The sequence below is a fragment of the Nicotiana attenuata genome, unplaced genomic scaffold, assembly GCF_001879085.1.
Source record: "Nicotiana attenuata strain UT unplaced genomic scaffold, NIATTr2, whole genome shotgun sequence".
Lineage (NCBI taxonomy): Eukaryota > Viridiplantae > Streptophyta > Magnoliopsida > Solanales > Solanaceae > Nicotiana > Nicotiana attenuata.
The window spans coordinates 620,431-692,519 of record NW_017670238.1 but is presented as its reverse complement, the minus strand read 5'-3'; the positions used below and the strand labels follow the sequence as shown (position 1 = coordinate 692,519).

Below are 72,089 nucleotides of genomic sequence, written 5' to 3'. Positions count from 1 at the left end.
ATCAATTGAAAGAGCTGCTAGATGCTGGTCACATTCGCCCATCAAAGGCACCTTTCGGCGCACCAGTATTGTTCCAGAAGAAGAAGAAGGATGGATCGTTGCGTTTGTGCATAGACTACCGAGCACTTAATAAGGTCACAGTGAAGAATAAGTACCCGATCCCGCTCATTGCTAACTTGTTCGATAGACTTGGGCAAGCCAAGTACTTTACCAAGGTGGATCTTCGAAAGGGCTACTACCAGGTTCGCATTGCGGAAGGGGATGAGCCAAAGACAGCATGTGTGACGAGATATGGAGCCTTATGCACCGGCCACATTTTGCACCCTTATGAACAAGATTTTCCATCCCTACCTTGATCAGTTCGTGGTAGTCTACCTAGACGACATAGTCATCTCAGCAACACCTTGGAGGAGCACATGGAGCACTTAAGGAAGGTTTTCCAAGTCTTGCGTGAGAACGAGCTATACATCAAGAGGGAGAAATGTGAGTTTGCACAATCAAAGGTGCACTTCCTGGGCCATGTCATTAGCAATGGCGAGCTACGCATGGACGAGGCTAAGGTACGTGCTATCCAAGAGTGGGAGGCACCTACAAAGGTAACTGAGTTGAGATTCTTCCTTGGCCTTGTTAACTACTATCGTCGGTTCATTAGTGGCTACTCATCCAAGGTCGCACCATTGACTGAGTTGCTAAAGAAGAACAAGCCATGGGTTTGGACGGAGCATTGTCAAAAGGCATTTGAAGGCCTTAAGGCAGCTGTAATAGAGGAGCCAATCTTGGCGTTACCTGACTTTGCCAAGACATTTGAGGTGCACACAAATGCCTCAGACTTCGCCATTGGGGGTGTCCTGATGCAGGATAAGCATCCCATAGCGTTTGAGAGCCGCAAGTTAAATGAGACGGAGCGGCGTTACACAGTACAAGAGAAGGAAATGACTGTCATTGTGCATTGCCTTCGTACATGGCGACATTATCTGCTCGGGTCGAGTTTCGTGGTCAAGACCGACAACATGGCTACTAGCTACTTTCAGACGCAGAAGAAGCTCACGCCAAAATAGGCTAGGTGGCAGGATTTCTTAGCCAAGTTTGATTATGTGATGGAGTACAAGCCAGGCAAAGGTAACATTGTAGCCGATGCCTTGAGCCGGAAAGCCGAGCATGCTGCAATCACTTCAACAAGATGGGACATTCGTGAGGCTATAAAAAAAGGCATGCAACATGATCCAGCAGCCAAACAACTTATCGAGTTAGCCAACCAGGGCAAGACGAGACGTTTTTGGGTAGAAAATGGCCTATTGCTTACCACGGGTCGGCGGGTCTACGTGCCTAAGTTTGGAGACATTAGACGGCGGATCATAAGGGAGATTCATGACACAATGTGGGCTGGTCATCCAGGCCAACGTCGCACCAGGGCCTTGGTTGAGTCAGTCTACTATTGGCCACGCATGCGAGATGATATAAAATGTTATGTGCAGACTTGTCTTGTATGTCAGCAGGACTAGGTTGAGCAACAACAGCTCGGAGGACTTTTGGACCAACTACCAGTTGCAGAGCGTCCATGGGAGAGCGTGACTATGGACTTTATCACTTGCCTACCAAAGTCCGACGGTTATGGTACTATTATGGTGGTCGTGGATAGATTTTCCAAATATGCCACCTTCATGCCCGCCTCACCAGGTTGCACTGCCAAGCTATTCTTTAAGAACGTGGTGAAGTATTGGGGCTTACCAAGGCATATTATCAGTGATCGAGACCCCCGTTTTATTGGAAACTTTTGGAGAGAGTTATTCGACATAATTGGCACGGAACTGCACTTTTCCACTAGTTTTCACCCACAGACAGATGGACAAACGAAACGACTCAATGCCTTACTAGAATGCTACTTGAGGCATTATGTAAGCGCGCATCAGAAAGATTGGGCAAGGCTCTTAGACATCGCCCAATTCTCTTATAATTTGCAGCGGAGTGAGCCTACGGGGCGGACACCATTTGAGCTAGTGTGATGACCTAAAAGGTCATCACTCGTTTTGAAAGTAAATTCTATGTTCCGAGGCCTTAAAACCTCTTTTTATCTCATCTCGATTTGCGTGCGCAGTCCGGCGCGTTTCCGAAAAGTTTTTATGTGAAAACTAAGTAAAATATAGAAATTTGCTTTTAAAATTGAACAAAGTTGACTTTGGTTAACATTCTTGGTAAACGGACCCGGACCCGTGATCCGACGGTCTCGTAGGGTCCGTAGTAAAATATGGGACTTGGGCGTATGCCCAGAATCGAATTCCGAGGTCCCAAGTCCGAGAAATGAATTTTTAAAGAAAATTATTTTCTGGAAAATATAGAGGTTTTTAGAAGTGAATTGATGCATTTTCTTGATGGTATCGGGCCCGTATCTTGGTTCCGGAGCCCGGTACAAGTTTGAAATAATAATTAAGTTGAGTCTGTAAAATTTGGTAAAGATCGGGATTGGTTTGGTATAAAATGGACCTTTAGTTGAGAAAATAGTAATTTTGATGTTCTTGAGTGATTTCATGAATTTGAGGTTTAATTCATAGATGTTGATGTTATTTTGATGGTTTGATCGCACGAGCAAGTCCGTATGATGTTTTTGGACTTGCGTGCATGTTTGGTTTGGAGCCCCGAGGGCTCGGGTGAGTTTTGGATAGGCCACTGAGTGAATTTGGACTTAGGGAAATGGCTGTTGCAGGTTCAGCTGTGTTGCAGGCTTTGATCTCGCAATTGCGAGGTCAGGCTTCGCAATTACGAGCCCAACAGGCTTGGCAATTGCGAGGGCTTGATTATTTGCGAAGAAAGCTTTGCCTGCCAGTGTTCGCAATTGCGAACCTCCCTTCGCAAATGCGAAGTCATTAGAAAATGCCAGTATCGCAATTGCGACTATTTGTTCGCAATTGCGAGGTTAGCAGAAGATGCCCAGGTTCGCAAATGTGAGGCCTTGTTCGTATTTGTGAGCTTCGCAATTGTGAAGCTCCTGTCGCAATTGCGACATCTGCGACCAGTTAATTGGGACTTAGGCGGATTTTTCTTCATTTTTCAAATCTTCTCAAAACCAAAACACTCTTGGGCGATTTTCTAAAGAAAAGTTCTTCTCCAAACCAATTGTAAGTCATTTCTAACTCATTTTCTTTAATCTATAACATCTTTTCACATGATTTCAATCCAAAATCAAGGGTTTTCATGGGGAAATTGGGTGTTTTGGGTAGAACTTAGGATTTTCAAATTTTGGGGATTTGGACCTCGATTGAGGTCCGATTTCAAAACAAATTATATATTTGGGTTCGTGGGTGAATGGGTAATCGGGTTTTGGTTCGAACCTCGAGTTTTGACCATGTGGGGCCGGGGTCGATTTTTGACTTTTTGGGAAAATCTTTAGAAAATCTATTTTCATGCATTAAAATTGATTCATTTAGCATTTATTGATATCGTTAAGTAAATTGTGGCTAGATACAAGCGAATTGGAAGTGGAATCGAGAGGTAAAGCGGTAGTTGAGGCTTGAATTGTGTTCGTGGCATTGAGGTAAGTGTTTGGTCTAACCTTAGCTTGAGGGATTAGGAGTTGTGTCTTATTTGCTATGTGTTAATTGTTGAGTACGAATTATAGGCATGGTGACGAGTATCTATACGTCAGTGTCAAGCATGCCCGTGAGTCTTATACTATGCTAAATGTGACTCCGTATCGTATTGTTCATGTTTTATATGATGATTTCTATTGTTGAACAAGGCTTGTGGAAGTATTATTGGTAATTGAATATGGTAGAGTGTTGGCTCAAGTTGTGAATTGAGTTGTGGAAGTATTATTGGTAATTGAACATTGTAGAGCGTTGGCTCAAGTTGTGAATTGAGTTGTGGAAGTATTATTGGTAATTGAACATTGTAGAGCGTTGGCTCAAGTTGTGAATTGAGTTGTGAAGTAATTGTGGAAAAGAGAAGAGGTTTATGATATTGTCTCCCTTGCCGGAATGTTATTGCTTTTGATATTATCTCCCTTGCCGGGATGTTATTACTCATGATATTGTTTCCCTTGCCGGGATATTGTTGTTATGCTATTGTTCCCTTGCCGAGATTCTATTGTGATTTTATTGATTCCCTTGCACGTATTGCTTTGTGATTGTTGTTTGGGTAAGGAAGAGTGTAAAAGCACGAAGGTTGATGTCGTGCATGATATTTGTGAGAGAGTGTTAATGCACGAAGGGTGATGCTGTGCCGATATTGTGAGGTTAAAGCACGAAGGGTGATGTCGTGCCGCACGATGTACAATGCCGTGCCATGATATGAGTGATAATGCACGAATAATTCCGTGCCATGATTATGTGAGGTAAAAGCACGAAGGGTGATGTCGTGCCGATTATATTGATTCGTATGGTGAGGACGAGAGTAAAAGCACGAAGGGTGATGCTGTGCACTTGTGTTTGATTTCCTGATTCTTGTTGATAATTGAGTTATGGTGTTCTTTACGTTTATTTATTGGTTTTCTGTTGTTACTTGATTTTCCCACAGCATGTTTTCCCCCTCCTATCTTTACCTGTAAATTTCTGCCTTTACTTTTCCGCTGTATATGATTTAACTGCACATGTTTATTTGGTAGTCTGGTCCTAGCCTCGTCACTACTTTGCCGAGGTTAGGCTAGGCACTTACCAGCACATGGGGTCAGTTGTGCTGATACTACACTCTGCACTGTGTGCAGATCCCGGTGCTGCAGCTTTTGGACCACAATGAGGTTGCTGCTTCCAGTCCATCAGGCGACCCGAGGTAGTCCTGCAAGCGTCCGCAGGCCTTGGCGTCTCCTTCTATGATTTTCTTTCTGTTTTTACTTATTCAGAGACAGATTCGTGTATTTCTATTTAGATTTTATTTGTAGTATTCGTAGATGGTCCGTGACATTGTGACACCAGATTCTGGGTAGAGTTGTACTTAGACTTCCGCAGTTTGTATTAACCTAAACTATCAAACTTCGTCTTCCGCATTATTTGTGTTATTATTATTTCCGCTGCTTTTGTTATGTTGTTTTGAAATTGTTAAGGGATTAAAAATAAAAATGGTTAAATAATTGGAGTAATTGGCTTGCCTAGCTTTCACTAGTAGGCGCTATCACGACTCCCGAGGGTGGGAAATCCGGGTCGTGACAGCTAGCCACAGACCAACAACCACAAACTCCACATTCCTTACCAGTCGCGTTCGAGGGAAAGAGTTTGGGGGCTTATCATATGGCCAAAGGATGGGAGGAGTAGCTTGACACTGCTAAGTCCTACTTGGATAAGGCAGCTAAGAAGATGAAGAGGTTTGCAGACCGTAAACGGCGTCCCACGAACTATAGAGTTGGGGACATGGTCATAGTGAAGTTTAACCCAAGACAGTTCAAGGCACTACGGGGCATGCATCAGAATTTGATTCGCAAGTATGAGGGGCTATTTAAGATCGTCGCCAAGGTAGGCAAGATCTCATACAAGCTTGACATGCCATCGTATCTTAAGATCTACCCTGCCTTCCATGCCAGCATGCTTAAGCCATATCATGAAGATAAGGATGATCCGAGTAGGGGCCAATCAAGTCGAGTGCCAATGACTATCACTGTCTCGCATGATCGGGAGATTGAGGCTATTATGGATTACCAGGCCAGGCGAAAACAAGGGCAAAAAGCCACCGCTATGTTCCTCGTCCATTGGAAAGGGCAATCACCGGAGGAGGCCACGTGGGAACGATATGAAGACTTGTAGCAATTCAAAGATAAGATCCGAGAGTTTATGCAGCAGCATTGCGCCGCGGTCGTCGCAATATTAGGTGGGGGAGAGTGTGATGACCCGCCACATCATCATGCCACATAGGCACCATTGGCATATAATAATGCCATGTGGAAGCTTACATATGAAGAAGGCTAGCATTTGTGAGAAGATTCTAGAGAAGTATGGACATTTCCTTAGGAAGAACCTAGATCCTTATGGATTTGCTAGGAAAGTCCTTGGAATCTCTAGGCTTGTAGAGAATTCTAGAGAAAGCCCTTATCTTGTAAATATTAAGGACTTGTGTAAAAATTATTATTTACACACTAGCCCCTAGGAGACTAGTATATAAAGGGGGCAATTCATTTGTAATTCATCAAGCAAACAATTCAAGTTCTCTCTTATACAAAGCTTACTTTAGCAATTCTCTTGTGTTCTTTCTACCATTCTCTTAGCGATCTTGAGTGTAGTAAGGCTGACTTGGCATAGCAAGAACGTGAGCAAGTTGTGCAAGATCATGAGCAAGTTGTCAAGTACCGCACGTGTACTTAGCTAACGACTAAGGACGTGACATTCCAAGTAATCCAACTGTGCAGACTGGACTAGGCAAGTCTATCGGCCAAGTGATCGGATCTCCTTTAGGAAAATTAACAGCAGGTGATAACATATAGGAGTAATATAAATTGATAATTTTTTGGCTTTAGATTATATTTGTTAAAGGCAGTCCAAAAAATTAACAATGTATTGCTAAATTCCAAAAATAAATCTATTCTCTCTTTCTGTAACCCCTTTCTACCTCTTTTTGTCATCTTCCTCTCCCTTTCTCTCCCCATATCTCTTCATCTCTCTCTCCTATCTCTCATGGTTAGAATTTTTCATCTATAATTAATTTGCAAGCACTCCTCGACAACAGGGTAAATGAGCTTGAATTTTTGGTTCTTGCAAGCAGTTCCCATAAATTATGTGTTATACATTGAAATATACAAAGAAAGTAAATAAAATGTGGTACAAATTTTTTTTTTCATATATATTTTTATATATGCAAAGAAGGAAAATGAAGTTATAATATATATTGTGTTATACACTGTGGTATGAAAACACCACAATTATTTTTATATTATACACTTGGATATAGAGACAACAATAAATTCTAAACAGTATTATTTATAATTTCATATTTTATATATACAAAGAAGGAAAATAAAGTTTTGATATATACAAAGAAGGAAAATAAAGTTGTGATATATAATTTGATATACATATAATTATTGTGATATATATTTATTAGCTACCAGATGTTAACAAATGAAAAATAGGTTAATTCTAACCAATTAATAGCTCTGAGTTGATACAGAGCACCAAATTCCCATTCCTTTATTTGTATCAACTTTTCTTTTGAGGCACCATAATACTAGTGAGCACGTGATTTTTTCCCTACGTGAAATACTCCTACAAATTAAAGAAATAGATTTTTTCCACTTGTTTGTAATTTTATAGGATTTTTGTAGGATTTTTTGTTAATTGTTTGCATTTCTGTGCATATTTACTTTTATTAAAATCATGAAAAAATACCAAAAAATATCATGCATTGCATTGAGATTTTGTTTTCATATTTTAGGATTAATCAGTGAATTAGTTGTTTTATTAAGATAAAAATCACAAAAAATTGGTCACTTTTACATTTTTAGCTATTAATTTTAGATTAGTAATTTTTCTTTTAATCTAGGGTCAACTAATTTTTATAAATATTATAGTTAGATAATTAGCTAAATTTTACAATTTAAATTAATTTAGGAATTTAATTTATGTTTTTAATTAATTAGAGAAAGAAAAAGAAAACAAAAAGAGAAAAGAATTTGAAGAGGGTTTTAATTTGGCCTTAAAATTGGGCCAGAGTTCAAATAGACCCAATTCCCACCAACCGGCCCAATCTACCAATCCTTACCCGGCCCGACCCAGCTCAATCCCTTCAAACCCAGTCCAGCCCACCCTAAACCAAACGACCCCGTTTCTGCTCCCTGTCATCACAACCGTTGGATCATTGAGATCCAACGGCTGGGAACTAACCTACCCACCCCTATAAAACTGTCCTAACGACACCCCCATACCCTTTCAAACCTCCCCCCATTTCCCCGTCTCCTTCTCTCTAACCCAAACCCTAGAGACCAGTCGCCCTAAATTTCTCCGCCGCCTCCGCCGTTGACCACCCACCGGAAATCGCCTCACGGCGATTCCGGTGCTCCAAACCACCCCAAAATTTAACCATGCGATCCTCATCTCCCCTCCTTTTCAAATCCTTCAACGGTTTCCCTTAAATTCCCACCGAACTCCTCTAATTTTAGATCTGAGAATCAAAAAGAAAATTTGTTCTTGCATGTTCCGATTTTCTGCAATCCTTTATGTTCGTGTAGTTCGAAACTCACCCCAAATGATTGTTAGAACAATCATTTGGGGTCAATTCCGAATTATTTCGAAGTCGAGCCAAATCTGCATCGGTTTTCCTTTTGTTTCCTCAATAGGTACATTTCTTATCTTCATTTTAGGTTTAATCTCCTTCTTCCTAGTGTTGTCCGCTATTTGTTGTTATTCCATCTTATTTGTTCATTTCTCTTTCATTTTTCTTACATTTTGACCTTGCTCTGTGGTTAATCTTTAGTTCAATGGTTAGTCATTAATTATTAGTTAATTTAGGTATTTAAAAGAATTGAATCAATTCCTTTAATAAGGCAGTAATTCAGCTAGGTTTCTTTTAGGGTAATTGTTGGTTTGCCGTGTCTTGGTTTGTTCAATTTGTTCAAACTTTTGTTTATTTAGAATCTCTCTTTGATTAATCAACCAATGGGTATCAGAGTTAACGTTAGTTAGTTTTAATCAGTTTTTCTAGGGTTCATTGACTTGGTTTGATTCATTCCTGATTAGTAAACTCTTAAGTACTTCAGTTTAATTAGTGTATGCCTAATTGCTTAATTAGCTTAGGTCAGTTTTTATTTTATTCAATGGTTTTGTTTCAACTGTTCCAGCCTTAATTGAAATTTGTGAGGGGTAAAAGAATGAAAGCAGTAACTTAAGAGGTCATTTGAGGGTTTGGATAAATAGGAAATTCAGATAAGGTAATTAGAGGCTTCTAGACCATGGGAAGCTGGCTCTATTTGGCAGTACAAACTGCTGAAGCCAATTAGAAATGGTCAGCTGTCCCATTTCTGTTAAAAAAGATGTTGTTAGGAGCTGTGTGAGGGAATAATTCTCATTTCTGTTTCTACAGCACATGGCACTCTTAGGGGCTATATATAGACCTTTCCTTCACTCTAAAAATCAGATCGAAAACCCTAAAAAGAACCAAAAAGTTCCTGCATTGCTTCAAGGAAAATTAGCTCGAATTGTTTTTGATCTCCTCCTTAGCAAGAATTTTGAAAGCTTTCATTGGGTTGATTTTCTGGGTTTGAATCTGGACTAAAGGAGCTGTGTGTGCTGTTTATTTTGTTGCCTTGCTCGCACCATTGCTTTGCTGATTCCTCACTCCATTTTGCTTTGGTTTGATATCCAGGTACCTTTCGAATCTTTGAATAGCCAAAGAAGTTGGAAGCATGTATTTAGTGGCTGTTTGTAATACGTTTTGGTTTATTTGAATGTCAGAATAAAGCATGTTCTGTTGTGATGAGAAGTTGATCACCTCATATGTTAGATCTTTAATTTCCTCGCATAGATTGTTTTTCCTTTGGTTCAATAGCTTGTTTAGGTATTAAGCATCTAGTGTTCTGTATTATTAATCATTTGTTGCTACATGTTTTGCTTCTGACATTATTGAAAAGGTTTAAATGTCTTGTTAGTACACTTGATCCTCATTAGGATGGGTTGAGGCAAATCTCAGATTTTTTTATGGTTAAGGCAGTTAGGAATTTAAATTTGGGTAGTTCATGAATGGGTTTGAATTATAGTTTTTCATGGCTAGTATCAGTTTGTTAATAATCAGATTCATGATTAATAAGTTCAGCTTCCTGATTTTTATTGATTTGTTTTTTTAAAAAAAACAATTGTTGGGTTACACTTGACTCAAAAGAACTGAAGCCTCGATTGGGCTTGACAACGGCCCAGATGAGGCAGCCTGGCCTAAATTCGACCTGGGGGTTTAATTATTATCCCTTTTTCATTATGGGCTCAAGTTCGAGCCTTGTGATGTTCAGTTTATTTTAATTCATTAAACCTCCTGCTTAGTGTAACAAACGTGAGTCTCTATATTGAAGGCACAATAGTGCAGAGTTGGGCCTGGCATTTGTTGGCCCCTTTGGGACTAAGTGACCGTCTACCCGAGCTTCATTTCTGGGCTCGATTTTGAGCCCAGTTTTCATTAAAATAATTATGGGCCTAAGGTCAGCCTTGATTTTGTTTAGATAATAAAGGGCCCAGCATCTCACTCTAGTTACAATGGCGTGGGGCTTGTCTGCTGGCCCATATCCTTTCAAGTAATCAAATGCCTAATATATTATCTCATGCATGCTTGTAATTAGTAGTATTAGATTGAATTTTAATTTAGATTAAACCCGAACATCCTTAGACCGCTTTAATTAAGTGTAATTCTTTAAAAATAGATTGAGGTGTGCCATCCATCATTATATCACCTATGGCCCTCACATATATATAACTTAGATATTAAAAAAATGAATGTTCGTAGCTTGCTTTAGGCACGTTTAATATATCGTCGTGATTGTGGACACGTTCGCGTGACATAATTACGATTTTAAAAACAAAATCGGAGTATGCGTTCGCGTAACTTCGACTAAACCTTCTTAATAATAACAAGCATTATTAATTGTGGACACGTTCGCGTGACATGATTTTGATGCGCCAAACAAATGGGTACACGTGCGCGTGACCCGTTTCAAGATAATTTCTTAATTAAAAAAGGACAAATACACATAGGTTCTAAAGTGAGTAATTAGACAATTTCATTAAGCCAAGTATGATCAAAGCGAACGTGCTAAAACCACGGAATTCGGGAATGCCTAACACCTTCTCCCGGGTTAATAGAATTCCTTACCCGGATTTCTGTGTTCGCAGACCATAAATAAGAGTCAACTTCCTCGATTCGGGATTTTAAACCGGTGACTTGGGACACCATAAATTATCCCAAGTGGCGACTATGAATTTGAATAAAGAATCCCGTTTCGATTGTCTCTTAAATTGGAAAAAACTCCCTTATACCCCTTTCGGGGTAGAAAAAGGAAGTGTGACAGCTCTGGCGACTCTGCTGGGGACAAGAACCCAGAATCTCTGGTTCAGGGTTCAAGAATTCGAGCTTGCTAATATGGTTTTTACTTGGCTTTGTTTATTGTTAATATTACTGTATTTTGTGAACCTAATGTGCTAATTGTTGTTTATTTGTCATTTCAATATTGCTTGAATTTTATTAAAATGCCTTCTTGCGCCACCCTTCTGAGTCTTCTAAAATATGGTGCACACGTACGCGTGGCCCACTTTTTGTTAGAAGTCATACCAATTAGAACAGGGCTTGGGTCAGCAACAAGGCCGGGTAGACTTTCGTGCTCCCGGTACGTTGCCCCCACCTCGGCTCGAGCTGTCCGCTTGGGTAAGCCCAGTCTAGAACACAACCCCAGGTTTAAACCTAGAATAACATAACCTCATACCGGATCCCTAGTAGGAACGTTTGTTTGCATCACGTGCATTTGACTTAGGGGACTCAACATAGGGGTTGGGTCCGTCTAGGACAGGTGTACCCAAAATAACAGACCATCTTGATGCATCGTACGTGCTATGTGAACATTTATTTGTTTTAGCCTGCATGCTGACCGGCTAGGAAAAGACAATTAGGGGAAAACCCAAGAGTGACGTAGAAAGGAAATAAACCCGATTCTGAAAATCCCGGTATTTGAAAATATCCCGAAACTCTGCCGATTTTTTTTTTTCAAAAAAGGAGGGGTTTGAAAAAAACAAAAAGAGAAGAGAAAAAATAGTCATTCCAAAACGAGTCATTCATGTTTTTTTAAATTATGTCAAAACTGCCCGAACTACGCAGGTCTGATTCTCACCGGATGTGGGATACGTAGCCAACCTACATAGGGTTCGGCCTCTTTTTGCAAAATTAACTAAATAAAATAAAGTGTAGATAGGTCTCTAATCAAAGAATAAGCCGACCCAGCTTCGGTTATGTCTTAAGCCGTTCTCGCCGAGATAGCCTTAGAATACTTTTCAGTTGTCGAAGGGCTATTTTCGTAGAGAACGAACGAGTCTGTCAGTGAGGGGTCATTTTTCTAAGTGTCTTCCCCCCGGCCTCAAAATTTACCTGGAATTGTGAAGGGGCCACATTTACGAAAACAACCACTTTCGTGTAGAAGGGGAAATGGTCATTTTTCTTTTTATTCATTCCTTTGGGAGTCAAGAACTGTTTCTGGAAAAGTCCACCAGAGTCAACCCTAACCTTAACCATTCACAGGTACCAAGATGAACACTGTCCAGAACCCGAAACTACTGGTCATAGAGTAGGCTCAGTTGTAGTTGCGTATGTGGTGGTATGATTTGGATGAAGATGGTCAGGATTGGGTGAAAGAGCAGTTGGGTGCCCTTACAGACATTTTGGAAATCAAACCACGGGAAGATTTAGTCAAGGCTTTGGTAACCTTTTGGGATCCTGTGCACAATGTCTTTCGTTTCTCGGATTTCGAGCTCACCCCTGCTCTGGAGGAAATAGCTGGATACATTCACTTTAGCCGGGATTTGAGAAAACAACAGCTGATATTCCCAAGGGCCCCATCTGTGCACAAATTCTTTGATCTTCTTAATATCAGCAAGCAAATGAAGAAGGCTCATGTGGACAAAGGATGCTGTTCCTTTCAATTTTTGTATTCCAGATTTGGGCATTCGGTCGGGTTCGAAACACACGAAAAGGGATTGAACAACAAGCAGGACAAGAGCATTTGGCAAATTCATCGTCGGTTCGCTTTCATAGTGGCGTTCTTGGGAATCATAGTCTTTTCGAATGCAGAAGGAACGATAGATACCCGCATGGCCAGAGTTGCACAAATCCTCACTACAAAGAAAGATCACACACTTGCTCCTTTAGTGCTGGCAGATATTTACCGGGCATTAACATTGTATAGATCCGGGGCTCAATTCTTTGAAGGCTGTAATGTTCTTCTACAAATGTGGTTGATCGAGCACCTCCGCCATCACCCCAAATTCATGAGCTATGGTTCAAGCAAAGATAACTTCATCAAGAGCTACGAGGAAAGGGTGAAAGACTACAACGCTCCAGAAGGGTTTGAAGCCTGGATCTCCCATCTGAAAACTCTAAAAGCAAGTCAGGCCGAGTGGACTATAGGATGGCTCCCGGTGACAGAAATCATACATATGACGGCTACAAAAGGCTACTTAATATTGATGGGTTTGAGGAGTGTCCAGCCATACGCACCACAGAGGGTCTTAAGGCAGTTAGGGAGATATCAGGTGGTGCTTGAAGATGAAGATCTAACCACCCAGGTCATTGAGCTCCATCCAGAGGCCACATTGCCCGAAGCTTTAGTCCAGCAGGATTGAACGGTTGCCAGTATCTGAAAAATGGCACCCAGCTACCAGATGTTGCAAAAGGGGAAGTGGATCTGGATTATGCAGTGTGGTTTGAAAGAAAGTCTTGTGCAAGTAACGAGCCAGAGCCCGAACCAGAGCCTGAGAGACCAGCAAAGAGACCGCATGTGCAGGCTTTTGATGACAAAGTCAGGGAAAGGTTGGCCTGGGGGGACAAGGAGAAAAAGTATCAAGCCACCATTCACACTCTGGAAAAGAAATTGAGAAACGTTGAGTTCAATAATGACCTACAAATGCAAGAAGCCGAAGGAGAAAGAAGGAGGTTGGTCCAGGAAAATGAAGCCCTATGAGCTCAAATTCAGAGAATGAAGATCGCCGCTGAAAATCCGGCCAGAAGCAGACAAGATGAGAAGCTCATAAACAGTCTTAGGCGAAACGTGTGTGATTACGGGGCTGACTTGGAAAAGGCCGAAGAGGAATTGGCTAAGACCCGAGCAAGGTTGGCACAGAATGCAGAAGGGCGGGCTAAGTTTGTTCAACGGCTGAAGGAAAGATATGACAAAGAGGTCACGGTGCTAAAGAAGAAGCTGACTACCCTAGAAAATGAGATGGCCCAGCAAGCGAAGAACTTCAAGGCGGAAAGGGAACACTACTATGCCTTGATGTCGCAGTTAGAAAAGGACCTGCAACAGTTGAAAGAGCAAAATCATACGGCCACACAGGTTCTGGAGGCAAGATCTCAGCAGATTGGACGTTTGCTACAAGAGAAGGGTGTCATCAGGGAGAGAGTTAGAAGGATTGTTGACTATATTGTGATGAAGTGCAACGAATGCGAGGACATGACTAGGTCCATATTCTTCGCTGCAGTTATGATTTTTGTCCATCAGATAATGGATGACTTATATCGCCTTCAAGAAGATATGGCGCATAGGCCCGCGGCGAGACCGACTGATGTCCCGCAGGCCCCCGGAGCAGTAGTTGAGGCACTTATGTATTTCTGATTTTATTTTTCGAGTTTGTATTTTCAGTTTCTTTTGGAGTTTGTTAGTCCACTTTCGAGTCTGTATTGCAGTTTCTTTTGGAGTCTGTTAGTTTTTATGTTTAAATCTGTGGGACGGAGTCGTTGTAGTAGAGGAAAAATCAGAATGTTTTTATTTTATGAAAAATTTGAAAACCCAAAATGTGTCTTTCTTTTATTTTTGCACTTATCTCCTGAACTACGTAATGATCTGATTCATGCAGCGTCATGATACGTAGGCAATCCCCATAGGATTCGATCATAACCCTAAAATAAGAAAAATGAAAAAATAGAGAAGAAAGAAAAAGAAAAGAGAGAGAGAAAATAAAAGAGAAGGAAATTTGAGTGAAACGAAATAATAGCAAAACGAGAGAGCAAAAACAAGTGCAAAATAAAAGGGAAGCGACAAGAACCCAGTGGGGAAAATCAATAGTGACTAAAGAAAAGCATGAGTGAAAAGGAAAAGAAAAGAGAGAAGAGAAAGTGCAAAGTGAAAGAGTTAGTTAAGGCCGGGATGAAGCATGCAACTGTTCAAATACATAATAGAAGCAGTTAACTGTTCAGGTACATTGCATCCCAAACGTATGGTCGCCTATCTGTTAAATCTTAAACACTAACAAGTTTGCTGTTGTCATTGAGAACAGGAAGGTGGTTAGTTTGTTTGGCATTCTGGCAACCCACCCATACAACACCCGGTCTAAACATAAGGCAACCATGACTAGTAAGGAATTGGACATAGGTGTTGTTGATCTGTCAGGGGGGATTGTGGAATCGGAATTTGAGTTGAAAGAAGAGGCCCGAAGGTTGAAACACCAGATAATAGAGATGTACCAGGCTTGGATTAGTGGGCATCATCTACCCTCATTCCCCACTAACTACATTGAAAATCTTGCTTCCGTCCCACTACCATCACAATCCCAGATTCCCATTGCTGCTGATCTCTCCCCACAACACGCCCCAGGCTTTACTCACAACTACCCTGGCACCTTGCCCCAGCCTTTTCATGCTCCACCAGCCAATACAACTTCATATCGTGCATCATTAACTACTCCCGTTTTGCAGCTCCTCCATATGCCACCATCCCTCTATCTTCTAGTGGAACCTTGTTCAAAGTTCCTGATGCCCAATACTATGCTACAGAACCAACTTTCAAGATCTCGGATCCATACTGTTGCACTCCTCATTTTGGGCCTCCCGTTAAAATTGAAAAACCCACAAAGATTGTGGAGCAAGATGAGGTATTTAGAAAACGTGTACTATTTGCAAAAGGGTCTTCGAACGGTGTCGGGGCAAGTCGGAAAAAGCCAAAGTTGGTGGTACCAGGGATCCCAAGCAAGCCTATTATAGTTGTGAAAGGGTTTCCCATTACCCCTGTTGTTATTAAACCAGTGACTCAGTTGCCAGCGGTTGAGACAAAGGATGTCCCGTGGAACTACAAACGAGCAATAATGACACACAAGGGAAAAGAAGTGGAGGAAGAATTTGTTGAGATCGGAGGACCGACTCATTTCGGGGGATGTTTTACCTCCGAAGAATTGAGGAAGGCCAAGCTCTCCAAGTATAGCCAAATGCCAGTGAAGAAACCGGTTACCGAGGAAGAGGTCGAAGAGTTCTTGAAAAGGATGAAAGTGCAAGACTATTCCATTGTTGAACAATTAAGGAAAACTCCAGCTAATATTTCTCTGTTATCTTTGTTGATACATTCGGATGAACACCGCAGGGCCATAATGAAGATTCTAAACGAGGCACATGTTCCTGATAAGATCACAGTGAATCAATAGGACCACTTTTGCAGACGATGAGCTTCCTATAGAGGGTACGAAACACAATCGAGCTCTTTATATCACGGTGAAATGCGAAAATTATTTTATCACAAGGGTGTTGGTTGATAATGGCTCCAGTGCAAATATTTGTCCTCTGTCCACTTTGCAAAAGTTGAAGATCGGCACTGAAAGAATCCACATGGACAGTGCATGTGTTCGAGGCTTTGATGGGGAAGGAAAAGATTCTGCTGGAGATATAATGCTTGAATTGGTGATAGGGCCAGTTGGTTTCAGTGTGAAATTTCAAGTTCTAGACGTGGTTGCCTCCTATAATTTGTTACTGGGTAGGCCTTGGATACATGCGGCTAAGGCAGTGCCATCTTCTCTACATCAAATGGTAAAATTTGAGTGGGACAAACAAGAAATAACTGTGCATGGTGAGGAGGATTTATCTCTTTATGAAGATTCATCTGTTCCATTTGTTGAGGCTGGAGATGATAAAGGACCTTTAGTTTATCAAACTTTCGAAACAATGTCCGTCGAAAAGATTCCTGAAGGAAAATACATTCCAAGGCCGAGGCTATCACCTTCAATTTTCATGGTAACTAACGAGATGTTGAAGTATGGTTTTGTGCCGGGTAAGGCTCTGGGCACATCTTTGCAAGGTATCGTGCAGCCAGTATCTCTACGTGAAAATCTGGGTACATTTGTTCTGGGGTTCAAGCCTACAGGGGATGATGTGAAGAAGGCTAAAAAGTTGAAAAAGAAAGCATGGTCGCTCCCTAAGCCTATCCCATGCCTCTCCAGGTCTTTCGTCAAGTCAGGGGTAGTAAAGCGTCCGGTGTCAGCAGTTCCAAAGCCTGTGGTTGACTTTAATGAAGATGTCGATCAAAATGTCCCAAAATCTATTTGATGGGGTCGATATGGTTGAAATTGGAGAAGGTTCTAGTGATGAAGAAGTGCATTTTGTTGGGCCGAATGTGCAGCTTAGCAATTGGGAAGCCGCTCCTCTCCCCACCCGGGAGGATTTTTGGTAGTTTGCTTTGTTTTTCTTTCTGTTATCTGGACTATTCAAAGGGTTGTAACCCAGATTTCACTTCTTCTTGTTTTGATGGTCAAACCCTTTCTATTCTTCTATTTTCGGTGGAATCCAATTTTTCTTCTTTTATTGTTATTCCTAATATATGTTTCAATTTGTTTTCCTTTATACAGTTCTTGTTATGCTGGTTCTAATGACATGACATGCATGCGGAGTTTTTAGCCAGATCTTGAAAGCCAATCTAATCATGGGATAATGAAACATAGTTTTGAATATGATAAAAGATGCGTTTGAGGAAACAAATAAAGATTCACGCATTTTGAGATAACCTGAAGCTTGAATTGAGTGAAACTGAGGCAGTTATTATGCGAAATCAAGAGGTTGATAAGAGCGTACATCAGAGAAATGTCTCCCAAACAGTTTGAGGTAGATCAGTTAGTGTTAAAATGCATTCTTCCACGTCAAGCTGAGGCTAAAGGCAAGTTTTCCCCAAACTGGCAGGGGCTGTTCATTGTAACGGGAGTGTTGCCCAATGGTGATTTGTATTTAACAGATATAGAAGGCAAATGTGTAGAAATGGCTGTGAATTCTGATGCACTCAAGAGATATTGTTATGATTTCTTTGGTTCGTCTTCAAATTGTGTTGTTTGTATTTGGCATGTTTTGAAGATTGGAATGACGAAGGCATTTTATTCTGCTATCTAAACACTTTATCCTTTGTTACCCCTTTTGAGCCTTATTTATTTTCTTTCATACCCCTCTTTTGAAATCAGAAGCAGAGTTCAGAAATACAGATACAGAAAATATAAATAAAGAAGAGAAAAGAGGAAAAAGAGAAAAGAAAAAGAGAAAGAAAAATGAAAAAAAAGTAAAGCAAAGAAAGAAAAGAAAAGAAAAAGAAAAGAAAAGAAAAGAAAAGAAAAAAGAAAAGAAAAAGAGGAAGTAACAAAAACAAAGCAATTCCTATGTCATGAACTACGTTCGACCTGATTCCTTTTAAGGATACGTAGGCAGCCTCACGGTTCGGTCCCATCAAAATAAAATTCAAAATTCCCCAGGCAAAGAAACTGGGGCAGAAGTTGTGGTTCGTAAAAGATCTGATTCCAAAAGTTGTAATTTTGAACCCTTTCATTTTAAGCTGTTTTGAGCCTTTATGATATCCTTTCTTTCTAACCCTATCCAAAAGCCTACATTACGGTCCAAAGAAAGACCTTCCGATCAATCTTTGAGGAATGCCAAGTCAGGCGAGATAGAGGTATGATTCGCATCATGGGCAACACTCCGTTCTACACAAGGGAAGTAAATAAATGAGAGAGTCCTATTGGTGAAAACCCTCACGGGCACCGTAGAGCGATGGAAAGCTGAGAGAAATCAAAATGAGAGAGTCTTATTGGTGAAAACCCTCACGGGCACCTTAAGGCGATGATGAGTTGAGAGATGAACAAATGAGAGAGGTTTGTTGGTGAAAACCCTTCAGGGCGCCACAAGCCGAATAAGGTTAGTGACTTCGCAGAGAGATTGGATTATGGGTACCCCGGGCATAATGTATGAAGACTGAAAGGTGATTGGTTGAATGGACTATGTTGATTAATCTGAAATGCATGTCATGATCATTGGTGCCAGCTGCCTCACTCAGATAAGTCTCTTTTCCTTTTCTTCCTCAAACAGTCATCTTGTTTCCTAATTCTCGAAAGCACTGCATTTCATTCTCTTTTGGGTCTACTTCTCTAAGTCTTTTCCAATGTTGGCCTTGTTAAGCAAGCAAGAAAGTATTTCAAAGCTTATTACCAACTTTCAAATTGCACAAAGCAAAGTGCGGCCAAAGCATACCAGAAATAGCATGATTTAAAATGAGAAATAAGGTGTCAGTGGGAGTTCAAGTGGTTAAGTGTTTTCGTGAACTTTGAGGAGGTATAGAGGTTCAAATTGGAAGGACAGAAATGCAAAACAGTAGAATGAGTGTGAGGCACTCGGGTCATTCAGGATTCTTTGGTTAAGGATCGATCAGAAGGTCGAACAATTCTTTGCTAGCCCCAGGCAGCTAATTGGAACAAAGCATGGCGGTGGAAATGCCACCTTCAGCAAGAATGCCGCAAACTAACCACCACATTTTCAAACTGATAAGATTTTTCTTTGATTGAAACAGGGGCAGGAAATTTCGATTGTTCTGGAAGAACCCTCCGGGAGGAAAGCATGTGCCAAACAGGTTCGGTCGTAAACTTTCACGACCCTCCTGGATAATGGAATGCAGTTTTAAGTTTTCAAGGCCCTCCAGGATAATGGGATTTAGCTTTCAAATTCTTATAGCTCTTTTGGATAACAGGATTCGATTAACACTAACAGATGTTCCCAGTACCAAACTGGGGCAGAAAAGTTTCTTTTGTTTTGTCTGTTTTGTTGTAGTGGCAGACGCCCACCTGGAAAGCAAGAGAATACAGTTCAAGTTTTGGCAATCAGGCGCCCACCTGGAAAACAAGGGAATACAGTTCAAGTTTTGGCAAGCAGGCGCCCACCTGGAAAACAAGGGAATACATTTCAAGTTTCAGCATCAGGCGCCCACCTGGAAAACAAGGGAATACAGTTCAAGTAGCATCAGGCGCCCACCTGGATAACAAGGGAATACATTTCAAGTTTCAGCATCAGGCGCCCACCTGGATAACAAGGGAATACATTTCAAGTTTCAGCATCAGGCGCCCACCTGGATAATAAGGGAATACATTTCAAGTTTCAGCATCAGGCGCCCACCTGGATAACAAGGGAATTCATTTCAAGTTTCAGCATCAGGCGCCCACCTGAAAAATAAGGGAATCCATTTTGAAGTATTCAGCATCAGGAGCCACCTGGAAAATAAGGGAATTCACTTCAGAATTCAATTCGGGTTAGCAACAACAGAAGCTTGCCTCGAGAGTGCGAGTCAACAGTTCAAGATGCACGATAGAACTGCAGAAGTTTCAAGATCAAGTTTGAAGATATATAGATAGGATTCTTGTAACTCATAGATTAATCTAGCTTCTTTTCATTTTGTCCCGGTGTAATAAGGAGTTCAGCAAGCAGTAGCAGCAGCAGCAACAGTGAAATCACAGCTTCCCGGTAGTCCCAGCTACCAAAATTTCCAGAACTACACCGACCTGATTCCTTTATAGCCAAGGATATGTAGGCAACCTCGGAAGCAAGGTTCGGTCAGATCTTTCAAAAATGCTTCCCACGGAGTATCCGAACGGGCAAAAATCACTCGTATTCGCTCACTTTATCTTTGCCCGAAAACTCTTCGTGTTTCCGAGCAAAGAGGGGCAGCTGTGAGCACGTAATTTTTGCCCTATGTGAAATACTCCTACAAATTAAAGAAATAGATTTTTTCCACTTGTTTGCAATTTTATAGGATTTTTGTAGGATTTTTTGTTAATTGTTTGCATTTCTGTGCATGTTTACTTTTATTAAAATCATGAAAAAATACCATGCATTGCATTGAGATTTTGTTTACATATTTTAGGATTAATCAGTGAATTAGTTGTTTTATTAAGATAAAAATCACAAAAAATTGGTCACTTTTATATTTTTAGATTAGTAATTTTTCTCATTTAATCTAGGGTCAACTAATTTTTATAAATATTATAGTTAGATAATTAGCTTAATTTTATAATTTAAATTAATTTAGGAATTTAATTTATGTTTTTAATTAATTAGAGAAAGAAAAAGAAAACAAAAAGAGAAAAGAATTTGAAGAGGGTTTTAATTTGGCCTTAAAATTGGGCCAGAGTTCAAATTGACCCAATTCCCACCAACCAGCTCAATCTACCAATCCCTTACCCGGTCCGACCCAGCCCAATCCCTTCAAACCCAATCCAGCCCCACCCTAAACCAAACGACCCCGTTTCTGCTCCCTGTCATCACAACCGTTGGATCATTGAGATCCAACGGCTCGGAACTAACCTACCCACCCCTATAAAACTGTCCTAACGACACCCCCATACCCTTTTAGACACCCCCCCCCCATTTCCCCGTCTCCTTCTCTCTAACCCAAACCCTAGAGACCAGCCGCCCTAAATTTCTCCGCCGCCTCCGCCGTTGACCACCTACCGAAAATCGCCTCACGGCAGTTCCGTTGCTCCAAACCACCCCAAAATTTAACCATGCGATCCTCATCTCCCCTCCTTTCCAAATCCTTCAACGGTTTCCCTTAAATCCCCACCGAACTCCTCCAATTTCAGATCTGAGAATCAAAAAGAAAATTTGTTCTTGCATGTTCCGGCTTTCTGCAATCCTTTATGTTCGTGTAGTTCGAAACTCACCCCAAATGGATTGTTCTTGACAAGAACAATTATTTGGCGTCAATTCCGAATTATTTCGAAGTCGAGCCAAATCTGCATCAGTTTCCATTTTATTTCCTCAATAGGTACATTTCTTGTCTTCATTTTAGGTTTAATCTCCTTCTTCCTAGTGTTGTCCGCTATTTGTTGTTATTCCATCTTATTTGTTCATTTATCTTTCATTTTTCTTAAATTTTGACCTTGCTCTGTGGTTAATCTTTAGTTCAATGGTTAGTCATTAATTATTGTTAATTTAGGTATTTAAAAGAATTGAATCGATTCCTTTAATAAGGCACTAACTCAGCTAGGTTTCTTTTAGGGTAATTGTTGGTTTGCCGTGTCTTGGTTTGTTCAATTTGTTCAAATTTTTGTTTATTTAGAATCTCTCTTTGATTAATCAACCAATGGGTATCAGTCATAACATTAGTTAATTTAATCAGTTTTTCTAGGGTTCATTGACTTGGTTTGATTCATGCCTGATTAGTAAACTCTTAAATAGTTCAGTTTAATTAGTGTATGCCTAATTGCTTAATTAGCTTAGGTCAGTTTTTATTTTATTCGATGGTTTTGTTTCAACTGTTTCAGCCTTAATTGAAATTTGTGAGGGATAAAAGAATGAAAGCAGTAACTTAAGGGGTCATTTGAGGGTTGGATAAATAGGAAATTCAGATAAGGTAATTATAGGCTTTTAGAACATGGGCAGCTGGCTCTATATGGCAGTACAAACTGCTGAAGCCAATTAAAAATGGCCAGCTGTCCCATTTCTGTTAAAAAAGATGCTGTTAGGAGCTGTGTGAGGGAATAATTTCCATTTCTATTTCTACAGCACATGGCACTCTTAGGGGCTATATATAGACCTTTCCTTCACTCTAAAGATCAGATCGAAAACCCTAAAAAGAACCAAAAAGTTCCTGCATTGCTTCATGGAAAATTAGCTCGAATTGTTTTTGATCTCCTCCTTAGCAAGAATTTTGAAAGCTTTCATTGGGTTGATTTTCTGGGTTTGAATCTGGACTAAAGGAGCTATGTTTGCTGTTTATTTTGCTGCCTTGCTCGCACCATTGCTTTGCTGAAATCCTCACTCCATTTTGCTTTGTTTTGATATCCAGGTACCTTTCGAATCTTTAAATAGCCAAAGAAGTTGGAAGCATGTATTTAGTGGCTGTTTGTAATATGTTTTGGTTTATTTGAATGTCAGAATAAAGCATGTTCTGTTGTGATGAGAAGTTGATCACCTCATATGTTAGATCTTTGATTTCCTCGCATAGATAGTTTTTCCTTTGGTTCAATAGCTTGTTTAGGTATTAAGCATCTAGTGTTCTATATTATTAATCATTTGTTGCTACATGTGTTGCTTCTGACATTATTGAAAAGGTTTAAATGTCTTGTTAGTACACTTGATCCTCATTAGAATGGGTTGCGGCAAATCTCAGATTTTTTCGTGGTTAAGGCAGTTAGGAATTTAAATTTGGGTAGTTCATGAATGGGTTCGAATTATAGTTTTTCATGGCTACTCTCAGTTTGTTAATAATCAGATTCATGGTTATTAAGTTCAGCTTCCTGATTTTTATTGATTTGTTTTTTAAAAAAAAAACTGTTGGGTTACACTTAACTCGAAAGAACTGAAGCCTCGATTGGGCTTGACAACGGCCCAGATGAGGCAGCCTGGCCTAAATTCGACCTGGGGGTTTGATTATTATCCCTTTCTCATTATGGGCTCAAGTTCGAGCCTTGTGATGTTCAGTATTTTTTAATTCATTAAACCTCCTGCTTAGTGTAACAAACGTGGGTCTCTATATTGAAGGCACAATAGTGCAGAGTTGGGCCTGGCATTTGTTGGCCCCTTTGGGGCTAAGTGATCGTCTGCCCTGGCTTCATTTCTGGGCTCGATTTTGAGCCCAGTTTTCTTTAAAATAATTATGGGCCTAAGGTCAGCCTTGATTTTGTTTAGATAATAAAGGGCCCAGCATCTCACTCTAGTTACAATAGCGTGGGGCTTGTCTGCTGGCCTATATCCTTTCAAGTAATCAAATGCCTAATATATTATCTCATGCATGCTTGTAATTAGTAGTATTAGATTGAATTATAATTTAGATTAAACCCGAACATCCTTAGACCGCTTTAATTAAGTATAATTCTTTAAAAATAGATTGAGGTGTGCCATCCATCATTGAATCACCTATGACCCTCACATATATTATAACTTAGATATTAAAAAAATGAATGTTCGTAGCTTGCTTTAGGCACGTTTAATATATCGTCGTGATTGTGGACACGTTCGCGTGACATAATTACGATTTTAAAAACAAAATCGCAGTATGCGTTCGCGCAACTTCGACTAAACCTTCTTAATAATAACAAGCTTTATTAATTGTGGACACGTTCGCGTGACATGATTTTGACGCGCCAAACAAATGGGTACACGTGCGCGTGACCCGTTTCAAGATAATTTCTTAATTAAAATAGGGCAAATACACATAGGTTCTAAAGTGAATAATTAGACAATTTGATTAAGCCAAGTATGATCAAAGCGACCGTGCTAAAACCACGGAACCCGGGAATGCCTAATACCTTCTCCCGGGTTAACAGAATTCCTTACCCGGATTTCTGTGTTCGCAGACCATAAATAAGAGTCAACTTCCTCGATTCGGGATTTTAAAACCGGTAACTTGGGACACCATAAATTATCCCAAGTGGCGACTCTGAATTTGAATAAATAATCTCGTTTCAATTGTCACTTAAATTGGAAAAAACTCCCTTATACCCCTTTCGGGGTAGAAAAAGGAGGTGTGACAATACCTATACAAGATCATCTAATTCGCGCTCTAAAGACAGCTTTGTGAGGTATAGATCTTGTTCTTTACACATAATTTTTTTATATAAAAAAGGTTCAACTGAGAAGCCGTAATTAAATGTTAAAACATAAATGGATCTGAATTCTTAGAAGTATGATTAAATTATAAATTCTTATTTACTGAATTGAATTGCCGTCTTGGAGACAAGCTATCAAACTAATTAATTGCATAATATTCCCAAGAGTAAGGAATTACGATCAAAAGTAAAGTCCTACTCGTTTCAATTGAAAAAAAAGGACCACAAAGTGAGGCAGTCCTTTAATTTCTCAAAGTTTTCAATTATATTACAAACTGGATAGTACATTATCATTGTATTTAATTATACAGTTGAACATTTGGAAAGGAAGTCTTCGCCGAAGCAGTAGCCACAGAAGCAGAGCAACAAGGAAAATTGCCAAATTGGCCTCAGGCGTTCCAAATGCATGAGTTCCAATATTATATATGTCATAGATTTGATGATCACATTTTTTCCGCATATAGAAAGAAAGAGAAGGCAAATGAATGAAGTGGAGCGAGGGGATGTTTAGTTAAATTTCATTATTATGATTTTTTGAATAATAAAAATTATTTATTGAATCACCGTTTTTTTTTTCCGTTATACCAATCAAATCCATTAGAAAGATGAGAGATTAACAAAATTAAAATTAAGTGGACCTTACCTATTGAATCATGACTGTATTTGTTAGAGAAATTTTCAGAAATCACTATCGTTTAGTGGTTATTAACTTGTTATAGCTACCATTTACTTAATTACTTCATATAGCTGTTGTTATGGAATGTATTCGATGTAATCACGCTACTGTATTCACGAATATAGTAGCAAAACTCGACGAAAAAACAGGGCATGCAAGCTATCATCCGCTGTATTCATATGTATTTGTGAGATGTATTCATGAATACAGCGTAAAAATAGGCCTCTCCAACTGTTTAAAAACGAAAAGTGAATCAATTAACGTGATAGACTCCTAATATAACTCAACAAACTCAATTATAACACGCAAAATTATTAATACAATTAAGGAAAAGATTTCTCAGACGAAAAACACCCAAAAAATAGTGCAATATTCAGAGATTTAGTTCATCCTTTTTTTCATGGTATATATTACAACTTCTTCACCAATTTGTTGTATCCAACCGTATGGATATGTATTCTGGCTAGTTGTATAACGTATTCATGGTAGAATTTTAAAAAATACAGCATGTATAATGTTGTATTCATAATATATGCTTTCCTTCATGCTATGTTTCTCTAACAAAATCTTAATACATTTAAATAAATCTAAAAGTCACTATCTACAATCTAAATACATTTCATTGGTTGTATTCATTGATTTTCTATTTGTATTGAGAGTATTTTACTATATTTTATTGTATTGTTATTTTAAATACAGATGGATACAGTTAGGTTGAAAATACAGATAAATACAGTTAGAACTAACAATCTATTTAAAAATGTTGCTGTATGAACTCAAATACATATAAATACATCCAAATACAACAATCAAAAATCACTGTACAAAATAAAAATCAGTGTATGCCTTGTCGAATACATATAAATACATCTCAATACAAGAATCAACTCTTCCTTGGAATTGTCAACCGGCCACCGGAGTTGCAGAGTCCGTGATAAAGGAGAATCGTGGTTCAATGTAGCGACGTGATTTTTGCACCTTGGAAACATTATCTAGCGTGTCTGCCAAGTCTCCAATAACTTCCTGTTCAGCATCCAAATTCTCCTCGTCAAGAACATTATCGGATAATTTTGTCTGCTTCCATTAGATCCGTTTTGCTCTTTTCCAAGACCTTGTATCGAGAAGTTTTTTGTCGAAATTTCTGGACAGCATCCTATACATACTGCCAATTTGTAGCTTCTCCCCTTGATAAATTGATTCCATCCTTGTGCCTACCATTACTACTCGTTCAAGGGAATGAGCACTAATTGCTAATACCAACACTTGAACTCGTGAATAATGATAGGGGATGGCCACAACATCTCCTGCAAAAAAAAAAAAAAACAAGAACATAAGCTAGGGTTTAATAAGGAGGTAGTTTTATATAAAGAATGAGAGAGAAAACTATTAGAGAGAGTGTTTAATGGCTTAATGATAGGAAGTGGCCATAAATAGATATTTTGGTATAAAAATTAAAAGGTAGCTATATGAGATAATTTTCTAAAAGGGTATTTATTTATAATAAATAAGGTGTCAACTTTTGCTATATGAGGTAAAATTTCCTATATGTGTATATGTATGTTATTCAGAAATTAAATGTGGATAGACAGGAAATTGGAGCTGTTGACTTTTTCAAATTTCATTGTTTTTCTATTTTGGACTTCGCTAGAAGGGCAGCCCGGTGCATTAAGCTCCCGCTATATGTGAGGTCCAGGAAAGGGCCGGACCACGAGGGTCTATTATACGCAGTCTTACGGTCTATTGGACTTCGCAAGAATTTGTCGATCTTTCCGATTAGATCTTCTTGTGACTAAAATTTCTATAGAAAAATTTATAGGAATAAACCATTATTCTTTTTCTTTGTGAAAAAACCTTTATTTCAAGTCATACAGTAAATTTGTTTATTTATCTTTATTTGATTATGTATTAACGATTACTTTCATAAGTTTTACCTATGTTATATAGTTTTAATTTCTATCTAAATTAAATATTGATATAATATTAAGTAATTTTGTATTCATTTCTTACAAATTGAGCGACTACATTAGTCAATCCATGTATAAAAGTTAATTTGGTGTCTCAAGATTTATATAGTACTCCCTCCGGTCCCAAATAAGTGATTTTTTGGTCTTTTTCTTGTGGTCCAAAATAAGTAATTTTTTCAGATTTCAAGAATGAATTAATTATTTTTTTCCTACATTGTTCTTGGATTAAATAGTGTTGGAATATGTGTTAGGAGTGTTTATGTGAAATAGTAAAGGTTAATATGGTCAATCCCATTGTTAATTAATGCTAAAAAGTAAATTTCTTAATCTGTGCGAAAACATTCAAAAAATCACTTATTTTGGACCGGAGGGAGTAAAGCAATTTGCTTTGTTATTTATTGCGGCATAGATGTTGATGGTATACCTACTTGTACTGCAACGACATTGACCATAGCTGTCCATACTGTATAATTTATATATTCAATAGAGTGCTACGTGGGTGGTGAGTGAACCAATTGAACTAAAAACTATAATTAGGAAATACAATATTAATTTAATTGGAAAATGATATTTTTGAACCTTTAGTAAAATGCTGTGTTAATTTGAAACAATTAACAAGCCCCAAGTTTGATTTGAAAACATTCTTAGGAGGGTTTTGACGAATTTATTATTCCACTAAGAAGGTTCATAATTGTATATAGATTCGGATTGATTATTTGCGATTCAGAATTTAAACGTGATAAGTTTGATGTTTTGTTAAATTTATCAAACTTTTGAAATTATAAAATCAAACCTTAATATTTATGAAATGTTAGAAAATCTTACTTCACGTGTCCTAGAATTTTTATTTAAATATGAAATTACTTTTCAAATTTTTTGAACTTAAAAGGGTGAAAAATCTATAATTTCGATATTCTTAATTTGGAATTGGAAGCTAATCACTTTTTTCTAGACGGATGGAATATTAAATATTAAAATTAACGAATAGAAAAGCAACACGAAAAAAAGAACACAAGGAATATTCCTCGTAATTTTGCTAATCTCCTCTTTAGTAGTTTAATCAACATCTAACATTCTTAATGACGCCTAATCATCTCATTAATAGACTAGCATAAAAACTAAAAATGACAATATCGTCACTGAAACTTCTTTTTTTTTTTTTTTTTTTTTTTTTCCCAACTGTGATGTGAAACTCAGATAATTGCCTGTTCAACGTGAAACTCGTACTGCTCTAGAGAGTAGTTGACTCATTTCAAGAGTAAGTGATAAGCTTTCCATTGCAAAAAAAATTTACTAGCTTTGATTACCTTGTTTGAACAATGATTGTTCGCTACGTTGTGAGTGCTGTCTTGATCATTGGACTGTCAATACTCACCACCGTTGACGGCAGGGATGTGCTGAAATTACCGTCGGAAGCATTGAAGTTTTTCAGTGGTGAATACGATGATGATTCAATTGGTACTAAATGGGCTGTGCTGGTTGCTGGATCAAGAGGTTACTGGAATTACAGGCACCAGGTTACTCTTCACCTTGCCCCTAATTTAGCTTTTCACCAAATTAAAGATTTTCCTCTCTCTCTCTCTCTCTCTCTCTCTCTCTCTCTCTCTCTCTCTCTCTCTCTCTGGCATTTGAATAGCAAACAAGAATAATCAAATAAATAGATAAATAGAAGACAAAATGATTGCTTTGAAAGTTTTTGTATTTTCTGGTTTTAGTATCAGTTAGAGTTAAGTAGCTGTTTATGAGCATGTCGACTTAATATTAGTTACCCTAACCAACATGTAGGCCTGTTTGGTAATTAAGGTGATATGAAAATAGAAAAATGTCTGTGATTTATTTGAACAAAGCTAAAGCCAAAATATGTAGTACTGTATTCTTAATTATTGAGAATTTGGAGGTGCAGCGGCTACTTTGTAAGCTGAATTTGCCTTTGCATAAAAATATTGGTTAGACATGGATGAAAACTTGAAATGGACCTCAGACGAGGCTATTGGAATGAGAATAATGCACTGTTTTCTATGAGCTCTTGCTTCTATTTTGCTAATAAGCGTTGTAAATGTTGTCTCTATATTTGTACCAGGCAGATGTTTGTCACGCATATCAGCTGTTGAAGAAAGGTGGCCTCAAGGATGAAAATATTATTGTGTTTATGTATGATGACATTGCTCATAATCCTGAGAATCCTAGGCCAGGAGTCGTCATAAATAGCCCTAATGGTGACGATGTCTATAAAGGAGTTCCAAAGGTAGGTTCTTTCTCAGGTGTGAATCACTAATTAAAACTTAAACAGTGCATGTACTCTATTCTGATAGTATTTCCCTATGGCAGGATTATACAGGGCATCATGTTACAGCCAACAACGTTCTTGCTGTTATCCTTGGGGATAAAGCCGCTCTTAGTGGAGGCAGTGGGAAGGTGGTGGAAAGTGGTCCGAATGATCATATCTTCATCTTCTACAGTGATCATGGTGGTCCTGGAGTGCTTGGTTAGTTGCCTGCATGGAGTTTATGATGCCTCTTTGTTAGTGCTTGTTTGTTACTTCATCAATCATATAATTTTCTTTCCTCAAGACCTAACCAAAAGAATCTGTGGTTACCTGAAAGGAAGCAGTTTGGTTCTTGTTCAGTTGGTATTCTATTTTACTTGTGTAGCCCAGATGTATTGGATATGATTAATTTAGCTCTATTTCTTGTTTGCTTTAGATTTTATTTACTTATGAGTTTGTATCTCCCTTTTAGTTTTCAAAATTCTAGTTGCATATTTGTGACAGAATCTATGGCTTGAAAGTTGAAACACACACATACACACACTCTCTCTCACCCCCTTTTCTTCTCGAATTGGAGTTTTTGTGGTGATTTCCGTGTTATGCTGTAAGCTGGGTATTTAGGCACAATATGAAATTCAATGTGATCCTTTTCACCTTCTCTTGAGCCGAGGGTCTATCGGAAACAACCTCTCTACCTCTCAGGTAGGGGTAAGGTCTGCGTACACATTACCCTCCCCAGACCCACTTGTGGGTATTATACTGGGTATGTTGTTGTTATTATGGAATTCAATGTGAATATTGCTAGGGAGAAGGGTTCATTTCTCTTTCAGTTTCATGCTTAGGAGTACTGACAACTGTTAGTGTAGGGCAACTGAAGTTGGCCTATTTATCTATGTTGGTTATTGTTTTTTCAGTTAATAGGTTTGGTAATTACTACTAGTCTGCAACTTTATATATTCTTATACTTTCACAAATCAGGGATGCCTAGTGGCCCTTATCTGTATGCTGATGATTTAATTGACGCCTTGAAAAGGAAGCATGCTTCAGGGACATACAAAAGCTTAGTAAGTTGCTTTTGTCAGTTCGTTTCTTCTTTTTTCAGTTTTAATTTTCTATCTGTGGCTTGTAACTGTTGAGGGTAAGAGATTTTTGTAATTTGGTTGACGCAGTACGCTTATTGTTATATCCCTTAAATTATCTTCAGGTTTTTTACATTGAGGCTTGTGAATCTGGGAGTATATTTGAGGGCCTTCTACCTGAAGGTCTTAATATCTATGCAACAACAGCATCAAATGCTGAAGAGGACAGTTGGGGAACCTACTGTCCAGGAGACTATCCAGGTCCTCCTCCAGAATACCAGACCTGCTTGGGTGACTTGTACGCTGTATCTTGGATGGAAGATAGGTATTCACAGGATTTCAGATTTTCTTTCCATCATCCTTTCTGATTCTCCTCTTTGTTCTACGGCTTACTAGTTTGTGAGCAGGTGACTTGCCAATGCGAGTGGCATGTCTGTGTTATCTACAGTTTGATGATGTAATTTGGGAAATATAATGATTTCGAGTTCTTTTAGGTGGTATTTTTATCGTTTCTGTAAATTCTGCTTTCTGTTGACTAACTATGATACCTACATGAACAGTGAAAAACACAATCTTCAAAGAGAAACTTTAGGAATGCAATATGAGCCGGTAAGAGTTTCTTGACAACTATGTGTTAGAATAGTCATGTAATTAGGAGTAAATAACCCTAATCCAATATGTATTAGGAGTAGGATATGTTATGTGTGTATATATAGGGCTCATTGTATCGTGTTAAACACAAGTCAATATTAATCAATAATATTTTCTCCCGTGCATTCTCACATGGTATCAGAGCTTTAGTGAGAAACATATCGCTGTGCATCATTGATGATCATTCAAGATGTACTTGGATTTTCTTAATGAAAGATCGTTCTGAGTTGTTTTCTATATTCCAGAATTTCTGTGCTGAAATTAAAAATCAATTTGGTGTTTCTATTCGCACTTTTCGCAGTGATAATGCTTTAGAATATTTATCCTCTCAATTTCAGCAGTTTATGACTTCTCAAGGAATTATTCATCAGACCTCTTGTCCTTATACCCCTTAGCAAAATGGGGTTGCGGAGAGAAAGAATAGGCACATCATTGAGACTGCTCGCACACTTCTCATTGAATCTCATGTTCCGCTGCGTTTTTGGGGCGATGCAGTTCTCACAGCTTGTTATTTAGTTAATCGGATGCCTTCCTCTCCCATCCAGAATCAGATACCCTATGCAGTATTGTTTCCCCAATCACCCTTATACTCTGTCCCCCCTCGTGTTTTTGGGAGCACTTGTTTCGTTCATAACTTAGCCCCTGGGAAAGATAAGTTAGCTCCTCGTGCTCTCAAGTGTGTCTTCCTTGGTTATTCTCGTGTTCAGAAGGGATATCGTTGTTACTCACCTGATCTTCGTAGGTACTTTATGTCCTCCGACGTCACATTTTTTGAGTCTAAACCTTTCTTTACCTCTTCTGACCATTCTGACCACCTTGATATATCTGAGGTCTTACCTATACCGACCTTTAAGGCGTCTACTATAGCTCCTCTTTCACCTTCCGCCACAGGAGTCTTACCCGAGTCTACTATAGCTCCTCCTTCACCTTCCGCTACAGAAGTCTTACCCATTCCAACCGTTGAGGAGTCTAGTGTGGCTCCTCCTAGACTCCCTGCCACAGGAACACCACTTTTGACATATCATCGTCGTCCGCACCCAGCATCAGGCCCAGCTGATTCACGTCCTGCACCTGACCCTGCTCCTACTGCGGACTTGTCTCTTTCTGGTACACCGATTGCACTTCGGAAAGGTATACGGACCACCCTTAATCCTAATCCCCATTATGTCGGTTTGAGTTATCATCGTTTATCATCACCCTATTATGCTTTTCTATCTTCTTTGTCCTCTGTTTCCATCCCTAAGTCTACAGGTGAAGCATTGTCTCATCCAGGATGGCGACAGGCTATGATTGACGAGATGTCTGCTTTACATACGAGTGGTACTTGGGAGCTCGTCCCTCTTCCTTCAGGTAAATCTACTGTTGGTTGTCGTTGGGTGTATGCAGTCAAGGTTGGTCCGGATGGTAAGGTTGATCGTCTTAAGGCTCGTCTTGTTGCCAAGGGATATACTCAGATATTTGGGCTCGATTACGGTGATACCTTCTCTCCCGTGGCTAAGATAGCATCAGTCCGCCTTTTTCTATCCATGGTTGCTGTTCGCCATTGGCCCCTCTATCAGCTGGACATTAAGAATACTTTTTTACACGGTGACCTTGAGGATGAAGTTTATATGGAGCAACCACCTGGGTTTGTTGCTCAGGGGGAGTCTCGTGGCCTTGTATGTCGCTTGCGCCGGTCACTTTACGGTCTAAAGCAGTCTCCTTGAGCCTGGTTTGGTAAGTTCAGCACAGTTATCCAGGAATTTAGCATGATTCGGAGTGAAGCTGATCACTCTGTATTCTATCGGCATTCTGCTTCGAGTCTCTGTATTTATCTGGTGGTCTATGTTGACGACATTGTTATTACCGGCAATGACCAGGATGGTATTGCTAAATTGAAGCAACATCTCTTTCAAAACATTCAGACTAAGGATCTGGGCAAACTAAAGTATTTTCTGGGTATTGAGGTCGCTCAGTCTAGCTCAGGTATTGTGATCTCACAACGAAAGTATGCCTTAGGTATTCTTGAGGAGACAGGAATGACAGGTTGTAGACCTGTTGACACCCCGATGGATCCGAATTCTAAACTTCTGCCAGGACAGGGGAGCCTCTTAGCGATCCTACACGATATAGACGGTTGGTTGGTAAATTAAATTACCTTACAGTGACAAGACCTGACATTTCCTTTTCTGTGAGTGTTGTGAGTCAGTTTATGGATTCTCCGTGTGATAGTCATTGGGATGCAGTTGTTCGCATTCTTCGGTATATAAAATCAGCTCCAGGCAAAGGTTTATTGTTTGAGGATCGAGGCCATGAGCAGATCGTTAGATACTCGGATGCTGATTGGGCAGGATCACCTTCTGATAGACGTTCTACGTCTGGATATTGTGTCTTAGTAGGAGGAAATTTGGTGTCCTGGAAGAGCAAGAAACAGAATGTGGTTGCTCGGTCTAGTGCAGAAGCAGAATATCGAGCGATGGCTATGGCGACATGTGAGCTAATTTGGATCAAACAATTGCTCAAGGAGTTGAAATTTGGTGAGATTAGTCAGATGAGACTTGTGTGTGATAATCAAGCTGCTCTTCATATTGCGTCAAATCCAGTGTTCCATGAGAGAACTAAACACATTGAGATTGACTGTCACTTTGTTAGAGAAAAGATACTCTCGGGAGATATTGCTACAAAGTTTGTGAAGTCGAATGATCAGCTTGCAGATATTTTCACCAAGTCCCTCACTGGTCCTCGTATTAACTACATATGTAACAAGCTCGGTACATATGATTTATATGCACCAGCTTGAGGGGGAGTGTTAGAATAGTCATGTAATTAGGAGTAAATAACCCTAATCCAATATGTATTAGGAGTAGGATATGTTATGTGTGTATATATAGGGCTTATTGTATCGTGTTAAACACAAGTCAATATTAGTCAATAATATTTTCTCCCGTGCATTCTCACACTATGTATATGCATTTGAAAGGAATTTTTGGATTTCTCTTTCTTCTTCTTTTCCCCACTTGTGGGATTTCACTAGGTCTGTTGTTGTTGTTGCTGCTGTTGTTGTTCTTTCTTCTTCTTTAGTTCTTTTGCTTATTTTGGTTTAGGAAGGGTTTCTTCTTAGATGATTAGGCAGAATAGCTGACAAGCGTTAGTGCGTTACTAGGGAAGATTATGGATGCCTTTTCATTATTCTTTCTCTAAAAAGAAACTTTTGACATCCTTCTGCTGGCATCCTGATTTTGCAGGTTAAAAGGAGAACTGCCAACTCGTTTACCTTTGCAAGTTCCCATGTCATGCAATATGGTGATCTGAAGCTAATGGATGATCCTCTTTCCCTTTATATGGGGACCAATCCCGCAAATGATAATCACACTTTTCTGGACGAGAATTCCTCACTGCTCTCCGCAAAGCCTATTAACCAACGTGATGCAGATCTTTTGCATTTCTGGGACAAGGTATTCACTAAGCTCCTTTAGCCAGTGTAATATTCTGATTTAATAGTCCAAACATCAACTTCCAAGTGATTTGATTGAATATTTCACTTGTGTTACTACATTGATGGAACCCTTAATAGTAAGAGTGCAGTTTTGATGGCTAACTGAAATAAAAACCAGATGCTTCTTGTGGTTCTAGAGAAGCATTCAAGGCAACGAAACTCATATATTGCGAAGATCATTGCAAGAATTTTTAACCCAATAAGCTATTAAATATTGGACTAATTAACAAGTGAAGATAAACAGATCGATCGGTTTGAGGATATTATTATGGGTCAGAGACTTTTGTAATTAAGATGCACCGGAGTAGGAAAATTTATGGTTTATCTGAGAGAGAGCATAATTGTAAGGTTTAATTTCGCAATGCCTAGGAATCAGTCATAACATGTAAATATAGATTGTCATTTGTAAGTCTCTTACTTGATTTGATCAGTCATACTGCTGGGTATAATTCATTTGGTTTGATTTAAAATTAGATGCAGCTAATATCCTTTGTTTTTCCTGAAAAATGGAAGTTCCTCAAGGCTCCTCAAGGTTCTATTAGGAAAGTTGAAGCCCAGAAGCAGCTGACTGAAGCTATGTCACACAGAATGCACATAGATGACAGCATTGCACTTGTTGGGAAGCTTCTATTCGGAAGCGAGAAAAGTCCTGAGGTGCTGATTAGAGTCAGACCTACTGACGAACCTCTTGTTGATGATTGGGATTGTCTTAAATCCTTTGTAAGCATAATCTATGTCTCTATTCAACCATTTATCTTCAGAATCTTTACCTACCTAATGAATGGTGATCTGGCTGGGGGCTGGGTGGTCTTTTTAATATACAGAGCTATTCATACGACAATTGACGATGTGGCAATTTCTGTCTTATTTCCCTGTTGTTCTGCTTGGAATTGTGCTTATCAAAGATGTCATTTCCTTAACCCTTTTCAGGTAAGAACATTTGAGACACATTGTGGATCATTATCCCAGTATGGAATGAAACATATGCGTGCTGTTGCTAACATATGCAACTCTGGTATAAAAATGGAGCAGATAGCCAAAGCATCAGCACAAGCTTGTGTGAGTATTCCTTCCAACTCTTGGAGTTCGCTCGACAAGGGATTTAGTGCATAGGACACACAAATTCTGATCTCTCAGGGTATGATCATCTTGGTATCATTGTCTTCATGTTTATCTTTATGTAAAATGATTGTAAATATGCCTTTTCTTAAAAAAACTAATGTACATTGGTTATTAAAAAAAATGATTGTACATATGCTTCTTTCTTAACATGGGGGTGATCTTGTATAAGTAAAGCTGACAGATGTTTATCACTTTGTTGTGTTAATGCATATGATTGATAAGCATTAATTATAAGTGAGCTGAAGTATGTTTATGTGCAATTGATAAGCCTAACTCACTAGGATAGATATTTAATAACTATGGTGATTGCACTTAATACGAAAATATGAAAAATAACCATATTAAAAATAAACTTAGTATTTCTCTTTGTAAGTTCTGGCCTCCCACGGACCTCTTCTCATGATAATTAGCACAAACTCTGAAAACATAGAGTTCAACATGGCTATTTGGTAGTAATATCTTTTAATGGTGGATGTTATTCAAATTCTGTTGTGGAATTTAAGGTCTCTTTATCCTCCCCTCAGAAAATCTGCAGTAACTAACCTTTCAAAGAGAGAGAGAGAGAAAATGAACAATTAAACATTACAAAGAGAAGTTGCTTTCAGTATTTTTGGGGCTTCAGCTTGTGTGGAAATTAATCCTGCATTTATTAATATGGCAAAATACAAAATTGGCCGATCGGCCGAAATTAATTGCATTCGGTAGCTAAAAAGTGTATAAAATATGTATAATATATTTATATAACATACATATATACAAAAAATATACTTTTTGCCGGCTATTATTTTTGTGATCGACTAAAAATATACATTTTCTTATTATATTATCTGGCAATTGTTCTCGTACTTCTGAATTCTTTGTTTCTTTGGTCAAATGTTCTTGAAGGTTGTTTGTTTTCTGGAGGGCTCTTGAATTTGGTAGGGTGGTATGTGCTAAAATCTGGTGAGGTGCTTTAACAAACTGGGATATGGTTGGCACATGAATGAAGGAAATGAGACCATAATTAGTTATCTTAAACAAAATGAATATTAATTGTGTTTTTATTAGGATTTTTGCCCTGTTTTTCTTATCATATTTGAGTTTTACTTTTCTCTTAAAATAAAGTCAAAGTATTACCATAATTGCTTTAATTTTTTCTGAAAGGAAAATATAATTCTCTTCCATATTTGGTTATTCGTTGTCTTGAGAAAAAAATTTTGGACATATATAAGTTGAAGACATCATTTCACAACTAGAACATACAATAGTATCTACAATGTAGTCGTTGATCGTTAGATAGTTTTGTTTAGGGTGAGAATTTTGTCTCAATAGGATCTTATGTTTTCTTTTCATATGTAGGACAATTGGCCAAGATATTTTTATGCATATTTTAGTATATTTTTCTGCGTGCCTGTTTATCGCCATCCAATGTTTGCAACTATTAGCTTCCTCATGACGCCCTGTTATTTTCGATCTCAACAAGTGGTATCAGAGCTAATGGTTCAACGAGGTTGGAGACAGGTTCAAGGCGGGTTCAGATCAAGCAATAACCAATTTGACGATAATAAACATTTTTATCCAAAAAAAAAGTCTTGAGTACTACATGTGGAGACACACTTTCAACCATAAATTTTCAACATACATGTTGTTGCATCTTTAAAACAAAAATCATTTTTAACCCATGTTTGTGGGTTCCAACTTTCAACTCATGCTTACTTTTAATGCATGACGCCACTATTAACCCTGCTCACGACCTTTACTGTTGGGCTCTAATACTTTTAACCCATGCTTACTTCTAATACATGGGCTCTCATTTTTACCCTACTCACTTTTAACGTACTCCACTTTTAACCTTGCTTACTTTTAATGTAGGACTCCAATACTTTTAACTCGTGTTCACTTTCAATGCACGACGCTCCAACTTTTAACCCATACCTATTTTTAACCATGACAAGCAGCAATGATGAAGATAATGCACGTGAAGAAGGTGAATCAAATCTTGTCCGAAAATCAGGCCCAAAAAGGTTAGGGTTTTGCTCTGATTTTCTTACCATATTTGAGTTTCACTTTTCTCTTAAAGGAAAGTCAAAGTATTACCATAATTGCTTTTATTTTTCCTGAAAGGAAATTATAATTTTGGCCTTCTTGGGAAAAAAAGTTTTGGACATCTATAAATTGAAGAAATCCTTCTCACAACTAGAACATACAATAGCATGCACAATGTGGTCGTTTAGAGAGTTTTGTTTAGGGGGAATTTTCTCTCAATATGATCTTATGTTTTTTTTCATATATAGGCCAAACCATATTTTTATGCATATTTTAGTATATTTTTCTGTGTCTGATATATCGCCGTTCAAGGTTTGCATCTATTAGGTTTCTCATGACGCCCTGTTATTTTTTATCCTGACAGTTTCTGCTCATGAACACGAAGTTTTTGCTAATAATCTGGTAAACCACAAAAGTGAGTGACTAGGAGGAAACAAAGGTAATATTTTATGTGACACTTAAGTAAAACTGAGCGATAGTACTGTAGTTTAATAACTCTTTTGATGTAATGGAGAATATTTAGGGACAGATTGATGTAGAGATATGTTTCAGAATTGATTTCCTTCTTTATTGGGAACTACCATAAGTAATTATGTAAATCTCCCTTGAAAGTAACGGCTGTGTCTATAAATGTCTTTCTTAGGAACGGTTGTGACTTGTGAGTATAAATGTGACTCTTCGCATATTGTATTTGAACGGATTATAAAAGACTGTAAGTTTTTTAATAAGAAAATAGAAGGAAAAAGCCAAAAATGGACAAAAAAATAAATAGAGAGATGCCACATCACTCTTCTATGTCCTTTTATATATCGACCTTTTTCTAGACATTTAACGTTCAACTAGTCCATAATACAAGAACTTAATTCTTGTATCATTGAATCTACGAATTGAAGCATAATTGATCATCCATCATTCTAGCTTTCGCCTCTCTCAAACTCATTCTTCTTTAGTTCTTCCTCCTAGTCATTGGACGGCTTAAAAAAGTCAGTGGCTTAAACTAAAATCTTTATGAGGAATTTACATAGAATACAACTTTTATAAGACTTATTTAAATAACTTACAATCACTTTTTGAAAATTATATATAATACAACTTATTTTAAAATCTTACCTTTTTATTTAAATTATACATAACTTTTCATCCCTAATATCTCTCTCTTAAAACTCAATATTGAACCTAAAAAATACGGATTACACCAATTAAAGCATATCACTACATTAAATTTAAAATTACATATTTTCTCTCTCATCAAAATAATGTCACAAGTCTCTCTAGTTTCTTCAGAAACGGAGTTGAATTGGAATCATTCACAACTTGTCTTCTCCCCCCACAATGTTATATACTGAATGCTGTATGTAGGATATTGTATAATACTTATTTATGTGTATACACTTATAAATTAAAGGTAGATTATATTAAAATTGTTCTATGTATTTTTGAAAGCGTTAATTAATATCTGTATATTGTATAGTTATATATAATATTTATTGTATATACTGTATAGTTATATATAATATTTATTGTATATTATTATATATTATATATACTGTATATTATTATTATTATTCTTATATATAATATACAGTATATATAAGAGCTTTATATATATGTATATTGTATATTGTATACTAACATATAGTATTTGTATTATTAATATTGTATAGATGATAAGGATGAAAGAATGGAGAAGCTTTCATCCGAAATTATGCAACTATATTTATGAAGTCCCTATTTTAATGGAGGATGTATTGTGTAAGAGATAATGTTATAATGGTAACCTAATGTATTTATAGTACTAATCAATATTTAATAAATTGAATTATTCTTATGAGCTAATTATGGGATATGTTTCAAAATAGAATTCCCCTTTATTAGGAAACTAGTTACTGGACACGTGGGATGCACGTATATTTCTAAATTAATATTAATCAGTGAAAGAAAGCATGACTATATCCAACTATTCAAGGAGACAGTTTTATGTTTTAATTTCTCGTGATTTGATCACTTTATTATTCTCTATTATTTTTATTCCATGAGATAATCTATGTTAGCCACAAAAAGATATTGCAGAATTAAGTATAGGCGGCAGACATAAAAAAAACTTTGTCATCAAAGTTACTCAATGAATGCTCAATTATGCATATAACATTATTTGACCATATTTAATGACGTATTTTCAACTTGGTTTCAATTATTCTTTTTTTAATTGTCAACAAGATTATTGAAAATACATATGCTGAATTTTTTCTGTTTCTTCTACCGAGCATGTAACTTTCTATTTAGAGTGTTGTATCACTTGATAGTTGATATCATATATCCAATCTTTAAACTTCCAACATCTAGAATAACTCGCTGGAGCACCCCTCCATTCATGTATTTGTCTGCATATATTACATATGAGTATTGCTTAGTTTACGTGAGATTCCAACATAAATCATTTAAAGGAAGTATTCAATAAATAAAACACAAATTATATCAATAGAGATATCTTAATAAAGTTTATATAATATAATATAGAAGGCAAATTGCATGAAAACATACATGCGAAAGAAGTAGAATTACAAAATTGGTTGCATGCCAACTGTTTAAAAGGCCTACACTGACCCAAATTACGTAATAACACTTTCACAACTAAAATGCTTTGTCCCTATTTTTTTTAACGGTTAGAAATAAATGAGGTTAAGACAGATAAAATCTGGTCTCACCTTGTCAAGATCCTAAACCCGGACCCAGTCGTGATGGCGACTCTCGTGAAGACAAGGCCAGCCGATACACTCCCAATTCATCTCAAAGCGATTAAAACAATAAATACTAAGTCTTTAACAGAATAAAATCCCAAAATAAGGTAACAAAACAGTTTGCGGAATAAAACACAGCCCGACATCAGGGTGTCGCCAGTCATGAACATCTAAAATGATGTTGAGAAAGAAAGCAAGCCTAAGGTATTCAAAGATATCCGGATGAAAATAAATCTCTCCTTATTGTCCTCTTTTTTGCACACTGCGTAGTTATTCAAATAACTTTTTGAACATCGAATCAATTTAGAAAGCAAAAGTAGTTGCAAAAGAATATCGTAAACTATATATATGTATTGCGAGTGATACTTTAGAGTTTAGATTCATATCATTTTCATTGGTTGCTAATGAAACATTCAATATTCCTTTTTCTATATTTTAGTAGACTGTCAATACTTAAATATTGCCATGGAAATTGACCAAGTAGTGATGGAAGAAAGACAACTTTCTTCCACATAAAATGATAAAAGCTAATCAGATGCACTTCGAGATAAAAATAAAATATATATATATATGTAAGGAAGTACAATAAGGAAAGCACTGTGGGTTTAACACTACCATATTCCATTGACCTCAAAGAGTTTAGAGCATATCCATATATAGTGTAGCAAAAAAAAAGAAAAAAACAGACTATTCAGATACAAACCAAATTCTGCATGCCATCCTTACTTGATAACAAATTACTGGATCGATTTCTATTGCCGTATCAAGATTAGGTTCTTAAATAGTTGTGAAAAATAACTACTCAGATACCATTTTTAATACTCCATCTGATCCACAATAAGTGACCAGTTTTTCTTTTTATTTTGGTTCAAAATAAGTGTCCATTAATATAATCAAAAAAAAATTTAATTTATTTTTCCAAAATTACCCTTATGTACGTATCCCTAAAAAGTTTTTTACCTCTAACATCTAAGCTCGACTACACCATCTGCTTTAACACCTTGATGTATGTCTTTACCTCTATCTGCACTACTTCATCGAGTGTCTCATGATTTTCTTCATCGCTTGTGATAATTTATTAACAATTTAATTGTATATTTGTTGGTTTTCTTCAACGGATGAGCTAATTCATTAACATCATGAATAACGGCAAGGTAAGTTTGTAAATTAACTTTTGACTTAAAGTTAATTAACCTAATTAATAAATTGCTCCACATAAAGTTAGTTCAAATAAATCATTAAGTAAAGGGTAACTTGGTCATTCAACTTTTGAAGGATATTTTAGTCTTTTAATTTTGACTTAGGGTCTTCACACTTATAATATAGTATGATGATGATTTACCGTTTTTAAAGTACGTATATGTTTTATACATTTGTTGTAGAATATGTTATTCTATTATAAGTTGTAGATTATGGAATATTTTTAAAATCCATAGGTAATTATGAAAATATCCCTCTATTAGAAAATTTTTAATCAAAAATTTTCAAAATCTTTTTTTCAATTGATAATATAGCTAATCAATGTATGCAGATCTAAAATTTTAATTTGATGAGTTTAACTTTTAAAATAATAGGTTCAAAATATAATATTTGTCAAAATTTTATTATTTTTCACGTATATATCTATGTTCCTTCTAAGATTACAATTTTCAGTTGAACCCGTAGCTCTACGGCTACATCCGCCATTGCTGGTCAATCACAAGGCTAAAAAGTTCTCTTCCCATATTTTTATAAAAGATTTGTAATAATTTTTACCTTACGATATTAAATAATTTTACAGAAATTAGTCATACCACCTACTATTAATAATAATTAAAAAAAAGGAACCCAAAAATTTAGGGGCCTAAAATCTTTGTTTTAGTGGCTTTGGCCTTGAGCCGTCACTGTATCCTGATTCGAATTTATGCAATTCATTGAGCTTAAAATAATTATTCTTTTCTACTTATTTGAAAACTATTTACAATATATACCTGCCCAGTTAAAATTAATTACCCTTACCTACCACCCATTACCCTTTTGGCTTAGCTTAGCTTGATTTGGCTTGGCTTGAATTGACTTGATTTGGCTTGGTTTGCTTGGATTGGCTTTAATTGGTTTTGCTTGGCTTGATTTAATAGCTTAGTTTAACTTCATTTGGTTGGCACTAGGTATTAAAAAAATAGGTAGGGGCAAGACGGATAAATAGTTTCCCCTGCCTTGGTAATTGCCAAAGATGTGGCAATGTAGCAACGCACATAGGTGGGGAGAGAGGGTAGGGCTGTTCATTCAGATCGGTTATCTGAAATCCAAACTGATCCATTCAATTTCGAATTTCGGATTTCGGATTGGATCGGATTTCGGATTGTATTTATTAAAATTTTGAATTTCGGATAGGATTCGGATTGGTATATTTTAATCCGATCCGATTCGAAATCCGAAATTATTAGGCAATGTATAAATACTACACTTTAATTTCAGATAGTCAGTACTTCCTTTACATCTTTCTCCAAATTATTACCTTTACAATTGCTAGATTTAGCTATATTGGCACCATAGAACTCTCATAATTGCATAAATATGAATTTTTCTTAATGTATTGACTCTTTTACAAATAAAATATACATATTAGTTTGCACTTTGAGGCATAATAATACGATCCGAAATTCGATCCGATCCAAACTTTAAAATCCGCTCCGATCCGATATAATTCGGGTCGGATTCGGATTGCAATTTCTAGAATTTCGAAATCCAAAATTCGAATCCGAAATGTGCTAAATACGATCTGATCCGATCCGTGCACAGCCCTAAGAGAGGGTACCACAAAAGTCTTGCTGTTAGTATATCTAGGTTTGATTAGATCAGCCCCTCCATAAAAAAAACAAATTAGCCATATGATAAATAATCTGTCATATTCATTATTTATTTTTTTTGGTCATATATATAGTTAATATATTAATTATTCATAATGATACATATATAATACTTAAATTATACATATACCACCATCGATTATTTTAATTTAAGCGGTTGAATGTGTGGCTATTTAGGTTAATTTTTCTAAATTAAAAGGAAAAGTTGGTCGACTTATACGACTAATTTCAAGAACCACGTTTAGTCTTTCCATTGGTGCGTGAGGGTCACGCAGTGCTTTCAAGCCACTTCCATATTGCAACCTACTCAAATGATGCTTGAAATAAATTTCCATATTGCAACCAAATCAAACGGCGCTTGAAATAACAACCAAAGGTGATAGGTGTATATAGGCTGGGTTGATTCGGTTTTTATCAAAATCAAATTAAATCAACTATATTGGTTTGGATTGATTCGATTTTGTCGGATTTTTCGGATTTTTTTACGTGAATATTTTTTAATCTTACTTTGTTAAAGTTGTAGATAAAGTTTTGATAAATGAATATATGTTTAGTACAACTTAAAAAAATTGATAAACATATGATCTATTAAAATATTTTTATGGGAGAATTATTTTAGTAACACATGATAGTTATTTTCTTAGTTGTCTAATAATAATTTTTCATTAATGTACGCTTTCAAAGTTAACTGAATTTAATAATTAAACATAAAAAACAAGATAATACCTAAATAATGATATATTCTATTTAATTTAAATTATCGAAATACCATTTCAAATTTGAAAAGGATATATAAGAAATCTTGACATATGAATATGAAAGAACAAAGAGATGATTGACGCATTTCAGTAACACTCGATAAGAAAGTGATACAACCCATTATTTATAGTAAATAAAAATGAATGCACTTCATAGTTCTATTAAATATTAGTACATCCCACGAGAGCATTTCAAGTATTTCTACATTTTTTAAAGAAAATTCATCTTAAAAGTATATATAAAAATTATATATTTATATGCCGGTTTGGTTCGGGTTTTTTTACTCAATGCCAAACCAAATCAAACCAAACCTAGTCGGGTTTTTTAATCGGTTTGATTTGACTTTCAGTTTGCTGCGGTTTTCTGGTTCGGTTTGAATACCCCTATTCAAAGGTGTAGTCTAGTGATCAATAAATTAGGTGAAAAAACCGTGAGGATTGAAGTTCAAATCCTATTGGAGATAAAAACACTAAGTAACAGATGGAATAAGTCGAGGTGCGCACAAGCCAACCCAATGCACCGCCCAAACATCACCATCCTCTGGAAAAAATGACACTTGAAATAATACTACTGTAAGATCTTATCCTAACAAAAGGATAGTGGAAGAAGAATAGGAAATTCTTTAGTCATGAGTTAGACGCCTGTTTTAGATTCTTTGGTACGCTGGAGAAACATTTTAAAAGATAGACAAGTGCAAAACTGTGACGGCTGACAAGTAAACGGACTAGCCAATGATATACAGTTTCAAAACCACCAACAGATTGCCACAAAAACAAGTTCTCTAATTGTACGACTGTTCTATACCTCTGACTAGCCTATGACATGAGAGCCAAGGCCAGTCCAATTGACACTTTTGTCAACAGCTTTAGTGTCTACTTCTCTTGAAATGGTAAAAAGAGACCTTGGACGCCACTCATGGTGAACCAGAGCACTTGCCTCGCCAAAGTTAACCCTTGCTTCGCTGTGGTCAAAGGATCCAATTGTTGTTGAGTTCTGACAGTGATGATATTCTTGTTTGTAGAGAAGCTATGGGTCACCTCCGTGCCAACAACAGTAGTGACAGGGGACTCACTATGTGGTTATACGATGCACTGAGAGTGTCTCCCTTGTCACTCCTGATATATACATGCACATGAGAAGCCAACTAGTCAAAAGCTGAATGAAGTGTCCAGAATCAGTCTCAAAAATTAAAGTTTGGTAAAAGTTAGGCGGGTTGGGCTATGACCAAATTTTAGCCCATCGTGACCTAATCCATTCTAACCCAAGTAACTTTTAGGCTTTGACCCGCCCAAAATTGATCTCACCCGCCCATTTAACACCCGTACCTGATAGGGTAAATTTAACAAGCTGATCCATAATTTTCAGGTACAAAGACATTTACAACTGAGAGTTGAAGCTCAAGGAAAGTATTTACAAACAATTTTGATGAAAGCACAGGAAACACTTGCAAGATACGGTACTTCTGAAGAACTTGCCAAACCTGAACACTCTCAATTCGTTTCGATGGTTAGCAAATATTGTCCAAGTTCTTCCCTTGATGGAACACCTATCTGAATTTCAACAGATAAAAACACCTATCTGAATCAGTGTACTGATGGAATTTTTTCAATTCTATGAGGAGATAATTGTAGTTTAGAATTTTGATGAAAAGACAAACGAAGTACGTTAACTAATGAACCCGGGAGTCGAAGAAAGGATAAAAAAAGTACAATAGAAAAGCAATCAATAATTGATCAAAGGAAGTATTTATGGCTCGTACTAGGTGTGTATGTGTTTGGGCAGTTGGAGGTACTCCCTCCGATCAAAATAACTGATTTTTTGACCTTTTTTTTTATGGTCCAAAATAAGTGATTTTTTCAGATTTCAAGAATGAATTAATTATTTTTTTCCTACATTGTCCTTGAAGTAAATGGTGTTGGAATATGTGTTAGGAGTGTTTATGTGAGGTAGTAAAGGTTAATATGGTCAATTCCATTGCTAATTAATGCTAAAAGGTGGATTTCTTAATTTGTGCGAAAACATCCAAAAAATCACTTATTTTGGACCGGAGGGAGTACTTATGACCTCATATCTGGAGGCAAGATGTATGAGGTTTTCTGTCAAATAAAAGCTACAATTGATTTTAAAGATCGCGACCAAAGACCGGAAGAACACACCACAAGAGTAAGGGGCAAATATATTCACATAAAAGGAGTTAATAAAGCTTTTGCTTTAGGCCCCTAAATTTTGAGGCCCCAAAAATATTTTTAATTGTGGATTTACTATCTTATTTTCGTTTAGACAATATTGAAGTTTATAGAAAAAAGAAAACAAAAATACTAAATCCTTATAAAAATGGAAAGAAAGACTATCTATTTTTTAACAGTAGAAATATTTTAGAACTTTGAATTAAGATACTCAAATCTTCATATTGATAAATAATATTTTTTTTACAATAAGATTCAATTTAACCAATTGTAAATACGTGGCTAACATCTTATTAGCATAAGTTTTCTTCCCAATATGAATATTAATATTATTTTTTATAAGATAAATATACTGTGAGCACTTGATTTTTGCCGCTCTTAAATTACTCCTATAAATTCATTAGAACTAGAATTTTTCTTTTATTATTTGAATTTTAGGGAATTAATTACATGATTTTGTGATTGTTTGCATTTTGTGCATTTTTTGATTGATATAACTCATGAAAAATACAAAAATAGCATACTTGCATTGAGGACCTAATTCTAGATTTTTATATTAATTAAACATCATTTGAAATAAAAGGAAAATAACAAAATAGTCTTTTTACAATCTTAAACTTTGCATTTTTACATTTTTTGATTTAGTTTTCTCTTAAATTAGGAATTAGTTAATTAGTGGATTTAATTTGGGTCTTTTATTTTACACAATAAAATCAGAAAATTCGAAAAAATAATAAATAACATATATATAAGTAAAATACACAAAAAAGGAATAAATGAGAAAACAGGCCAGTCATTTTGGGCCATTTATTCACAATATTCAGCTAGCCCAATTGAAATAATGTGCCAACCCACACCCGTCTAGCCCAATCCGCACATATGCCCGGTCCAATTTTCATTGCCCCACACCATTCAAACGACGTAGTATCATGCCAATACTACGTCGTTTTGATATCTTTAGGCTAGAATCAATCTTGCCCGTCCCTTTGCTCTCATCCAACGGCCCATGATTGGTGATAGATTAAAATAAAAGTGTCTTAAAAAATGGAAAACCCAAAAGACAGGCTTCTCTTCCTCGTACCTCCTTCCCCTCCGCCGGCTCCGCCCTAACTCCGCCGTCGAAAATCGCCCACGGCGGCGGCGTTTGTCCAACGACCCTGAAACTTACACCACCCCTCCTCCTTCACCTCCCCGTTCCATATCCCCCATTGATTCCCTCCAAATATCACCCTAACACCTCGAATAAGTCAAATCCTAGCGCCGCCACCACCGTGCACGGCGGCGCCCGTGTCCAAATCCCACCAAATTAATACCCTAGGGTCACCTCCCCTCCCTCATCTTGATTCCGGCGTCCTTATCCCTCGAATGCCATTCAAATCCCTCGAATTTTGAATCTGAAAAGTCTTATTCGAGACTTGAGCATGCTAGGCTTCTGGTCCGTTTTTTTTTTGGAGTTTTGGTTTGGTTCCGTTCTCTAATAATGTTACTCGTTCGTTCTTGCTAAGAACAAAGGACTAATGTTATTTGGGGACGGAATCAGAAGGTCAAATTGGGATTTAAGCTTTTAGGATGGTGAGTTTTCTGTATCTTTTGCTCATATTTTGTTTCTCTGTCTCCTTTCCCTCTCCCTGAATCCCCTTAGTTCGTTTAAATTTTAGTTAAGTTTCTGTTTGGATTAATCACTTAGCCTAATTAGGTCGCTTTAACATTTGAATTAATTTCCTGCATATTTGGTCAATAATTTAGCCTAGGTTTTCCCTTTAAGATCAGTTTTGCATCCGTATTTTTTTTTTTTTTTGGTTTGGTTTTTCAGTTTTGCTTTGATTTTGTTTAATCACTAATACTCTAATTAGTTGTTTTGAATCGATGTTTAGTTAATTTCCAGCTCAGTAATTGTTCCGTAATTAGCTTTTGTAGTAATGGTTCGAATTAGTTCTTCGATGCATGATCTTGATTGGTAATTGTTCTTTAATTCAGTGTTTTCAAAGTAATTAGGTTTAGGTGATCGGATATGGCTGAATAACTTAGTTTTTTTAACTATAGTTGAATTTTAACTAGGGCAGGGAGGGGTCAGGGTTAGTTCGACATAGTTAGTAATTCAGGTTAAAGTTCAAGGGTAGTATAGGCTTTTGGATAGAAAGAATCTTGGTAGCAACTAGTAGAAATCTCTGGAACATTCTAGATAGGGTTCAAAACAGAATTTTAGGAAGTTTAGTGGCTATAACTTGAGAAAGAAGTAAGGAAATAAGGGACTTTTAAGCAAAAATGAAAATTAGGAAAGGATGGAAAATGCAAAACTGAAAATCTGAGGGCTGCCCTTATCCTTGCCTATAAAAGGCATGTCCAATGCCTTAATTCACAAGTTTCAATCTCGAAAAAATTCCCAAAAAATGTCAGCCCTCTAAAATTCCCCCAAAAAATTCCCCAAAATCTTTGAATACCTAAAATTCAAAATTCAAAACCAAATCCAAAATTGTTAACTTGAAAATCTGAAACTCTTTCCAATTAGATTAGATCATTTAGATCCTCAAAAAAAAAAACAAAGGAAAAATCCAAAATATTACTGTTTCATTGCATATCCTTGAATCACTTTCAGTTTTCTGTCACATCTGAGTGATTCGAGCTAGCTGGTAGTTCAACGTGGTTTTGTAGCTGATTTCTGGGTTCATTTTGGATAAAGGGGTGCTGTTTGAGTTTGGTTTAGGGATGATTGCTTTGGTCTCTTTGTTTTCAATCGTTCCTGGGCTACCTGTTGCTCATTCATTGCTGGTTTTCTATTGCTGCTAGCTTGTCTTCAACCGCTGACCTTCTTTTCTTCTCTTATATTTTCAAATACCAGGTACACTCCCTCAAATTGCTTCCATGTAGCTCCAATTGAAGTTGAAATGGAAAACTGCCAAATCTAGGCTTATTTGAATGTTGTTTATTGTTTACAGTTCAGTTCAGTAGACGTTAGTAAATAAATGCGTTTTGGACTGTTAATTTGGACTGTGTATTATAGATTTTGAATTGGTGGATTACTGAGCTGATTTTACAAACATGCGAGTTTTACGTAGCCAGCACTTTAATCTATTTTAGGTTGTGGCACTAGTTAAGAAGTGTAATGGAGTTAATTTGTTTTCAATAGATCCAAATAGATTTATAAATACAGTATTACTAGGTGTGAAGTGTGGTGTAGTTAATTCATGTTCAGTAGTTATGAAAATAGGTCTAGATAGTTTGATATGTACAAAATGAGTTCAAACAGCGCACATGAAAATCAATATATTAGTTTAATGGGTCCCATTTTTTTTCTGAAAATACTAGTGCTCAAATACTTGATTATTTCCAGTTCCAATTGACTCTTATTCCTATAAGTGAAGCCCGATACTTGATTTGCATTCAAGGCCCAAAAAGTTTGTTATAGATCAAAACCCTTAAAAATGTATTAGGAATATGGGGAATCGATTCGCAAGTATAAATTTGGATTTCGAATTAGGTGGCGAGTTCAAATTAAAAGGGTCCTCCGTTTTGTTTGAATTCGGACTTGAATTTGAGGTTTGAATTTATAGATGTAAATCAATTAGCCCTTTAGAGACAAATAATAAAAATAGAAAATCATAGTTACTTTAGGACGTGCCTTTAAAATTAATAAAGTGAGATGAGCCTCGCCAAACAAAACACACAAAATTGCGGGGCCCTCATTAAATGCTTATATCAAAATACTTAGAATTCGGGACGTGCCGTTTAGCTAATTTCACGGCCTCCTGCAAAGATAATAATACGTTAGTCACTTTAGGCGCGCTTTTTAATAATTTTACCTTCCTAAATACGGGTGTGCATTTCATGCAACCCAAATCCAAATCCAAAAACGTTGACTAAAAATATGGCGAGGATCCGGGTGCATTTCATGTGACGTGATCCGAAAATATGTTTTTAAACAACGTTCACCTTCTTAAAGTTTCAATTAAAAGCGGTAAATAATTTTTAAATTGCACTATAGGATAACATGTATAAAAATCAGATTTTAGCCATTTATGATAATTTAAGCGACCGTGCTAGAACCAGGGGATCCGGGGGTGCCTAACACCTTCCCTCGGGTCAACAGAATTCCTTATTCAGAATTTCTGGTTCGCAGACTCCAACTGAGAAGTCGAAATTTTCCTCGATTTGGGATTCAAATTAAATCGGTGACTTGGGACACCAAAAGCCAATCCTATCCCAAGTGGCGACTCTAAATCAAATAAATAATCCCATTTCGAATGATGTCACTTTAAATAGAAAAACTCCACTATACATTATCCTTCGGGGTAGGTGTGTAAAAAGGGAGGTGTGACAATAGATAAGTGAATTAATTTGATCCTAAAATAATAGATGAATTAAATAAAAATATAATATTTATCCTTGAGATATGGAGATAAAGTAGCAGAGATAGTATTTCCGGGAGCAGGGCTTCCGGGCACAATAGCAACGATATCAGTAAACAAGAAGATCAACATTATATTGAGCTTTGAATAGAATGTAGTGTGTATTTGCCAGAAAATTCGTGTCCTTTACAATGATAATAGAGCTCATTATTTATAGTTGCACCTAGTGAACAGGGTCCTAGGATCAAGTGACCCTTTACTGTCAATTATGAGGGCATTGAAGAATGTGTAACGGCAGGCAGTGAATGTCATATCCCTTTTAACGGGCCGTGTACTTAATACTATAAAATACTCATCACTAAATGCTAACGGGTGGCAGACATTTATTTCATCTTTGTGAGTATCATTCTCTCCGATAACATACTGTATCGTCGCTTTCGGATTCAACTATTTTTTGTCTTCGATTCCATGTGTCACTCTCTCGTGCGATCATTTAATATAAACATATTTTATCCTATACACTTCAACCGAGAGAAACAAAGCCGTAATTGAATTAAATGTTTTCTTTTAAGGAATTAATAATCATATAGAAAATATACTATTGAGGAAAAAGAAACTAAGACTGGTCGACATCGAAGTGACAATTTTCTTCTTTTTTCTTTCCTTTTATATTACTCCTATTTATTTTGTGAGAAAAAGCTAGAACAATGAGGAAGCAAGACAACTGAATAATGGACAAGCTAAGTATTCGTGTTATTTTCCAGATGATCACTAGAAAATCAACAAAAGAAGAAACAGAAGAAGATATCACGCAGCTAGTTAATACAAGTTAACTCTTTGGAGGCTCATATTATGATTAATATACCCAAAAGAAGACGCTTGCTGGTTGAAAAGTTCAGAGTACATTTCCATGAAAAACTTGTCAACAATTTCAACATAAGTCGGGCAAGTGAGACGCGAGTAGTAATAAAGAACTTCTTCAATATCCCAACCGTGCTCTTCGTTATTCTTCTCTAACATTTTCAATTCCTTTAGCTTTTGAGCCACCAAATAACTCCTTTCCTCTCTTAAGTCATCTCCTGGACTCGGAAATTCGTGGCATTTCTTCTTTCCTTCATACATAATCTTCTTCCTCTTTAAATCATCATTTGAGCCAAGAACTTGACAACTATCATGATCTTGACGTTCTTTTTCCAAAACCTGATAATTACTCTTTCTTGGGCTCACTTTGGTGAACCTAACGATCTTTTGGTGAACGTCGTCTTCTTTCCTTGAGATAATTGCTGATGGAGATATTATTTTATTCTTGCTTTTCCTCTTGGGTTTGTCCTTTCCGTAATCCCAATGGGCACTGAAGTCGGTATAATATTTTTCCAGCTCTGTGTAGCTTCGGCTGACATTGGTATCGGCTCCGCCAGCACAAAGAAATAGGGGACTGCATGGAGGGCTTTGTGGAAGCTTTTGGTATCCACCGGCGAAAAAGGATTTGACACTATCTAGGGTTTTTTGGAAGAGCTTTTTGGTAGAGGAAATGGAGGTTTTTAGAAACATTGGTAACTGATTCTAGAGTAAGAACAAAGAAAAGTTGATATATCTTTCTTGTAGGGCTTGTTCTCCTGAATATGTCCTCATAAAGATGTAAGTAATGTGGTAGAAGAACACAATGGGAATTGTTTAAGTACAATAGAAAGGGGATGAAACGATAGGAATGGAAAGACAGAAAGTTGAAGCTTTCTCTTTTTATGATTCACTTTCTGTCTCCACACGCTCCCAATATGTTCCTTTACTTGCTTATTTAATTATTTTTTTATCCTTTTAATGTAAACTTAAGTCTTTGTTATTGAAAGGTCGATACACCCTAGTTTTCCCTCACTACATTTATCCCCCGTCTCGTCATAGATTTTGACATTTTCATTGTTACTTTTTTTTTTAAAATACTGGTTGTTCATGAAATATGATCAATTTTTTAGTAAATTTTGAAAAAAATTCAAGTTCCCAAAAATTGCCCGTGATTTTTTCTTCCGCTCACAAAATATTAATTTTTTCAAATAAAATGCATGTCCACAACTTCAACTTTCAAAACTTATTTTTCAACACAACTTTTAAAACGCTTTTTTTAAACTTTAACCAAATTTATGTCAAGCGCTAGCTCAAAAAATGAAAGTTATTACTTGTATATAGCAGTACAACTAAAAGAAAAAAGGTAATGACCGTTTGATGAAAGTATTCATATGTGGAGTATAAAATAGTATCGTTACTTTTACTTTAGAAAGTGGAGGTTGGTGTGTTACCCTCTTTTAGGAGAATGAAAGGAGCGGTGGTGGTTGAAAACTTGAAATGTGTCTTCTCTCCTTGTCAATTCATATCCTTAATGAGCGCAGCAACTACTTAGTTTGCTCACTTGTTTATATCAATTTGATGTGAACTTCGAAATATATTATACCATATTGTTTTATATTTACTAGTTTACCCAATGTTTGTAGATAAAAACGCCCTCGCCGAAGCGTCTCCTACCGAGTATAAGATTCTAAAATATAAAAATTGAGACCTAAATTCCGACTTTTCTAACTTTTGTTCAGTTGCAGCCTCGCAATTGCAAAGAAGTTCTCGCAAATGCAGCCACTGCAGCGTAGAGGAAGTCGCAATTGTGACAATAGCTTCGCATTTGCGAAGCCTGTCCTCGTCGCAAATGCGACACAATTGTCGTTGCGGTCCTACCCCAATCCTGACAGTCCTCGCAATTGTGAAACTAGCTAGTCTCACAATTGCGACACTTGAGCCACCCCTGCCATGTTCGCAATTGTGAAATGGTGCTCACAATTGCGACATCAGAGCACCAGCACACCAGATTTTCCGTTTTCAGTCTAAAACGATCCGAATCACGTCTGAAACATTCACACAAGTCTAAAAATATCATACGAGCTTGCTCGCGTGATGAAAATACAAAAATAGCATCTACAACTACAAATTGGACTCCAAAACACATGAATTTTAAAGTAATGTTTAAGAACTTCTAGAATTACAACTAAGCATAAGAATCCTATCGAATCAATGCCAAATGCTACCAAATTTTGCAAAAAAATTTCTAAATAACATAACAGACCTATTCCAAGTACCATAATCAAATTCCCAACCCGATAGCCAAAAGCTAACCTACAGTCAAACTTCTCAAATTGTCAATTTTTGGCAAAACAACAGAAATCAACCTACGATTCTCCGAATTCGATTCTGGGCATACCCCCAAATCTATAATCACGATACCAATCAATCAGAGCCCTAAATTATCGCTCCAGGGTCGTTTTCACAAAAGTCAAAGTTTGGTCAATATTATCAACTTAGGCTTCTAAAAGCCAAAGGGTCTAAATCAAGCCTAAATATTTCTGGAACAAAAACAATTAACCCAGCAAGTAATTAAACCTAAATCACACGTGTGTGAAGCATCAAAAGGAGAAACGGGGCACAAATATATAAAATGACAGTCGGGTCGTTACACAAAGATATTCAAGTAATTGTTCGAGGTAGAACAAAAAAGGACAAGCCCCAAGAGAATATCACAAGTTCTCTACAAAGCCAAAGACTAGTAATATCAATATTAATCTTTAATCTATGTTACTGTAAAGATCCGGCCAGTTATTTTAAGTATTGTAGCCATGTTCCCCTAATTATTACTTATTCTATGTTCATTTGTGGTTATGTGACTTGCCGGAGTGGTTGGTTATGTTCTGAGGATTTTTCAAAATGAATTGGGATACTTACTCCCAAGGTTGGAAACTTAACTTGAGAGAGTTGACCGAATGTTGACTTATGTGTAAACGGCTCCGGAATAGAGTTTTGATGGTTCTGATAGCTTTGTATGGTGATTTTGGACTTAGGCCTATGTCCAAATATAGATTTGGAGGTCTGTAAGTCGTTTCGGCTTGAATTGGTAAAAGTTGGAAAGTTGGGAAGTTTGACCGAAAGTTGACTTTGTTGATACCAGGCTCGGACTTTGGTTTTGGGAGTTGGAGTAGGTTTGTTGTGTCATTTATGATAATGCACAAATTCTGAGGTCAATCGAAGTTGGTTTGATAGCTTTCGACATCGATTTTAGAAGTTGAAAATCCATTAGTTTCACTAGGCTTGAACTGGGTTACGATGCATGATTTTGATATTGTTTGATGTGATTTGAAGATTCAACTGAGTTTGTATCGTGTTGTAGGACTTGTTGATATGTTCGGATAGGGTCCCGGGGGCCTCGGGGTGATTCAGACGAAGTTCACCTTCATTTTGGCCAAATAGAACTGCTGATCTAGTGTATGGTGCAGTCTTCATCGCGTTCGCGACATGGGGATCGCGCTCGAGTAGATTTGTTCAATGGTGGGAGGTTTTGTGCTTCGCGTTCTCAAAGAAGGACACGCCTTCGCGAAGGTCTAGTGGGTCTGTGCACTGCAATCACGATTGAGGATTCGCATTCGCGTATAAGGTTGAGGCTGGCTTGGGCACCAGGCTTTTAGCCTACACATTCACGGGAGAAGGGTCACGTTCGCATAGGCATTGGAACAGAACACATCGTGTTCGTCATGGGTACATCGCGTTCGCGATGGAGGATTTGACAGCTCTATATATTTTTGATTCGCCAAAAACGCAAGGCAATTTCTGCCATCGCGAAGAAGAGCACCTGGGCAGAAAGTTTTCCCAAATCGTGAGTTAGAGTATTATTTCACATCTTAAATTGTAGAGCTTGGTTTTGGGCGATTTTGGAGGGGATTTTCATGTCTTGGATCGGGGTAACTGTTTTTGACTCAGATTTATTGTTATATCATGATTCCATATTTGTTTTAACATTTAATTAGTGGCTTAAAGTGATTAAATGGGGGAATTTGTGGGAAGTCGAGGGCGAATTCTTTTCAAGAAGGGGAGGATGATACGGCCCAAGATTGCCAACATGCGCTTTGGATGTCAATTGATGGCTACTTTTGCCATTAAAGATTATATGTGTAATTTGCCATCAATTGAAGACTACATGTGATTGGAAGCTATACTTGTAATAAGTGACTACACTTAGTTTCTTAGAATTAGTTTAGGGATATTTGGGTCATTTGTAGTCAATTACTCAATCTAGTATAAATAGCCCTTAAGGCCTTCATATTAGGGAGACTAATTTTGGATGAATGATGAGTTATCTTTTGAGAGGGGTAATAGTGGAGTGCCATTATTGATGACAACTTATTCAAGGTGTGTTCTTCAAGTGGAATTACATTTTCACTTAAAGGTATTCCTATAGCTTAGGTTCACTTTATTATGTAATTGTTGGGTGATTGATCTTTATCAATTATTTTTCAATTACTATATTGTTGGGTCTATTCTCAAATTCTATTCTTTATCTTTAATTTCTTGTCTTCTGAATTTTAGATTCGTATCATGTGATCACGCTGAGCAAATTGTATTGTTATGCATGTGACCATGCCAGACGCATTTTATTGTTATGCATGTGATCACACCATACAGATTGTATTGTTATACATGTGACCACGCCGGGCCGATTGTGTTATTGTGCATGTGACCATGCCCGCGGATTATGATATTGTGCATGTGACCACGTTGGGTTGGTAATACATTGAATTGGTCGTGCTTGTGTGTGGATATAGATCCATTCCCCTAGAGTCACCCTCTCATATTTCTCTCTTGATGGTGTACATGCGGATATTGAGGAAATCTTGCCAGTGTTTTGTTTGAATTTTACTTTTCATCTTTACTTGCAATTTCTGTGATTATTTACATGATTTAACTGCATATCATCTCTATATGCCGAATATTGACTTAGCAGAGTATTTGAGAAACTGTACATACACACACAAATGTTTCTTCGTGTGCTTTTTGACTTGATTTTATTACTGCTCTGTACTTGTTAAAAAGATGAAACTGTATAGGTGATAACTAGCATCAGTTATAATTTGTGCTTATTTTACCTCATCAAGGTTATCTTCGATACTTATTGAGTACATTGAATCGGTTGTACTCATACTACACTCTGCATTTCCTGTGCAGATCCAGTTACTTCTAGATGCGGCAATTGTTAGATTGGTGCTAGTACCTGCTCGAAGACCTTGAGGTAGCTGCTATGACGCCCGCAGACCTTGACTCTCAATATTTTCATTTTTATTCACTATTGTTCTATTATTCAAACAGTTATACTAGAGTTTTAGACTATGTTGATACTTAGTAGCTCATGTACTCGATGACAACAGATTTTGGGGTGGTTGGAGGAGAGTCTCAATTATTTCTATCATATGTTTATGAGATTTATCCGTTGTTGAGTTATTAAGTATGTTCCATTCAATTGTTTAGTTGTTTTGTGATTGTCGGCCTGCCTAGCAGGTGTGTTTGGTGCCATCACGATGGGTTGGTGTAAGGCCCCGTGAATTTCTATAGCTAATACGATCAATTTTGATCTTAGGAATATAATTTAATTTAGACCCGAACTACATGAGAAATTACTGAAGTGGATAAAGTTATTTGGATACTTGGGGATAATTATTTTATTAATTTTTAGTGTTATAATAGTGCGGAACACTTGGATGTTAATTCCAAAGTAATAAAACTAAAGGAAATACAGTAAGCTTTCTCCCCATAGTGCAGCTATAGCATATGAGGAAAGTTGAAAATTTTAGCAAACTAGTGAACTGAAGCCTTATAGCACAGAGATAGCACCAGTGAAAAATATTGTACCTTGGCTTATTAATGTCACGATCCCAAACCACCTCGGTCGTGATGGCGCCTATCACAGTACTAGGCAAGCCGATTCAACACTAATAACATAAAGGTCATTTTGTAAATTCATTTTCAAATCAGTTGTGATCACAAGTCTTTCATTTTAATGAACAAAATACGCGGAAAAACAAATATGCAAATACATCCACACTGCCTGATCCTGGTGTCACTAGTCATGAGCCACTAAGATATTGTCCAATACTGTCTACTCAATACAAGAAAAAGACTGAAATAAATAACACTAAGGATAGGAAGGAGAAAGGCAGGGCTGCGAACGCCGTGCAGTTACCTTTCTATCTCCGAAAATACTCAGAAGCTGCTGAAAACTCTCACTCTAATGCTCTGGCACCTGGATTTGCCCACAAGGTGCAGGGAGTAACGTGAGTACGCCAACTCAGTAAGTAACCAAAGTAAATAAAGGCTGAGTGCAGTGATGAGCATTTAAATCATATACATAATCTAGCATAGAATCTCAATAGAATTATCAGAGTCAAATCCGTAGTTCAATTTTTGAACACCTCGTAAAAACTCCAGTTTCAATGAAAGTTAATTAAAATATTTGTTCAACATTTTTTTACAATAGAGGCTCCGCATAAAAGAAGGGTGGAAACAGTAAGTTCATAAGCAAGCCCCTCGGGCAAAGTATCACTCATATGTATATACAGCCTCTCGGGCAAGCCTCTCAGTCACTCGTGACTTAACTCTCATCAATCAGCACTCACACTCAGCACTCCCGCTCAATAGATATCTCATAATAATAATCGTTGTGGCGTGCAGCCCGATCCGTATATATATAGTCGACTGCGCTCACTGGGGGTGTGCAGACTCCGGAGGGGCTCCGATAGCCCAAGCGTTATATCGATGTGGCGTGCAGCCCGATCCAACATATCGCTGCGGCGTGCAGCCCGATCCATATATATATATATATATATATATATATATATATATATATATATATATATATAATCCTCACCATCAGTTCCTCGACCTCTCTTAGTCATCAACCTCACAGCCACTCGGGCATTTCAGTGAAAAATCAGGAAACTCAGCCCAAACAACTTTCATATATTTAAAACAGAGTAATGAAGTTGAATCAAAAGTAAACAGGTAAAAATCATGATTGAGGGTATGCTTTCGAATCAAAACTATGTGAGGAAAGTAGTAAAATACCCCTGAGGGTCCAAACAATTCGGCACAAGGCCCCAAACATGGCATTCGGCCCAAATTAACAGATTCATTTCTAAAACACATAGATATCATATAGAGTTTATCAAAATAAGCGACCCTATAGTTGCCACGGGATGGACCAAGTCACAATCCCTACGGGTGCACGCCCACACGCCCGTTACCTAGCATGTGCTTCACCTCATTTATCCAAACAGTACAAAATTTTGGGGTTTCATACCCTCAGGTCTAGATTTACAATCATTACTTACGTCGAACCGGACAAAAATCTACTCTGCAATGCCCTTGCCTCCCAACTCGGCCTCAAATCGTCTTGAATCTATCCAAAATCAGAATCATAACATCAATACAAGCCAAAGGGACAAAGCCCACGCGAAAATTATCAAATTAAACTCGAAATCCCGAAATTGGCCAAACCCGGCCCCCGGGCCAACGTCTCGGAATCCGATAAAAATCACAATACTAGAATCCTTATCCTCTCACGAGTCCATACATACTAAATTTACCAAAACCCGACGTCAATTAGTCATCCAAATTCCAAAAATTTACTCTCCAAATTTTCTTCTTTTTTCCCCAATTTTTACCTCAGATTCCCAAATTAAATGATAAAAATCAAGACACAATCATGGAATTTAACCAAAATTAAGTGAAGAACACTTACCCCAATCACTCCTCTGAAAATCCCTTCAAAAATTGCCTTCTACCGAGCTCCCACTTCCATTTTATGTTATGAACTCGGAACCTTCATTTGAATCTTTTAAATCTGCCCAGATACACATCCATCGCGATCGCGGAAGTACCATCGCGATCGCGAAGAGGAAGAAAAAGGATGCCTCTAAACGACCCTATGCGATCTCATAACACCACTCACGATAGCGTTAAGCACCATTGAATGAACTACGCGTTCGCGGAACTGACCTCACGAATGCAAAGAGATAACCACACCGCCTCAGCTCAGACCCAACACTACGCGAACGCCTGCTCACCAACGCGAATGCGATGCTTCATCTGCCACACCCTACGCAAACACGAACCCATATTCGCAAACGCGAAGAAGAAACAAGCAGCCTCAGACCTTTCCCTTATGCGACCGCATCCTTCTCCCCGTGATCGCGAAGAAAGACCTTCTGCAACAGAAATACCAGTAAAACTGCCAACTTTTCAAGTCCAAATATGTCCCGTTGAGCATTCGAAACACACCCGAGGCCCTCGGGACCTTAACCAAACAAGCCAACACATCCCATAACATCATTCAAACTCATACCAACCCTCGGAACACTCAAAACAACGTCGAAACACCAAATCACCCTCGGATTCAAGCCTAAGGATTTCCAAACTTTTGAATTCCGCAACCGATCCAAAAGCCTATCAAACCTCGTCCGAATGACCTGAAATTTTGCACACGCGTCACAAATGACACAACGGACCTACTCCAATTTCCGGAATTCCATTCTGACCCCGATATCAAAATTCCCACTGCCGACCGGGGAATGCCAAATTTCCAATTTCGCCAATTCAAGCCTAATTCTACCACGGACCTCCAAATCACATTCCGAACACGCTCCCAAGTCCAAAATCAGCTAACGGAGCTAACCAAATCATAAAAATCCAAATATGAGATCAAATAATAAAAAGTTAAAACTTGGTCAAACCTTTCCAATTTGAAGCTTCAAGTTGAGAATCATCCTTCCATATCTATTCTGATTAACCTGAAAACCAAAGCCGACGATTTACATAAGTCATATTACATCATATGGGGCTAGCCATGCCCGAGAACTGGCGAGCGAAGCGTAAATGCTCAAAACAACCGGTCGGATCGTTACAATTAATACCAGAGCAGGGAGAGAGAAAAATAAAAGGATTTCAAGACTTGGGCTTTTCTCTCCCTCACCCGTCCGGCTAAGGCTTCCCATACACAATTAAGGTAAGTTTTTAAGTGTGTTTTTTGATGATTTCACTTCTCAATCACTAGTTACAATATGGTTTTGATTGTATTCCATAGGATTTCTTCAAAATCTCAAGAACACCCCAAAAGTTGACTTTCAAGATTTTGTCTACAAGAGGTAATCTTTCACCATTAAACCTACATGTATGGATTGTTAGTGAATATATGAGCAAGAAATAAGTGCTAACACTTATGGGATGGTGATTGGAAGCCATAAGTCCTTAACCTAGATTATTGGGTGTTGTAGAGATTTTGTAATGAGTTAATTAGTAAAATTTGGTGGATGTGAGTTCACTGATGGTTATAATTGTGCAAGGAAGGTAGTTAGTGGAAAAAGGATGTTGCAGTATTTCTTATTGGTGGGAACTGGGGATTGTTGGATGAAGAAACACCATTACTAGAGGTAGTTAGATGTTATGCACTCTAGGTGTTTGATAAAATGGGAAAATGACCAAAAACCTGGAAATTTTTACAAATATTGGTCCAATAGAATTATGTTGATGTAGCTTGAGTTGTGAGAGTAGTGGAAGGTTTTAGTATCACTAAAGAGCTCCATCAAGGTATGAAGGCTAAACACATTTTTTCTAGTATCGGGATTCCCGTATTCTTACCAAACTCCATCGTGTGTATTTCGAACATGAAACGCCACAGATGTGGGATATTCAAGCTACTAAATTGATTCCAGAATTGCATAACGTGTTAGAACCCTCCTATTTTAATGGTTCTCTCTTTTTACTTAATTATGTTATACCCCCTTCGGGAAGAAAGTTTTTTTATACGAAATCAATGTGATCACACTCTTATTTTCTATTTAATAAAATCTTATGAACTCATATTTTGTTAAGGCCAAAGGTGCCAAGGGTTTGATTTGAAAAGAAATCTTTTGTACAAACTGTTATTGTTTTGAGAATCCAAGTTGTGGTATTGTGGTTACACCTCCACCCACGCACATTGGGGTGAGGCGGCAGGGCCGTTTTATATAGAGATTGTGGTATTGTGATTGCACCTCCACCCGCACATATGAGGGTGAGGCGGTACGGCCGCTTTGTGTAGAGATTGTGGTACTGTGATTGCACCTTCACCCGCACATATTAGGGTGAGGCGGCAGAGGCGCTTTGTGTATAGATTGTGATATTGTGATTGCACCTCCACCCGCACACATTGGCGTGAGTATGCAGATCCACTTTGTGTAGAGATTGTGGTATTGTGATTGCACCTCCACCGGCACACATTGGGGTGAGGCGGCAGGGCTGCTTTGTGTAAAGGTTGATATAGAGGATCCCCGACTTGAAATTTATAAATGTTATTGAAAGGTTTTAATAAATTTTCTATGGCTTTAATGACTACCTAAGCCCTTTTATTGTTTCCATGATTTATCACATTCATATTGTATTTCCAAATTCTTTAAGATGTGTTTGGGTTTTCATACTAGTACTATTCGTCATGTACTAACGTCCCTTTTTGCCAGGGGCGCTGCATCTTTAATGGATGCAGGTGGTTCCACAGGAAGCATCATTGATTAGTGATAGCGTTACCCCCTTTTCCCAGCTGACTTGGTGAGTCCCACTTCATTTCGGGGTCATGTATCTTTTATTTCGTATGTATTATATATTGAGGTATAGCTGACCGGCTCTATCTTTCTACTCTTTCTTATCTATTAGAGGCTCCGTAGACATACTGTGGGTTGTATATTGGTGTTGGGAAAGTCAAACTAGTTATGTTTTATTTGATACACTTGTTCCACTTCAAACTATGAAAGTGTGTGTATTTTGAGACTTTAAAATGAAGTAACTAATGGTAATGAATTAGTATTGTATACATGATCTTCTCATTGTCTAATTAACAAAAATATATCTTCTCTTTATTCATGGGTGATTTTGGGTAGAAGGCAATCTAGCAGGCTTGCTCGGCCGGGTTATCTCGGTTGAGCCCCGATCGCGCTCCTCGATTTTGGGGCGTGATAGTTAGGATTTTGGGTCATGACAAGTTGGTATTGGGGCACTAGGTTACTTAGGTCTCACAAGTCATAAGCATGTTTTGTAGAGTCTTGTTGATCGGTATGGAGACGTCTGTACATATCTTCGAGCGGCTACCAAATCATTAGGAAACTTCACTTAATTGTACACTTGTCGTGTAGAATTGTTGATTCTAGAAGCTAAGCATCTATTATTCTATTCTCTACAGATGGTGAGAATACGTGCGATTAGATCAGGCGGACGGCCAGCAGTACCACCAGCTAGGGTTGCGAGAGGCTAGGTTCGCGGTAAAGGCCGAGGTGCGAGTCGTACCACAGCTAGAGCAGCACCTGTGGAGCCATCAGTTTCTCCAGCTGAGGAGTAAATACCAGATGTGGTTGAGCCGATAGGACCAGGTCAGGCACCAGCTTTGCCCGTTGTGATTCCAAGCCTTTAGGAAGCTTTGGCCCAAATATTGACTGTATGCACGAGTCTGGCTTAGCCAGTCTCAGTTTCGGCTACACCAGTAACTTCTTAGGCCGGGGGAGGTACACATACTCCCACGTCCCATACTCCAGAGCAGGTATCTCAGGGAGATCAAACACCGGGGGTACTACCAGCCCAGGTGGTTGCAGTTGCTCAGGCCCAGATTGGCCCACCTCTGAGTGATGAGGAGCAGAAGAGACAAGAGCGGTATGGGAGGCTTAAGCCTTCAATCGGGCTGAGGCAGAGGATGCTCAGGATTTTATAGACAGGTGCCAGCGGATCCTTCGCACGCCAGGTATTTTGGAGACCAGTGGAGTTTCATTCACTACTTTTCAATTGATGAGGGCAGTCTACATATAGTGGGAGGCCTAAGAGTTCAGCAGGACAACCGGCACGACTTGAGTGGTATGAGTTCTCAATTATCTTCTTAGAGAAGTTTGTTCAACAGAGTCGTAGAGAGGAGTTGGGTAGGCAGTTTGAGCAGTTACGCCAGAAGGGTATGTCATTGACTCAGTAGGAGAAGAGATTTTCAGAGTTGGCTCGTAACGTGATATGGTTGGTTCCCACTAAGAGGGAGAGGATTAGGATGTTCATTGATGGCCTCAGTTATGGACTACGTTTCATCATGACTCGAGAGATTGCATTGGGTGCGAGGTTTGATGAGGTGGTTGATAATGCTAGATGCCTAGAGCAGGTTCACAGTCAAGATCATGAGGAGAGAGAGGCCTCGTAGTTCAGGTGGTTTCAGTAGTACCTCATTTGGAGGGAAGTCCCATCATAGCAGGGTTCGTCCTTATAGACCCACTCTGATGGATTGTCCAGTTCATCATAGTGCATCAGCTAGCCATGGTTCATACAGTACTCATCCAGTTCAGTTATCATTCTATGCATTTCCAACACAGAGATCATACCATGCTTCATCTTCCTAGGTTTCCACGGGTAGTTCTTCAGGTTATTAGGGTCAGCAGCCCATCAAGAGGGGTTGCTATGAGTGCAGAGACTTGGGTCATCCCATGAGGGATTGCCCCAGACTATTGAGCAGGGTTCCACAATAGAGATATCAGCCTATGATTCTGGCACCAACAGCTACATCACCTATACAACCAGCTCGGGGTAGGGCCCAGTCAGCTCGAGGTCGCCCTAGAGGGGGAGGTCGATCAGATGGTGGTCAGGCTTGGTGCTATGCTTTTCCCTCTAGGTTAGAGGCCATTGCTTCAGACATCGTGATCACATGTATTGTTTCAGTGTGCCAAAGAGATGTTTCCATATTATTTGACCCTGGTTCCAGTAATTTATATGTATCATCGTACTTTGCTCATTATTTGGATATGCCCCATGATTCGTTAGTTACGGCAGTTCATGTATCTACGCCGGTGGGTGATTCTATTACTAAGGATCATGTGTATCGATCATGTGTGGTGACTACTGGTGGATTAGAGATGAGAGTTAATCTTTTACTGGTTAGTATGGTTGATTTTGACATGATTTTGGGTATCGATTAGTTGTCACAATGTCATGCTATACTGGATTGTCACGCTAAGACCGTGACATTGGCGATGTCGGGTTGCCCAAGGTTGAATGGAGAGGTTCTCTGGACTATGTCCCTAGTAGAGTGATTTCATATTTGAAGGCCCAACAGATGGTTGGAAGGGATGTTTGGCATATTTGGCCTTTGTGAGGGATGTTGGTGTTAAAACTCCTACTATTGAGTCCATTGGTGCTAAGAGACTTCCCGGATGTGTTTCCTGCAGACCTGTCAGGCATGCTACCTGATAGGGACATTGATTTTGGTATTGACTTGGTGCCGGGCACTCAACCCATCTCTATTCCAACGTATTGTATGGCACCAACAGAGTTGAAAGAATTGAAAGAACAACTTCATGAGTTAATTGATAAGGGATTTATCAGGCTTAGTGTGTCACCTTGGGCTGCACCGGTCTGTTTGTGAAGAATAAGGATGGTACTATGCGGATGTGCATTTCTTAGAAGCAGTTGAATAAAGTTACAATTAAGAACAAGTATCATTTACCATGTATAGCTGACTTATTTGACCAGCTTCAAGGAGCTAGAGTGTTTTTAAAGATTGATTTGAGGTCAGGGTATCACCAGTTGAAGATTCGGGATTCGGATATTCTCTTGTGATGTCTTTTGGGCTGACCAATGCCCCAGCAACATTTATGCATCTGATGAACAACAAATTCCAGCCATATCTTGATTCTTTTGTCATTATATCATTGATGATATACTAGTGAACTCACGCAGCCAGGAGGAGCATGCGCAGCATCTAAGGATTGTACTATGGACATTAAGGGAGAAGAAGCTTTTTGCTAAATTCTCCAAGCGTGAATTTTAGCTTGATTCTGTGGAGTTCTTTGAACACGTGGTGTCCACTGAGGGGATCAAGGTAGATCCGAAGAAGATTGAGAGAGTTCAAAGTTGGCCTAGACCATCTTCAGCTACTGAGATTCGAAGTTTCATTGGTTTGGCAGAATATTATCGCCGATTTGCAGAGGGTTCTGACCCAAAAGGGTGCCCCATTCAAGTGGTCCGATGAGTATGAGGAGAGCTTTTAGAAGCTCAAGACTGCCTTGACCACAGCTCCAGTTCTAATTTTACCTTCAGTATCGGGTTCAGATACGGTGTATTCTGATGCTTCTTGGATTGGTATTGGGTGTTTCTAGATGTAGGAGGGTATAGTGATTGCTTATTCTTCACGCCAGTTGAAACCCTATGAGAAGAACTACCTCGTTCATGATCTAGAGTTGCCAGCCATCGTACGTGTATTAAAGATTTGGAGGCATTATCTCTACTGTGTGTATTGTGAGGTATTTGCAGATCACCAAAGTTTATAGCACTTGTTTAAGCAGAAGGATCTAAATTTGAGGTAGCGGAGATGGTTGTGCTATTAAAAGACTACGACATCACCATTTTGTATCATCCCGGAAGGCCAATGTGGTGGCCGATGCCTTGAGTAGAAAGTCGGTGAGCATGGGTATCCTTTCATATATTCGAGTTGGTGAGAGACCGCTAGAATAAGATGTTCAGGCCTTGGACAATCGGAGGGCTTCTTCCGGCCCTCTTTCACAATTTCTCTTGTTTATCAAAAAATAAGGAAATAAGTTAAGCCGGATTTCTCGTGACTATCCAAGAATTTCAATGTTTGAATCGAGGTTTCAAACGGTAAAGCTTATCCATCTTGGGATAGAATAGTGGTAACTTGCTCCTTGAAGCCTGAAGTTCGTGAGGTTAGATGTATCGGAGCCTAGTCGGATTCTAGCTTGCATGGTTTCTTAGTCTTCTTTGTTTGAGCGCATCAGAGATCGTCAGTATGATGACCCCCATTTGCTTGTCCTTAAGGACACAGTGCAGTAGGGTGAGGCTAAGGAGGCTTTTATTGGAGATGACAGGGTCTTGCGGATGTAGGGTCGGATTTATTTGCCCAATATGGATGGGTTACGTGAGTTGATTCCTGAGGAGGCCCACAGTTTGCGTATTCCATTCATCCGGGTGCCGCGAATATGTATTAGGACATGAGGCAACACTATTGGTGGAGAAGAATAAAGAAATACATAGTAGAGTACGTGGCTCAGTGCTAGAACTGTCAATAGGTGAAGTACGAGCATCAAAGGCTGGGCTATTTGCTTCAGAGACTTGACATTCACGAGTGGAAAGGGGAGCGTGTTACCATGGACTTCGTTGTTAGGCTCCCACAGACTTTGAAAAAATTCGATGCTATTTGGGTTATTGTGGACCAGTTGACCAAGTCAGCTCATTTAATTCCGATTGTGACTACCTATTCTTCAGATAGGCTTGCTAAGATCTATATCCGCGAGATTTTTTGTCTTCACGGTAAGCCGATGTCGATTATTTCTAATCGGGGCACGCAATTCACATCGCAAGTTTGGAGAGTTGTACAACGAGAGTTGGACACACGAGTAGAGTTGAGTACATCATTCCACCCCGAGATGGACGCACAGTGTGATTGCACCATTCATATTTTTAAGGATATGTTACGCGTTTGCATTATGGATTTCGAGGCTTCTTGGGATCAGTTTCCACCGCTTGCTGAGTTTGCCTACAATAACAGCTACCAATCAGTATTGAATAGGAATGATTGTGTAACATTTCATTTAATGTCATTTAATGCTCATAATTGCCTCTTTAAGGCTAAGGCATTATACCTTTTCCTAGAAAAATCAACTATAAAAGGAGGAGGTCTCAGCATTTGTAGGGACACGAAAAATCATTGAGATTACATTGAAATACAAACTTATTTACTGCTTTATTATCCTCAAAAATTTCTTATTCTTTTCGTCTCCTGATTATCAGTAACCCGATTTTTTCTCTTAATTTCTAGTTTTAACCGAAATTCTATTTTTGGTTAAACAAATTGGTTCCGTTACCGGAAATATGATAATCTATTCCTTTTTAAGTTACATTTTATTTGTTGTTATCATCATGTCAAACGACAACGACAACAACAACAATAATGCTGATGAAAATCAAATCCATCAGAATCAAGGAGATTTACACAACATTAACGTAGTTCCTTCCCCTCAAAATTCACCACATCAATCTCGTGAAGGTACTCCTGCACCAGAATCTCATGCTGACGTGCAAGGACAATCTGAACATTTTGAGGGACCAGATGAAGCCTTACAGAAAATAATTGATGCACAGGTTAGCCAAGCTCTTCAAGCTCTAGTTAGCCGGTTACCTGCTGCATCACCCACACCTACGCCTAATAACAATACATTGGAGAATCCACGTTCTGGCCTTGTTAATTCTGCAAATGAGGGAACCCCCAGCGAACCACGAGAAACGGATCCAGGTAATACAAATAATTCTCATTTACAAAATTTGGTACTAACTTTGCAGAAACAGCTCAAAAAACAAAATGAGCGCATCGAGCAAATCCCTGGAGTCCCCCCAATAATCAAAGGACTAGATGTGGATAAATACTCACAACAACCTTGGAAACCAAGTGCTGCTCCCCTTCCAATCCCTAAAAAGTTCAAAATGCCTGACATCTCAAAGTATGATGGCACAACGGACCCACGTGATCATGTGACGGCATTTACTACAGGTGTCAAAGGCAATGATTTAACCAAGCAGGAAATAGAGTCCATGTTGGTCAAGAAATTTAGAGAAACACTCACCAAGGGTGCACTAACCTGGTATTCTCTTTTGCCTGAAAATTCTATAAACTCTTTTGCTGAGCTTGCAGATTCTTTTATTAAGGCGCACTCAGGAGCTCAAAAGGTTGAGAAGAGAATGGAAGATATTTTCAAAATCAAACAAGGGCACTCAGAATTGCTCAGAGATTTTGTTGATAGATTCCAACGGGAAAGGATGACTTTACCCCGTGTACCTGATAATTGGGCTGCAATAGCTTTTGCAAGCAACTTAAATGATAAAAGTTCAGAAGCCACTAGAAGACTTAAAGAAAGCCTTCGAGAGTTCCCTGCAACCACGTGGAATGATGTTTATAACAGGTACAGTACAAAGTTGCGAATCGAAGAAGATACCGTGCCTCGATTTCAACATGAAGAAAGGAGCAGTTCCAGGAGATCCGAAACAGAAAAAAGATCAGGTAAAAACAGGTACGATCCTTATATGGGTCCTGCAGGAAAAGATTCACGGTCAAAACAGGAAAATCAACGATATGATCAAAAATCAAGAAACAGGGAATCTGGTTCTTCATCAAGGTTCAGGAATGATCGAAACAGACAAGAGTCACGAGATGATGATGGAAGTTTGAAGGCAAGATTTGGTGGATATAATTTCAATGTCACTACCTCCGAGCTCGTAGCTGTTTTGAGGAGCATGGGAGATAAGGTACGGTGGCCGAAAGAGATGCGGTCAAATCCAAATAAGCGCAATCCAGATCATTGGTGCGAATTTCACAATGATCACGGGCATAAGACTTCGGAATGTAGATTCTTGCAAAGTGAAGTGGACCATATATTGAAACAAGGGTATCTCACTGAGTTATTTAGTGAGAAAGGTAAGCAAGCTTACATGAAAAATAGGCAAGAACCACTAAAGCCCCCATCACCTAAGAGAACCGTGAATGTTATAAGTGGGGGAGAAGATATTTATGGAGTAACATATACGGCTTCAAATAATGTCTCCAAAGTAACAATCACGCACGGGAAGCGAGTGCGACAGACCTTAGAAGATGAAAGTATCACTTTTGATGATACAGATACAGAAGGAGTGATCACCCCCCACAATGATGCACTGGTAATATCTTTACTTGTACATGACACTAATGTAAAACGAGTTTTGATTGATCCAGGAAGTTTCGTAAATATTATACTACTAAGCGTATTACATGAAATGCAAGCTGAAGACAAAATGATACCGAAGGCGCATACCTTGTCCGGGTTCGACAATTCAAGTGTAGTAACAAAAGGAGAGGTAGTTCTAACAACTTTTGCTGCAGGTGTTGTTAAAGAAACTAAATTTCAGATAGTATATATGGAAATGGCTTATAATATGATCATGGGGAGACCTTGGATCCATGATATGGATGTTGTCCCATCAACTCTACATCAAGTTATTAAATTCCCATCTCCATGGGGAATAAGCCAAATCAGAGGCGATCAACAAACATCTAGAAGCATCAATTCCATTGCAGATTCAATTGTTAATGGTGGAGACAAATAGCAATTACAGAATTTAGGTAAGAGTAACACAGAGTCAACCTCACCTGAGCAAAAGCAAACAGATGTGGATTCGAGACCTGACACTATTCAAGAACCGGAGGAGAATGAAAATATCAAAATCAACGATAGAAGAGCTAGAGGTCGTGGTGTTGTTTATACACTTGCCCGAGAGAAAAGTATACATAGGACCTAATCTTAGCCCGGAGGTAAAACGTAAATTGATTGAATTTTTAAAAGCTAATGCAGACTGTTTTGCTTGGTCCCATTCTGACATGATAGGGATACCACCGGAAGTCATGACTCATAAGTTGAATGAAGATCCATCATATCCTCCCGTCAAGCAAAAGAAAAGAAAGCAAGGAACTTTCAAAAATAAGGTGATTCAAGAGGAAGTTCAAAAGTTACTAAAAATTGGTTCAATTCGTGAGGTAAAATATCCTAACTGGTTAGCTAATACTGTCGTGGTTCCTAAGAAGAACGGTAAGTGGCGAGTCTGTGTAGATTACACAGACCTTATAAAGCCTGTCCAAAAGATTCCTTTCCTTTACTGCACATAGACCAGTTAACTGATGCTACTGCAGGACATGAGCTATCAATTTTTTTAGATGCATATTCAGGCTATAATCAAATCAAGAATGGATCCAGGTGATGAAGAAAAAACTTCTTTTATAACAGATAGGGGGACTTACTGTTACAAGGTAATGCCTTTCGGTCTTAAGAATGCAGGTGCAACGTATCAAAGGTTGGTCACTCAAATGTTTCAAGAACATTTAGGTAAAACCATGGAAGTATATATAGATGATATGCTAGTTAAAACTCAACATTCAGAAGATCATATATCGCACCTATCTGATACGTTTAAAAATTTACGAAAATATAATATGAAGTTGAATCCAGAAAAATGTGCATTTGGAGTGGCATCAGGAAAATTTTTAGGTTTTCTTGTTTCTAACCGTGGAATTGAAGTGAATCCTGCACAGATTAAGGCCATTGAAGAAATTCCAGATGTACTTACGAGTAAAAAAGAAGTTCAAAGACTAACTGGGAGAATTGCAGCTCTGGGGAGATTCACTTCCAAGTCTTCAGAAAAATGCTTCAAATTTTTCTCAGCTTTAAAGAAACAGGATCATTTTGAATGGAACGAAGATTGTCAGCAAGCACTTAAGAATCTGAAAGTATATTTGTCAAATCCACCGTTGTTGGCAAAACCAAAGGTAGGAGAGAAGTTACTCATCTATCTTGCCGTGTCAGAAGTTGCGGTAAGTGCTGTTTTAGTCCGGGAGGATCAAGGTAAGCAATCTCCTATCTATTATGTAAGCAAGTCTTTGCTAGATGCAGAAACACGGTACCCGCAACTAGAAAAATTAGCGCTTGCTTTGATTATGGCATCTAGAAAATTAAGACCTTACTTTCAATGTCATCCCATTGCTGTGGTTACTGTTTTTCCATAACGAAACATTTTGCATAAACATGAATTATCAGATAGATTAGCGAAATGGGCTATAGAATTAAGTGAGTACGACATCACTTATCAACCTAGGATTGCTATAAAATCTCAGGTATTAGCTGATTTCAGTCAGGGGATGCAATTAGAAGCTGAAAAAGAATTACAAGTTTTTAATGGTGCAAACCCGGGGACTTGGATTTTATTCACTGACGGTTCATCTAACGTAAAAGGCGCAGGTTTGGGAATAGTTCTCGTACCACCCACGGGTGAAACTACTAGACAAGCTATAAAGTGTCATTCGATAACTAACAATGAAGCAGAGTATGAAGTTGTCATTGCAGGTTTAGAACTGGCACGAGAACTTGGCATATCACAGATTATAATCAAGAGCGATTCTCAACTTGTGGTTAATCAAATACTGGGGACTTATACAGCCAGGGAAACTCGAATGCAAGAATATCTTGAAAAGGTACGGGAGCTAATAAAACAATTCCAAACTTGGAAGGTAATGCAGATCCCAAGAGACGAGAATGCAGAAGCAGATGCTTTGTCTAACCTCGCATCTACAGCAGACGTAACAAATGATGCAAATGCTTCATTCGTACATCTATTTCATTCTGTTCTCGAACCTGATAAGAATGAGGTAAATTTTAATCATTTAACATGGAATTGGAGAAACGAAATTGTTGCTTTTTTACAGTATGGAACCGTGCCTATTGACAAAACAAAGGCTCATGCACTTCGTAAGAAAGCTGCTCGTTATTGTTTGCATCAAGGGAATCTTTATCGAAAGATGTTCGGTGGACCATTAGCAAGGTGTCTCGGACCTTCTCAAACAGAATATGTGATGGGAAATACATGAAGGACATTGCGGAAGTCACGCTGGTGGGAGGTCGCTAGTAAAAACATTGATTCGAGCAGGATATTATTGGCCCAAGATGGAAGAAGAAGCTAACGATTTCGTGTCTAAATTTGATAAATGTCAAAGATACGGCAATAATATGCATAGACCAGCTGAGTTACTCCACCCTGTCATAGCTCCGTGGCCCTTTATGAAATGGGGAATGAATATCGTAGGTCCATTGCCACAAGCAAAAGGTCAGGTAAAGTTTCTACTTGTGCTTACAGATTACTTCACTAAATGGGTAGAAGCAGGGGCATTTAAACAGGTGCGGAAGAAAGAAGTTAAAGACTTCATTTGGAGAAACATAATATGCCGTTTTGGGGTACCAAAGGAAATCGTGTGTGATA

General features: G+C 38.0%; 3 protein-coding genes across 4 annotated transcripts; 2 read left to right on the top strand and 1 right to left on the bottom strand.

Annotated features, from left to right (window-relative positions):
- Positions 1–416: 416 nt before the first annotated feature.
- LOC109236432 (uncharacterized mitochondrial protein AtMg00860-like) lies at positions 417–1,058 on the top strand. Its single transcript, XM_019402616.1, has one exon. It carries the CDS (start codon positions 417–419, stop codon positions 1,056–1,058), a length of 642 nt encoding a protein of 213 aa, XP_019258161.1.
- A 26,986-nt stretch (positions 1,059–28,044) lies between these two features.
- LOC109236414 (vacuolar-processing enzyme-like) lies at positions 28,045–35,730 on the top strand. Of its 2 annotated transcripts, XM_019402590.1 has the most exons (10): positions 28,075–28,161; positions 28,294–28,420; positions 28,984–29,148; positions 29,232–29,388; positions 30,148–30,233; positions 30,374–30,573; positions 30,809–30,857; positions 34,124–34,333; positions 34,888–35,094; positions 35,305–35,730. In XM_019402590.1, exons 3-10 carry the CDS (start codon positions 29,053–29,055, stop codon positions 35,485–35,487), a joined length of 1,188 nt encoding a protein of 395 aa, XP_019258135.1. In that variant the 5' UTR covers positions 28,075–28,161; positions 28,294–28,420; positions 28,984–29,052; the 3' UTR covers positions 35,488–35,730. The 2 variants fall into 2 exon arrangements, with proteins under 2 accessions (XP_019258134.1, XP_019258135.1); XM_019402589.1 differs by having other exon boundaries at positions 28,045–28,420.
- A 15,398-nt stretch (positions 35,731–51,128) lies between these two features.
- LOC109236445 lies at positions 51,129–52,148 on the bottom strand. Its single transcript, XM_019402626.1, has one exon. It carries the CDS (start codon positions 51,948–51,950, stop codon positions 51,219–51,221), a length of 732 nt encoding a protein of 243 aa, XP_019258171.1. The 5' UTR covers positions 51,951–52,148; the 3' UTR covers positions 51,129–51,218.
- Between the last annotated feature and the right edge of the window lie 19,941 nt (positions 52,149–72,089).

What these genes read in the sequence shown, in the direction of transcription:
- LOC109236445 (XM_019402626.1), bottom strand. Translation starts at nt 51,950, where the DNA reads ATGTTTCTAAAAACCTCCATTTCCTCTACCAAAAAGCTCTTCCAAAAA.
- LOC109236432 (XM_019402616.1), top strand. Translation starts at nt 417, where the DNA reads ATGGAGCACTTAAGGAAGGTTTTCCAAGTCTTGCGTGAGAACGAGCTA.
- LOC109236414 (XM_019402589.1), top strand. Translation starts at nt 28,223, where the DNA reads ATGATTGTTCGCTACGTTGTGAGTGCTGTCTTGATCATTGGACTGTCA. An exon ending in CAGGGACATACAAAAGCTTA is followed by an intron (nt 30,234 to 30,373) that starts GTAAGTTGCTTT and finishes AATTATCTTCAG; the next exon opens with GTTTTTTACATTGAGGCTTG. An exon ending in GTATCTTGGATGGAAGATAG is followed by an intron (nt 30,574 to 30,808) that starts GTATTCACAGGA and finishes CTACATGAACAG; the next exon opens with TGAAAAACACAATCTTCAAA.